Source organism: Sceloporus occidentalis, unplaced genomic scaffold (genome assembly GCF_023333645.1).
Source record: "Sceloporus occidentalis isolate IW3139 unplaced genomic scaffold, rSceOcc1.0.p SCAF_22, whole genome shotgun sequence".
Classification (NCBI taxonomy): Eukaryota; Metazoa; Chordata; class Lepidosauria; order Squamata; family Phrynosomatidae; genus Sceloporus; species Sceloporus occidentalis.
The window spans coordinates 618,654-690,742 of record NW_028317002.1 but is presented as its reverse complement, the minus strand read 5'-3'; the positions used below and the strand labels follow the sequence as shown (position 1 = coordinate 690,742).

Below are 72,089 nucleotides of genomic sequence, written 5' to 3'. Positions count from 1 at the left end.
TGTTTTAAGTGGAAGCTACAGTAATAACCTATAGATCTGAGTTTTGTAGCTGATACATTTTTAAACATTTGTGGATTCATACATACGTTAACTATGAAATATGTATGAGAAATAAAACAATTAGATTTGCATTTTTATTAAGTGCAAAACACTATCTTATAATAATTAGCAAGAACTAGAATTACATCTTTTACACAATAGCTATTAATCCAGCATGATTGAAAAGGGACTTCAATACAATGTTTACATTTTTTGAATGCACTCCTCTTTTTAAAAGGGACACATATTTTAATTATTCAAATGCATACATATTTGAGGGCACACTCACTTAAGGGTATGTTTTGTTGTATTAAAAACACTGTTTGAAAGAGTTTTCACTGCATGAAAATACCTAAAAATGTAATTACTTAATTTATAGCATTGTCACATATTCTTTAATGTACAGGAGCTCTAAGCAGGCAGGTGGGTTAAAAAATAAGCTTTCTGAAGATGGTTTATTAATCAGGGAAAATGGTAAAAAAGGACAAAGGCATTATCAGGGACATCCTATTAAACTGTTACAGATATGTGATTTGACCACTTTCCTGCTCACTGCTACAACCTGAGATTGTGACATGAACACTAAAAAAAGAATCAAAAGTATTTATATTTCTGACAGTGCTGATAACAGAAAATGAAGGTTAATATATATACAGTCCTAAAGGAAGCTTAATTTGAGTTTGATAATTAAGTAATTATCATTTGGCTACATTAGAACTATTTTAGTGTGTGCTCCTCAGTATGGAAATGGCAGAGACACATATTGACAATGGAATTAAGCCCACACTTCTTTAGAGAGTTATACATACAGTATAATTAACCATACAGCATTAAAGTGACCTATCATAAAGTAATATAACCCAGTTTCATTGGGGCTTGTCAGTAAATTTGTTTAAACTTTTTATTTTTATTTTCACTCAACATTTGAATTCAATATTTATTTACTGAGATGTATTTTTATAATAATTATATTCTATATCAAGAATTTGGGCTAACCAAAAGTTAGCAAGTTTGTTCTGTAATGTGACTTGCAAGTCAGAATTTAGTTTGTACAAGAAAATATCAAACCTTAAAATAAATTACTGAAAGTCAAAGAATTTGAATCTGATGCTGCCTAATGAAAAGATAGAGGGTCTACATAAATCTTTTTCATTTAGGTGGTGCCAGAAGGATCTTAAAAACCTAATGACCCATATAGCTGCTGATATTTTCAAGATTTTTTAACTGAATTATGTACCTGCTCTTTCAAGATTTAAGTGTGATCTCATGCTCTAGTCCCATATGGACTTTAAATGACAGTTAATGTACTAAAGATGAACCTTTTCCACCAAAATCCTGTATTTGCTTCACATGTTTACCTGTGCATACCCTGCATTAGTTTAATATCTCTCTATGGTCTATTTTACAAAATTTGTGTGGCAGAACAAAGTTCCATAATTAAGACTCAAGCAGTTTAGGAGGCATATGCATTTCAGTGGACTTGTCATGCATAGAAACTTACAACAGAATGACAGTTCCTTCTAGAGTTATTGGGTGGGCTATTTTCTCATGGATTCACAACGAATATTGACAAGATTCAAAATAGACATAGACATGATCAGTCTATAATTTTATTTCAACAGTGAGAGACTGAATAACAACAAAAGAACAAAGATAACAACAAAGAAAGAAGAGAGAAAAGATACACATATTGTATGTGCCTTGTTAGTGATACTCTTTTGACAATAGTCGTCATTTGTCGAAGATGTCATCACCTTCCTTTCCGCTGGAGCAGAAATGATACTGCCTATGGTTCTTTGTGATGTTTCTGTATTTGACTATCGTAACACCTTGATTATCCACAAATAAAATAATATGTTTGAAAACTGAGATTTATTATTTTGTGTATACAAACAACATTGAGACTCTTACAAAGACTTTTACGAAGTTCCGTTTCTAGAGAAACAACAAATCAGTGCCTGCTTTTGAATCACGTGACATTGTTCATGTCAGAAATTATGAATGAGACAAAATTTGCAATGTCTAAAGGTTTTGACACTTATGAAATAAGTTCATACTTGAATAAAAAGTGAGACAAATCATTTGATACTTACTGCTGTCTTTGCTTACTGAGCCATCTGTAAAAGAAAATAAACCTATTTATAGCAAAAAAAATTTGGAAAATAGATACCTCTTGATTTATTTATATTTAAATTGATGTTTCATTGGACATTTACTTCAGGATTTCAAAAAGTACAGCGTAAGGACAAAATCTGCTGTTTAGAAATTCAATTATAATCTATTTAAATCCCTGGGGATATTCATTCTTTTAACACTTTTATGCATAAAAATACATATTTAAGATTATAAATAGAAAACGGTTGATTATACCTAAATCATACTTAGCAATCTATAGAATATAACCTTTAGTGAATGTGATGAATTTTTGGGTAAAATATCTGTTCGAATAAGGTAACATGACATTTGATTACAGGTAAAAAGGCAATGTTTGTTGTAATTATGACTAGATATGATTCAGTGAGGGCATTGTTTCTTTTTTTTAACTACTCGTCCCATAATACCAATTTATATGAAAAATAAAAAGACAATGCTTTTGTCTTTTTTGGCAATGCTTCAATAAATGGTGCTCTTTGGTAGTCCACTCACATATGGATGAAGGTATACAGCCTCTTCAATATCAATAGTGGCCTTCTTGTCCCCCAAGCCTTGACAACATGAACACGAAAACCCAGAAGTACACTAATGGAAAGTGTTGGTATAAAAGAACTGTGTATAAAAGCTAAAAACACGAAAGGTAGAAGCGCCAGTAAAGCGAAACGCTCTGCGTCATACTTTTCAGCTGCGATACTTACAAGCATTTTGGGGTTTTTTAACTTGAAGTTGTACGTAATTACATTTTTTGTTATTTATTTTATATTGGATCTGTTTCTTCCTACCTGGATCATTGTCTGAAAACATTGGATGCTGCATAGTTGAAATTCAATCTACTACTGTTACTGAATAAATTCCATTTATTACATTTATACTGATTTATACCTCTACATTTTCTGGAGTATATGTATTCTGAAATGTGTGGGACAAAAGGCCATTGCTATTGATATTGAAGAGCCTATGTAACTTCATTCATGAAGCCCATCCATCATCTTGAAGCTTGACTACATTATTTACACTATTTAACGGTTATTATACCTAAATTTGGTAGACATTTGCATATTGGCCTCCTTTTACCACTTTAACTGACAGTAAAATATTAACATATTACAATGTTTATATAAGCATTAGAGTTTCTCTATTATTACATGCTTTCCATCATGCTATACATACCATCTTCCCTACTTGTTAAAATCCCAGTGGAAGTAATAGTTGCTGGATCAGAAATGGGTGAAGATGTTGAAGAGCTGGAGGCTGCTCGGATCTCTCTCCGCTTTCTTCCACAAACCTGTGAATATGTTTTGTAAATGAGAGTTCTTTTGTACTGACAAATATTTTTATTTTCATGCAGCCAAACTTACCGGTTTAAAATTACTGCAAGTTGTCGTCAGGCAAAGTCGAGTGATGCAATGCAAGTAAAATGTTGAGACAGGTTGACCATACTGTTCTAGAAATCGGAAGGCTGAAAATGAAAACCGAGCATATTGATTCTCTCCATTATCAAGCACGGTCGTAAACCGGTCCTTTGTACACCTGTGAGGAATAGGTATAATGTCACAGTCAACTAAATTGAATTAAAGCAAAATTATACATCACAAGAAAAATAATTTCTTTTTAATAGACAAATGAAGCAACTAGTGATTTACCAAACTCTTATGTTTTTATGGCTATTCTCTTAATCTAAGGTATTCAGTGAATTAACCTAATCATATTATATTACATTCATATACCGTATATTGAATATATCTTGTGTGCCAGTTATTGCCTGTTTGTACGCTGCATGTTGTTATTTTGACCACTAAGCAAGGGCACTGTATCCTGTGGTCAGGGGTGGCTGGCCCAGGGGGTAGGAGAGCAATTGCCCCCCCCCTCCCCGGCCAGGCCAAAATATTTCAAACATGGCTGGCCTGATTTTCGATCCATCCTTGTAGGTAGGAGTACAGTGGGGTGATGTTAAATGATCCTAAAGTAAAAGAAAATCTCCTCACAACAGTGGGCCCTTATCATTGCATGTCATGTACCGGAATTAGATTACTACCGTATTGGCTCGAATATAGGCTGCACACTGAAAAAGTGCAGCCTATATTCGAGCCAATACGGTAGTAATCTAATTCCGGTGCGGCCTATATTCGGGGCCTAGCGCCCGACAGGCAGGCAGTAGGGTTAGGATACAGATCCTCCGCAGCGGTGCAGGGGACCTGTATCCTACTCTCGGATGTGCTCAGACAGCCTCCCCTGCCAGCACTTCCCACTGGGGGAGTGCCGGCACGAGAGATTGTCCAAGCGCATCACGCAGACGTTCACTGGCAGCGGCGATGCGCGTAAACAGCCTCCTCTGCCGGCACGTCTGCACGATGTGCTTTAACAATCTCCCTTGCCGGGAATTCCCACGGGGGGAGTCCCGGCAAGGGAGATTTTTAAAGCACATCTTGCAGACGTGCCGGCAGCGGAGGTTGTTTCTGCTCGCATCGCCGCTGCCGGTGAACGTCTGCGTGAACAATCTTCCTTGCCGGTACTTCCCACGGCGGAAGTGCCGGCACCGGAAGTTGAATACGTGTTATGTGTAGATGTCCCCCGCCGGCCCCGCAAGACCCCGTGGAGTCTGCACCAGTAAGTCTGGTGGGGGGGGACATCTTGGGGACAGAGTGGCAGCATATCTCTGGGGGGGGAGTAGAGTGGCAGCATATCTCTGGGGGGGGTAGAGTGGCAGCATATCTCCGGGGGTTAGTGTGGCAGCATATCTCGGGGGGGTACATCTTCGGGACAGAGTGGCAGCATATCTCGGGGGGGGGCAGAAACTTTTTTCATTAAAAAAGCACCTAACTTTTAGGGTGCAGCCTATATGCGAGTGCGGCCTATATCCGAGCCAATACGGTATATGTTTTGTTTGGGGCCAATACACTGCTGCTTCATATAGTCCATAACTATTGGTGAAGAGCTATTTATGTATATTTTGTAACAAACAGAGAGACATACATATTTAATTGCTTTAATATTTAAGAGCTTAATGACAAAGCCCGTACATGTACGGGCTCAAAATGCATTGCTTTCAATGGGTTTAGGGACCGCCTATTGTCCTTAAGGGGTTGTAAATAGTTTTCATTCTGTATATCTGTCTTTTTGATGGCAGGATGCTGGAAATTATAATGTTTTGTTTATTGTTTAATTTCAGGTATTATAATATCTTAGAAAACCTACATGGTGCAATGATAAGTACAAATACTTTTGATACGTCTTACTCCTAACAAACAACTTTTGCATATTCTTCCTGAATCATGTTATGTTTTTATGCATCATACATATCACAAGCACTGTACATGATTTACCTCTATGGTTATCCATGTTTTTGATACTTACACGTTTCTTAAAGACTTGACTTACCCAACAAAAAGGTCGTATTTGGTAGAGTTGGATGGGAATGGAGAAGTGGAGGCATAGCAATGATCCAGCAACACATTGAACCTGTATATAAAGATATTGAAATCTGATTTATATATCATATTAAACTTATTTGATGACTCAAAAGTTTCAATGTTGTAAACCCATGAAATATGCTATTTGTTCATATAAACATATATTATTAACATGATAGAAGGAAAGGTGCATAATGCTTAGTCTTCAGAGAAGCCCTGAAGGCGTTAAAATGCCCCGGGGAAGGGCGACATGAGTGTGGGTGGATGGGACATAAGCCAGGTTAGACAAGGTGGGCTGGGCTCACTGGATGGCAGGAAGTGATGCTATTTATAGGGGAGCCCTGTAGGGAATTACCTGTCAGAAATGTATTACAAGGGAAAGTTGTCCTACCCTCCCTTCCCTCTTTATATGTTTTTGGTGGCGTTTCAGTTACAGATTTTTGCTCAGTATAGTGCAGTAGTAGGCCATTTTTAGTATGGGCCTGATTTGGTGCACAAGCCTTAGTGTGTGCCCCGGCGATGGCAGTTCGTAGGGACTGTGCTAGTGGAGGAAACCAGTGGCTTCAGCGGAAAGTGTGGCAGCAGTACACCTGTGCCTGGGTTGCTTGTTTTTATTATGTTTATGTTTATTTTGTGCTTTGAAAGAGCATTGTTATTTATGAGAAATGCATTATGGTATAATATTGTGTTAATATTTATTATGTATTCAATATTTGCGTTATTTATGAATTAAAAATAAATATGTTTAATAATACAATGTTGGTCTATGTGTCTTTAATTTATGGGGGGTCCCCTAGACAATCCAACAGTCGTGTGTCTCCACAACAATGCTATACTCTCTCTACCTCACTACCCTTTTGCCCATGTGTCAGCCTACCCATCTGTCAGGTTTCTTACTTTTCGGTAAGGTTCTTTGCTCTCACTTCCACATACACTTTTGTCTTCAATTTTATTCCAGTTGCAGGGATAATAAGGGGTCTTGAGAAATTGGAATCCTGGAATTAGGAACATCAATTTATGTACACACTGCTCAGTAAACAGCAGAATGTTAGTAGATAGATAGACAGACAGACACATAGTGTTATATAATTAATGCTCCTATCTGGGACCTGAAAATGGTAGAATTAACAACCATGCTGTAGCATTATAAATTATAGCAAATGAACACTAAAGCATCTACTGATGGTTACTGTGCAAGTTAATTGCAGTATAAAGCATTACATTATTGAAATACATAGTACTCCGAGATCAGCATTTTCTGCCTGTTCCAACAGTGGAAAAAAGGACACAATTTATCATCATTTCTTGTAAAAGATTAATAAAAATGGTACTGCAGACAAATAGAACAAGTTTCTCTTGTTAAGACATTGACTGTGCTTATTGCTTTTCTATTAAAAAAATTACAGGTATTGATTTCAAAAGTGCAGAAAGAGTTATAAAACTGACTTATATGTATGATAAACTCTCAATTTATTTCAGGAAACAAAAAAATTACTTAATAATTTACCACAAACAACTGGAGAGAGAGTGTGCTAATGAAACTGCCGTTGTTTGTGTTGATTGCTATAGTGTTTCCACTCCTGTAAATGAGAATGCATATAATCAATGATTGTCCTATAGCAGTGATGGTGGACTCTTTGGGCCTGAGTGCATAATGTTCTACATGAAACCAAGTTGCAGACCTCAAAGAGCCAACACTGCACATAACACACACAAGCATACAGTATATAATTCTGTTGGAGGATAAATGCATCAATTTGAAGAATAATCTGCACTATGTTTAACCTTTCTTTTCTCATATTTTAAGGAAGAAATGGGCAGTGGCGGAAGCACATGGGTTCCATCTGAGATGCCGTCAAACAGTGTTTAATCCTGTTTAATCTAAGTGCTTTTTAGATTTATTTAGATTTGTAAGCACCATTATATAGGTTTATTAAGCGTCTGGAACTTTAAAATGCAGAATTTGGGAAAGTGGCAGATTTGCTTTGACCCCCCCCACCACCACAGTGACTACAGAACACTATTCAACTATAGCGTACATAACAACATAGTTACACATGTCTTCATGCCATGATGGTCTTAATGCATTGTAATTATTCATTTAGATATGATGTTATGTAATTGATATATAATAGTTAATGTCGAATCGGATTTTGTGGATTCAATTTCATATGAACACAATATACTCATAGTTACTTACACATCCAGCCTTGTATTGTTCATAAGATATTCTAGAGGGTAAGCGCAGGAGTATAAATATTTTAGTTCTGGATTGTAAGTAACAACACCAGAACTCGGATCCTTTGATTTGATTATTCCACTGATGTTAACTGTTTCAATCTGTGAGAAATCTGAGAAGATACCCTCACCTTGACTTGAGGTTATCTGTTACAACAAATAAATAAGTAAATGAACAAACAAAAAAATACACAATGGAAGACTACATGTTGAAAGAAAAAGAAAATATAGGACATTAGTTTTAACTGCAATTCGTTTACTGTAGACAAATTGAACTTATTTGTTTCTGTTGTACGTCATATTAATAGGGCAACATTAGAACCTTGCCTTGGGAGTAATTGCCAAGCATTTTTGATAATAGAAAGTAAGGTTTAGCTCCTTTCCTGTTTACAGAGATTTATTCTTCACCTGGAGCTCTACATTTTGAGACTATTGAACATAGTGATATATGACCTTTACAGTTGGGCTCGTAAAACATAGGTATTCAAAGTAATTTACTTGACACTTTTCAGTATTTAAGTAAAACTGAAACCATTATGGCACTGTAATACCTGAAATTAAGTTTAACATGAAGTGACATAATAATGCAGAATTTATTAATACTACCTTATAAAACATGGTGAATTTTTAAAATGTCACTCTAGCTATCACTTGCACTTTTATGAATATGATAGCTTAGTGCCTCCTTCAGATTAAAATTTTGTTTCCCCTTTGCAAATGCATTAATGAATTCATTTGGATTCTCTCTCCTATATGTTTTGCCTCTTTGGGCCAAAAACATCTCCTGCTTGCCATTGTCCATGCACACTGCACTGACAAATAGCCAACTCCAGCACTGGATCACATGAGTGTCCCAGTGGGTCAAATGAGACCCCCTGCACACATGGGCAGAAAAAGCTCCTATTGATTTCTGAGGAAGCAATTTCTTGCCAGTGGTTAGCTGCTTTAAGTAGCCAAAACTGGTGCAAAAGAGCCATGCACTGCAGCACTGGTTCTGGTGCCATTCCTAAAAATAGGTGTGTTTACTTTTTCCTCAGCTAACAAATGCATATTAAAGTATCTATATATCATATTACTATCTCTCTTCCACAGAAGTGCAGACATCTTGGACACTAGGACATCATTGGGATGTCAGTGACAGGAACCTGAAACTCATATAAAATATTGGGACCTGAATCACTGAGCAGAACATGAGAGTATGTGCTCTCTAAAGTAAAAGTTCTAAATTAAGTTTTATATATATTTTTCTGTTTTGTGCTTTATATACATGGGAAATATTCTGTTACCTTTTATTTAGATTTATTGTAGGGAAAATTAATATTTGCTACATTGCTTATTTATGGTACCATTAACTATATTTCACTTTACTGTCATCTTTTTTCATCTTTAAATGATTTATTTCCTAAATTTTTACAGATTTAAATTCATTTCATAAGTTCTAGCTTTGTTTGTATCAGTACACTAGCATAAACTCATGTTTATATCACATTCTGGAAAACAGCATATTTAATGTGCAAAGTCTGGAAGAGTTTGGAATTAACTATTTTAAGTCTTACCTGAAATGAGCTTCCACATGTTGAACTGTCATTAATTGAAAAAATATACGTAACAAATGGTGTACCTCCTGTCATTTGAACAACTCCTTGACATTGAGGGTTATTGAATATATCATTCATGAAAAGCAGAGTTTCATTATAGCCGGCATTATACACTGGGCACAAGTAAATAGATAATTCAATGTTCTGAGGTCCACATGTCACCAGTATGTCTGAATATGCTAAAATCCAAAAGGAAAACATAAAAAGTAACCAACTTTGTTAGCAGGAGGGCCATTTTTTAATCTATCTGTCTATATATTACGCATTTGACTGTATTGATTTGTTTATCTATTGTGTTATCAATTTATGCAGGAATATATTGCTTGTATTATATATACCTGGTGGCCTCCAAGTGCCAGTGTCATTGCAGATGCTTATATCAAAGCAGTGATTTCTGTAAATGAAGGAGAAGATCAGAATATAAAAAAAGCCTTGCTTCACAGCACGTTTTGATGGGACCACCTTGAAAAAAGCAATGGAAAAAAATATTTATTTTTCTTGGTACAAAAATGCTATTCAAATTATTTTTTTTCTAAATAGACTTTTTATCAGTAGTAGCCAGATAAATAGTGTAACTAGAAATACAAATGTGTAAAAAAAATAAAAAATAAAAGAGAAAGGATACCCAAACCAAAATAAAGTCAATAAAATGGTTTTTAGAAAAAAATGCCATTATAAATATAATGCCAGATGATCTCCAAACATATATATATACACATCTGTAAATATGAAAATTTGAGTCATGACCAACTATCTATGACCAACAGTAGCCAGCATAATAGTTTAAAAATTAACTAAATATTCACCAGTTCACATGTGGATCAGAACCTATGTGTTTCAAATTGCCTTTAATTTACTACTAATACTTTTTAAATACCTTTGTTATTGTTAATTTATTATAACAAATTGAGAGCATCTGGTTTTAAATGAATAAAGGGCACAGCAAATTACAAAGAAGATATGTTGTTTAGTATTAAAATATCTATACATTCTTTGTCTGTTATGTTTTTGAGGTGCAAACATATATTGGTAGTAAGATACAAAAGAGTATTCTATTTTTAGTATATTAGATTAAACCAATTTAATCTTACCATGGTTGTCTAAAATGTGAGCTCTGCACTGCGTCTCCAGATCTGAATTGTGTTGTTGGTTTGTAGATGTACATATATATGTTTTTATCTGACATATATATATATCAGACATATGAATTGTATTACGTATTTGACAACCAATACCTATTGTATTTAGCATGACAATTCTGATAAACATCCTTTATCTAAGCAATAAAAAGTAAAGTGAGAAAATAACATCCATATAGTATAACAACTTAATAGACTTCACAAAGGAAATTGAGGATATGATTGTCTTCACATTTTGTGACATATGGGTTTCATGACAGTGTAACATGATAGAATATCTGGAAAATACATCTCTGCATCAAAAGAATATGTTTGATGTTTTTTTTTTTCTTTGAGCACATTGGGTGGGGGAATAGGGAAGTCATTCCATTAATATAACATACGTAAATCTTGAAACTGAATTCTTTAGTATTATGTTGAGAAAAAAACATAACACCAGGTTGTTGACACATTATCTGCTTTATGCTGCAATGCTCCTTGTGAAGGTGTGCAAAGAATTAAATGATACATTCAATTCCACTGTTACTAAACTTTAGCATTATATAAATAGTTCATAATACCTCCAGTCTTAACCCCTTAAGGACAATGGGCGGTCCCTAAACCCATTGAAAACAATGCATTTTGAGCCCGTACATGTACAGACTTTGTCATTAAGGGGTTAATTTCTATACATTGTGTTTTTGTAGCTTTTTTTTACTTTAATGAACAGTATGCAGAGATGTGAAAAAGAAAGTACACCCTCTTTGAATTTTATGGTTTTGCATATCAGGACATAATAACAATCATCTGTTCCTTAGCAGGTCTAAAAATAGGTAAATACAACCTCTGATGAACAACACAGGACAAATTACACTGTGTCAAGATTTAACAAAAATAAAACCAAAATGGAGAAGCCATGTGTGCAAAACTATGTACACCCTTACTACTTCCACAGCAATTAAGATGCTGAGCAGCAGACAGGTGCTGCTAATCAATATTAGTATATATATATATATATATATCGATGTTTTAGCATTTTGCTGGTCTGGAGCATTCAGGTGTGTGTTACCATGATGCCAAAGAAGAAAGATATCATCAATGATCTTAGAGAAGCAATTGTTGCTGCCCATCAATCAGGTAAGGGTTGTAAGAAAGATTATTCAAAAGTGGAAAACAATCAAGACAGTTGCCAATCTTCCCATGAGTAGACGTGTCATCTCAGACTCTACAAGCCTCAGTTAGCATGTTAAATGTTACAGTTCAACAGAAACTACAATTGAAAAAGATTGAACAAGTATGTTTGTTTTGGGTTGCCAGGAGAAAGCCTCTTTTCTCTAAAAAGAACATGGCAGCATGGCCTAGGTTTGCAAAGTTGTATCTGAACAAACAGAAAGACTACTGGAACAATGTCCTTTGGACAAATGAGACCAAAGTGGAGATGTTTGGTCATAATGCGCAGAGTCACATTTGTCGAAAACCAAACACAGCATATGTCAAGCTGGTAGGAGTGAGGTGAGGAACCCAGTACACAGACTGCCTTCCAGTAGATGAGGGAAGGTTTAGTGGACAAGGCAATATCAGAGTCGGTCCGAAGATCAGGGCGGGAGAGAGCAGTGAAGTCCGTAAGACAAGCCAAAATTCGGGATCGGAGAAATCAGGATAAGCGAAGAACAAAGCCAAGGGTCAAAACCAGAAATCACAAATATCGGGAGCGCAAACTAAATAGCTCTGTCTGGGAAAATAACTGAGCACTGAATGAAGCTCAGTGCCAGTTTTTAAATCCTCCACTAGATGTCGCCCCTCCTCCTTGCGTGGTGCCGTTGACGTGCATTCCCCAGGCTACGTCGTGCAGGAAACTAGAAGAGGCTATCGACGGGTACTCAGGTGAGTTACTGCGGCGAGGATTCTCTCGCCGCGGACCCTGACAGCATATCCGCACAAGCACCTCATACCAACTGTCATATACTGTGGTGGAGGGGTGATGATCTGGGGTGTTTTGCAACTTCAGGATTTGGGAAACTTGCAGTCATTTAGTAGACCGTGAACTCCTCTCTGTACCAAAGTATTCTAGTGTCAGATGTGAGACCATCTGTCGGACAAATAAAACTTGGCCAAAGTTTGAAAATTTAACAGGACAATAATCCCAAGCAAGCTGAAAAAGAAAGAATCAAGGTGTTGTAATGGGCCAGTCAAAGTCCAAACCTCAACCTGATTGAAATGGAGAGCTGTGTATAAACAAATGCCCACATACCTCTGAAGCAACATACTGAAGCAACATTGTAAAGAAGAGCTGACCATCATTACTCCACAGCTATGTGAGAGACTGATAAAATCACACAGAAAATTATTACTTTAAGTTATTGTTGTTAAAGGTGGTTCTACATGCTATAGAATCATAAGGTGCACTTAGTTTTTCACACATGGCTTCTCCATTTTGGCTTTATTTTTGTTGAATTACAAAGTGTAATATGTCATGTAATGATGTTCATTTGAGATTGTATTTGTATTTACCCAATTTGTAGACATGCTAAGGAACAGATGATTGTTATATGGATATGGATTAATGATGGCCTTTAAACTGTTCTGAAATAACCCTTCCCAGATTGAGGGGCAGCAACCATAGCTTCTCTAAGATAATGATGATGTCATTCCTCTTTGGCATTGTGTTTATACACTTGAATGCTCCAGACCAGCAAAAAGCTAAACACTTCGGCTTTTAAAGAGGTTGCCGAAGATCAATTAATCAAGGGCATTTGATTAGCAGCACCTATGCAACTAAGCATCTTAATTGCTATGGAAGCAGTAAGAGTGTACTTTTTTTTTTTGTTGTTGAATTAATCATGACACGGCTCGAGATAGTAGAAAGTAGACTGTTTGTGATGATGCCGGAAGGCTAGAAAAGGGGAATGACTAGGATGAGCACCAACGAAATACATGAAAATGAAGCAGAGAGCTCTGAATTTTCATTTATTTTTCACTTTTTCACTCTCACTCACTCTTACTCACTGTCTCTCAACCTTCTCTTCCAACTGTTTCCATGTCCTTGTCTCATTTTTCCACAGCTCTGCTTCTTCTCTTCTTGTTCTTTCTAGTTGTATCCCTTGACTTTGTTTATTTAATCAGGGAAGTAGAATTCTAACCTAGGGTAGTTTCACCACAGTTCCAAAGCTTGACTTGCCTCTGCAAGTTTTTGGGAATAGACAATTAACTTTGTTTCAAATACACAAAGGGACCAATTTAATTTAGTGCATGTACTGTACTTGAATGAATCATAAACTTTTTTTGTCTTTTCTAGAAAAAAAAAGAGCTTCAAGGAAAACATTTGTGCTAATAACTTAAAATGTCCAATCCTTCAAAAATTCACAAATGCATACCCTACACATTGTTGTGAATATGCTGTCAAATCCATTGATTGATCCTTTTTAAAAGATTCTTATACTGTGCTGTTCCATATAACTCAAGCAGTTTCAATTGCTAGAATAATCAATTCTAAACATAGTTTTTGATTTGTGAGGTCAAGACATGGTTTCCATGGAAACTGGGAAAGTTAGTGGAACTGGTCTAAACCTGAGCAGGAAAATAAACATGACAGTAAAAGTACAACTAACAAGTGCAAGATTAATAGTTGTCAAAAATATTTGTGATGTTTGGGCAGTTTTTTCTTTGTTGTGCATGTACTGATTTAGTACAGTATTTTTAGTTTTTAAGAGACTTAGTAGTTTCAGTGGAAAAAGTAATTGTTGAGAGCAGAAGGTAGTGGTTAATGATGTATTTTCCGAGGAAGGTCTTGTTACCAGTGGGGTACCGTGGATTTCAAAAGGCCTTAATGGCATGATATGTATTTTTGCAGATGACACAAAGGACTTAAAGGTAAGGCGGCAACGCAATAAAGCTCCACAACCAAGCCCACACAGATGTTATATCATGACTATATAACTCTGTCATCTCCTCTGACACTCTCACTCACGCTATCTCTGACTTACTGTCATGCTCTCTCACACTCTCATTCACACTCTCAGTGTCTTCCTACCTTCCTCTTCTGAATGCTACTGCTTCTTCTCTTTTTGCTTCTTGTTCTCCTTTCTTCTGTCTTCTTTCTTTGTACGCTTCTTTCTGTGTCTTCTTCGTGAACCTGGCCTTCCAGATCCTATATTTTGGCATCATCTTGCCCCCCCAGTAACCTAAATGCACACTGGCACACATTTTTAGACATTTACACAGACTTATACACTCATGCCAACTCACATGCCCATGCATAATAACTAGTAAGAACTAGTTTTTATATAGCGCCTTTTTTCCAGTGGGACTCAAAGCACTTTTAATGCAGCAGCAGCAGATGTTATTATTACCCTCCATGCTCAAACACAAACACTTATACATACACATCCATGTTCACACATACACACATATGCATAAATGCTCGCAAATACACTTCCAAGTTTGCACACAATTTACTCGTACATGCTCATACACACTCACCCATACACATTCATGCTGACACATTTACCCATACACATCCATGCTCATACACACTTATACATACACATCCATGCTCATGCACACATATTCATCCATGGGCCCTCACACACAGACACATCCATGCTCACACACACATACACATTCATGCTCACACACATGTATCCATGCTCACACAAACAGACATATGAATCCATCAAAGCTCACACACCAACATTTACACATCCATGCTCACACACTCACACATACACATCCATGCTGACACATTTGCCCACAAACATCCATGCTCATATACACATACACATCCATGCATGCATACTCTATCACGCACCCCCTTGCCTCAACCACTGCTTTCCCTCTAGTTCTGAGTAGCCTCGCGTTTAACCACGGGTTCACATGACCCCGCTCTGTTCCTGTCTCCCTATGCCACTAAGCAGTATGCCACTGCTTCCAATGCACCTCCACAAAAGGGTGGATCTTACAGGCTTGAGAGGCTGTTTCCATGGCTTTCCATCTTTTTGTGAAAGTGCATGAGAGGCCAGATAGATATTTCATGGAGTCATATAGGTGCTAAAATGCTTCTCTTTCCACACAGATCTATCCTTAAAATTATGGGGCCAAAAGTGCCATCTGGGTCCCGTGGACCCACCAGGACCTATGTAAGGGCCAGCTCTGGCTAGAGGCATTAGTACCAGGAAGAGGGAGGTGGTTTTGCCACTGACCAGATCTCCTGAGTATTGTGTATAGTTCTGGAGACCACGTCTCCAGAAGGATATTGACATTTTAGACAGTATTCTGAAAAAGGATATAGCTTGTAGGAAAGAGGCAGGGGAGATGTGACAGAAATATTTAAATGGCACAAAGCAAAGCAGAGACGATTGTTTCAAAGTTGGAGATATGTTAGAATAAGAGGTTATAATCTAAATCTAGTCAAACCGTCAAAAACGTACATATTACATAAGGAAGTTTTACTTTACTGAAAGGTTGGTAAATAAATAGAACATCTTCCCAACTTACAGTAACTGGTAGAGGCTAATACAGTGTGGGAATCAAGTATGCATGGAATAGGCATACAACTATCCTGAATATAACTAGACTAGATGGGCTTGAATGTTCCCATTTTATTTGTATTTATAATGTATGTATTTTTTTTTTACATGCATGATCTGGATGGATGATCCCTCACTCTCTCTATGACAGCTGTCAATGATAGGAGGGAAGATGTCATAATGACCAATAAGACCACTGTACAATTGGTTTCATTGGAGCAACTGTGCAGCTTTTTTCATGAAGAAAAAAACAGAAGATCTTCCTTCAATACAGGGCAGAGTTTGAAATGACTAAAAGCCATTGATGCGGCTGCGGGGACGTGAAAAGTGCCACTACATATGTCCTACATAGCTCACGGTGGAGGCTCACTCTGTCTGCTACATTGTATGTAGCTGAAGAAGAAATGAGGGGAGGTATCTAAATGTGACATCATATGAACTAAATAAAATATCATGAATATGGTACTATAATGAGTCCATAGCTTCCCAAGGACTTTAGCTTTCTGGACATTGTGTCAAGAGAAGAGGATGTGCTGCACATCTGGTGGTCTTGCCCCATATCAAATCACTTTGGGAGAAAGTCATTTAGTCCTTCATACATTTTCTATTGATTGCCTTTTCAGAAATAGCATTATTCTGATTCTTCCAGAAACTGATCTATGTATTATTTATTTATTTATGTTTAGCTACAAACTTGGCTATAGCGAGATGTTGAAAAACACCCTCCTCTCCACCTACAAAAGAAAAAAAAGTGTTCACAATACTAGAGCCTTAAAGGCAAATTTAGCAAATATCATACACTTATGAAGATGTGAGACATGTATAAGTTCACATAATGTGGTCTTGTTGTTTTGTAAATCTATAAAAATACTGTGTGCTAATGAAAAGGGAAAGAAAAAAAGAAAAGAAAAAATTATCATATTAATGTATGCTGTGCTTTATTGTTATTTTATTTTTTTAAATCAGAGCAGAGTTCCTCTTTTCCTGTCCTTTTTGTTCTTTTCCTATCTCTTTATTGAAAACTGAAAAGATAAATAGTCCTTAATGCCATCTTTATCTTGTTCTTGCATGCAATAAAAAGTTAAAAATAAACTAATGAGCATATTACTCATAGGATCCAACAAGGTGATAAATTATTAACTAAATTTTAATACCCAGGCTTTTACCTACCCAGGAATTATACATTGTGTTACCCTACAGTAAACATAAATTGATAGGAAAATCACTTTTGTGAAATTGTGAAATTAAGTACATGATATATGTACTTACTTTGAAAAAAAGTGTGGCTAACACACCAAAATTGGGGAAAAAAATAACAATATTATAACAGCAATCACACTCCTATCATGCCCAGGCAGCCAGTATATGTTGGAACCTGGGCATGATAGGAGTGTGATTACAGCCTCCCTATGCCATGCCCCCCCACACACACACTTACACATGCATGTTATCACACAGACACTCATTCAAAAACATTCATTCACAAACATTCATTCACTCATTCATATACTCATATTCATTCCCTTAATCATGCATACGTGCTCATATATCCTACCCTGCCCCCTTTCCTGAACTGCAGAGCTCTTACTCGCAGAGTCCCACAGGGTCCCTGCTACTAGACTTGTGCATTCGTCTTCGGGCGAACATGAAAACGAGCACGAAGAGGCCGTTTTTTTGTTCGTTCCGAAGGAACGTAGAACAGAATACAGTGCCGGCAAACCGTAGGCGAAGACGAAGACTCACAATCACGAAGAATCGAAGATTCTTCGTGATCGTCTTCGTTTTTGCCGCGCAACCGCCAAAATTTCAAACAGGAGTGAGCTGATCCTCGTCTGTCCAATCAGCTCACTCTTGTGACGTAACGCTAAGGGTCTCGTCCAATGCCTGTGCTGCTGTTTTTTGAATTCTGAAGGCGCCTTTATAAGACCAGAGCTTGCCTGAGAGATCCATTCATTTTTCGCTGTGACTGCTTTGGCAACACTGCTGTGCTGCATCCGAGCGTTACAGAGAGAGATTGTTCTGTTCTGTGTGAGACTGGTAAGCCTTAGCCTGCCATTTCTCACTGTGTACTTCATCCTCACTTCAGTGCTACTTAATTAATATATTTAATAATAATAATTTGATTAATTTAATTTTTTTAAAATTAATTTGTCATCAACTTTAGTGTAAGTGCTGTTGAGTTGACAGTGCACCCAGTGCCTCAGTGGCACTGGGGTGCCCTTGCCCTGGGCTGGCACTAGTGCCTATTGCCTGTCCTGCTTAAATAAATTAAATAGAATTTATAAATTACAATTTAATAGAATCTATAATTTAATAGTTCATTATAATATTATATATATATATATATTTGTCAGTCATATATATATATATATACTATAGTATACTAGTGTAGAGTGTACTGTAGACATTCATCTACTAGTGTCTAATTTAAAATCAGTAATATTAATTAATATAATTAATAATTGAATTCATTATAAAATTATATATATATTTGTCAGTTATAGTTAGTAATAGTATACTAGTGTAGAGTGTACTGTAGACATTCAGAACATCTACTAGTGTCTAATCTAAAATCAGTAATATCAATAATTCTCTAATTCTTTCTTATCTTAATAGTTAATTAAATTAGCTATAAATAAAAGTAATAATATTAATTAATTACTACTAGCGTATAGTTCAGCTAATCTTATTAGTACTGGTGCTGCAGCTCTATAGTTTGTGCTTTGTTTTAGCAACAGTAAGAGACCAAGTCAATTTTTCTTAATTAATCTTTCATTTTATTTCATTTGTTTTGCTCACCTCAGTCCATCAGTGAAGTGAACTTGTTGGGCTAGTGAGTGCAGCCGCATAAGTGCTGTGTTTTTTTTTGATCAGCAAGCAGTGACGTTAACTGTTTTGCAAAGATTTTCTCATTTATTTTACATTTTATTTCAATTTTATTAAAAGTACCCTTAGTGTTTTGCTCACCTCAGTCCATCAGTGAAGTGAACTTGTTGGGGTAGTGAGTGCAGCAAGCAGTGAAGATAACTGTTTTGCTGTGACATTTTATTTTATTTCTAATTCTTTTCAAGAAAAATTGACTGTGACGAGCTGTACTAAGCAAAGCTTCAAGCTACTAGCTGTAGTACTAAAATAATTCTAATCTTCTTTAATCTTAATCTATAATATATTATAAATAATAATATTCTAATTCATAATCTATAATATAAGTAATTCTAATTCTAAATTCTAATTCATAATCTATATTCTTCTATCTATAATACATAATATATAAGTAAATTAGTTCTAATCTATTAATATTATATAACTTAATATTAATTAATAAATCATATACTGAATCTGATTTAACCTCACTTTAGCTTAGTGGGTTTGAGAGCGTCTGCCTAGAGGTAGACTTATAGTAAGGAAATATAGCTTTAGGCTAGCATAGTGGTAGGCTAAGCTCTTAGGTCCGTGTAAATTCAAATTAAAAATAAAATACTGCTAGTTATTAAATAGTTAATCTTGAGTTAATAATTTCAATAACTTTAGGATTTTGGCAGATTGCACACAGCACAGTGCAGTAGTGCATAGTTTTACTTTTTAAGCAGTAGCACTGAAGAGAACTTCCTCTAATTTTTTTGTCTTTAATTCGTTTTTCCTTTTTTTTATTTTTATTTTTTTATTTTTTTTTTTATAGTTTTTTAAACACTACACTACACTACACTACACTACACTACACACACAACACAAAATTTGAAATGGATCCTCCTTTTGGGACTAAGGAGGGACAAGCTCCATCTACCACCACCACCACCACCACCAGCACCACCACCAGCACCACCACCAGCTCTAAGATGCAGCCTTTGCGTCAGTCTAGTCGGCCAAGTAGGCCAAGCTCTCGCTTATCATTTGGGGAAGCATTGCTTGAAGGATCATCAAGTAAAGGAAAGGCACCAAAAGCAGGCAGTAGTAGTGCGGCTAGGCCCACAAGCTCTATGGTTTTTTACGGAAAGCCTAAAGCACCAGAAGCACGTTCAAAGTTAAAGGGTAGCACAAGTAGTACCAGCCCAGTGACTAAAAAGAAGTGCCTTTTGCCCCAAGCAGCATCTTCCCCATCCACCAGCAGCATGCAAGGTACCAAGCAGAGCCAAATTAGCAGCAAGACTCAGAGGGGTCCCAAACCAAAGCGATCTCATTCCTTTGTAGGGAAAACCACCACCACCACCACCCCCGCCTCTACCACCACTAGTGCTGCGCCTACTGTTCCCACTGGTACCGCCACGCCATGTCCTCCTAGTACCTCTAGCAAGCCACCAAGTCCTTACAAAATTTTTGTAAAGACAGTTAGAGAGAGGGCTACACATAGTGGAACTCCACCTAGCGAGGTAGCAGAGGAGCCTGAGACTGAGAGGCCAAGTGCAGAGTCTATTCTTCCTGCTCGCACTACTACTAGTCACGAGTCTCACGACGATATCAGTCTTAGCTCCAGCCTAGCAGGAATTCCATTCGATCTGGCTAATGAAGAGCTAGACTATGAGCCAGAGGAAGTAGAGGAGATGAGTGGTCAGGAATCAGATTCCTCAGGGAGCAGTGTCCAAATGACTAGTGCACAATTTTCCCCTGAGCCTCCACCTTCTCCGCTACGATCATCACCATCACCACCACCAGCAGCAGCAGCAAAACCTAGCAAATCTAAAGCAATTAGCAGTCCCACTATGGCCAGTACTGTTACCACCAGTCCCACCACCACTAGTTCTGCCTCTGTTCATCCACCCCGAGCAGTAAGAGCAGCACCCAAGGCACACTCCAAGGCTATGCGCGCCCCAATTTGGGAGCACTTTGAAAATGTTGAAGAAGGGCGCTATGGAAAGTGCAAACATTGTGGGAAGCTAATAAGCAGAGGGAAAGTGTCTGGCCATTTTACCAGTGCTAGCATGAAGCATCACCTCAGCACTCAACACAACGCTGTGCTATTGGGGAAAGATGCAGAGGTAAAACTTAGTGCAGGCAGCATAGCTGGTGGCCGTGGAAAAACCCCAACAGCTTCTTCTTCTGAGCCAATAGCAGCAGCAGCAGCAGCAGCAGCAACTAGTGCTGGCAGCCAGAGACCAAGGCAGGTTGGAGCACTGCATGCCCAGCCCACCCTGGAAGAATTTGGGGCATTCCACTCCAAGAGAACGATGCCCAAACAGCAGGCCAATAAAGTAACGCGACTTATTGGTCAGTTCATTGCTGTTGGAGGGGCATCCTTCTCCATGATTGAAGGGGAGCCTTTCAAACAATTGATGGCGGCTGTGGCTCCACAATACACAGTTCCGTCACGTTCCACTTTCAGCAGGAACATTGTCCCCTCGCTGTATCGGTCCTGTGTTGCAGCAGTGAAAGAGGAGCTTTCCAAGGCTGCTGGTCAGTGTGTTCATTTCACTACAGATTTGTGGAGTGCACCTAGCGCCCAGCATGCCTTTCTTTCTTTGACAGCACACTGGTGGCAGCCCGGTGTGTCTAAGGAAGTTGCTGCAGCAGGCTACCGATCATTCCTTCTCCATGCAGAAGTGATGGATGAAAAGCACACTTCCCAAAATATTCTGCATGCGATTAGGAAAATGTTTAGCCTTTGGGTGGGAGCAGAGCACCAATGCGGGCACCAATGTTGAAGTTGGTTTTGTGGTAACTGACGGAGGTGCCAATATGGTGAAAGCGCTGCGAGATGGTCATATTGTTGGTGTGCGCTGTGCAGCCCACATCATCCATCTTGTAGTGAAGGCAGCAATGTCAGAAGGAACTAATGTGGCAGCAGTAGTTCTGTCCCGCTGCAGAAAGATCGCTGGGCACTTTCACCATAGTGTTAAGGCTAGCCAACTTTTGAGGGAAGAGCAGGCGAGGTCAGGTCTTCCCGTACACTGCCTACGTCAGGATGTCAGTACACGGTGGAACTCCACGTTAGACATGCTAGAGAGGATTTTGGAGCAGCAGAGGGCAATCCATAATCTTGCCTCAGAGCACAATATTGGGATTACCTCTCCATTGAATAGGGAGGATTGGACAGTGATCGCCCAGCTAGTGGCAGTCCTTAAACCATTCAGGGATGCCACAGAAAATTTAAGCTCAAACACTGCCAGTCTGGCCCAGGTAATCCCTGTGTTCTCCCATCTAGGCAGCAAGATGGATGTGTTCCTTGGAAACCGTGAGGCTGTTCAAGGTGGCACTCTACATCCTGACGTAGCAGCCATAGTCAGGAAGCTGAAGGATCTGCTAAAAGTACACCTTCGCAAGCGAATGGAAGAGAGTCCCGAAATGATGCTAGCGTGCCTTTGTGATCCAAGAATTAAGGGAAAGCTAGCTTTGAAATTCAATGTTCTCAGTAGCTACCGGGAGCAATTGGTCAACAAGGTGCGTGACTGGCAGCGTAAAATGGGAATGCTGTCCGAGGAGGGTGAGGTGCAGGAGGAGGAAGAGATGATGTGGTCTGCTACCCCTAGCAGCAGCATCAGCAGCAGTGCCACAAGCAGCACAACACAGCTGAGTGGAGCAGCTGCGTTTTGGGAAGAGGCACTTGGCAGTATAGTTGGACCATCTGACAGAGCTAGCAGCAGAAAGGAGAGTAGTGCTGCTGAAATGGTCAAACTTTACCTCTGTGAAGTTCCTTCTGCTCCTAATGTTGATCCTCTTAGCTACTGGGATGAAAAGAAGAGTGTGTGGCCTGCACTCTCATGGGTTGCGCAGCAGCTTCTATCATGTCCGCCAACCACTGTTCAAAGTGAGCGCGTGTTTTCTATGACTGGAAACATACTGAGTCCACAGCGCTCACGCATGGCACCTCATCTGATGGAGCAGATTGCCTTTCTTAAATTCAATCTGCCCAAATTGGGTTACCCAGCTCTTAGCTTGGAAAGTTAAATTTTTTCTCTCTAATGTTTAAGGTAGTTTCTCCCCCTGGTTGCACTTGCTGCGGTGTGGCAATGCCTGCTACCTCCGCTGGTGTAGCCAATTTACGCTAGGGCCTAGTGTCTGAGCTCTGTAAGTCCGCTCCCAAACGCCTAGGACTGACAGTCTTTGGATGCTTTGCCCTGGGGTGAAACAGGTGAGTGGGTCGTCAATTGCCCACTCATTCACCTTTTTCCGTTTCCAACGCTGCTGCTGGTGGTGGTGCCAGTATCTTTTGCCAGTTCGCTTCCTGGCTGAAATCATGCCTCAGATGTCCCTAATGGAAAGGGTAGTTTCTCCCCCCTGGTTGCACTTGCTGCGGTGTGGCAACGCCTGCTACCTCCGCCGGTGTAGCTAGCTTATGCTAGGGCCTTCTGTCTGAGTTCTGTAGGTCTGCTCCCAAACGCCAAGGACTGACAGTGCTTGGATGCTTTGCCCTGGGGTGAAACAGGTGAGCGGGTCGTCAATTGCCCACTCATTCGCCTTTCCCAATTCTGCTGCTGCTGGTGGTGGTGCCAGTGTCTCTCTTCAATGCCAGTTCGCTTCCTGGCTAGTGTCATGCCTCGAATGTCCCTGATGGTAAGGGTAGTTTCTCCCCCCTGGTTGCACTTGCTGCGGTGTGGCAACGCCTGCTACCTCCGCCGGTGTAGCCAGCTTACGCTAGGGCCTTGTGTCTGAGTTCTGTAGGTCTGCTCCCAAACGCCAAGGACTGACAGTGCTTGGATGCTTTGCCCTGGGGTGAAACAGGTGAGCGGGTCGTCAATTGCCCACTCATTCGCCTTTCCCAATTCTGCTGCTGCTGGTGGTGGTGCCAGTGTCTCTCTTCAATGCCAGTTCGCTTCCTGGCTAGTGTCATGCCTCGAATGTCCCTGATGGTAAGGGTAGTTTCTCCCCCCTGGTTGCACTTGTTGCGGTGTGGCAACGCCTGCTACCTCCGCCGGTGTAGCCAGCTTACGCTAGGGCCTTGTGTCTGAGTTCTGGAAGTCCGCTCCCAAACGCCAAGGACTGACAGTTTTTGGATGCTTTGCCCTGGGGTGAAACAGGTGAGCGGGTCGTCAATTGCCCACTCATTCGCCTTTTCCAATGCTGCTGCTGCTGCTGCTGGTGGTGGTGCCAGTGTCTCTTCTCTGCCAGTTCGCTTCCTGGCTAGTGTCATGCCTCAAATGTCCCTTATGGTAAGGGCAGTTTCTCCCCCCTGGTTGCACTTGCTGCGGTGTGGCAACGCCTGCTACCTCCGCCAATGTAGCCAGCTTACGCTAGGGCCTTGTGTCTGAGCTCTGGAAGTCCGCTCCCAAACGCCAAGGACTGACAGTGTTTGGATGCTTTGCTCTGGGGTGAAACAGGTGAGTGGGTCGCCAATTGCCCACTCATTCGCCTTTCCCAATTCTGCTGCTGCTGCTGGTGGTGGTGCCAGTGTCTCTTCGATGCCAGTTCGCTTCCTGGCTAGTGTCATGAATCAAATGTCCCTAATGGTAAGGGCAGTTTCTCCCCCCTGGCTGCCTCTGTCTGCGGTGTGGCAACGCCTGCTACCTCCGCCGGAGTGGCCAGCTTACGCTAGGGCCTTGTGTCTGAGCTCTGGAAGTCTGCTGCCAAACGTCTAAGACTGACAGTGTTTGGGTGCTTTGCCCTGGGGTGAAACAGGTGAGTGGGTCGCCAATTGCCCACTCATTCGCCTTTCCCATTTTTCAATGCTGCTGCTGGTGGTGGTGGTGGTGCCAGCATCTCTTCTCTGCCAGTTCGCTTCCTGGCTAGAGTCATGCCCAAAATGTCCCTAATTGTAAGGGCAGTTTCTCCCCCCTGGCTGCCTCTGTCTGCGGTGTGGCAACGCCTGCTACCTCCGCCGGAGTGGCCAGCTTACGCTAGGGCCTTGTGTCTGAGCTCTGGAAGTCTGCTGCCAAACGTCTAAGACTGACAGTGTTTGGGTGCTTTGCCCTGGGGTGAAACAGGTGAGTGGGTCGCCAATTGCCCACTCATTCGCCTTTTCAATGCTGCTGCTGGTGGTGGTGCCAGCATCTCTTCTCTGCCAGTTCGCTTCCTGGCTAGAGTCATGCCCAAAATGTCCCTAATGGTAAGGGCAGTTTCTCCCCCCTGGCTGCCTCTGTTTGCGGTGTGGCAACGCCTGCTACCTCCGCCGGAGTGGCCAGCTTACGCTAGGGCCTTGTGTCTGAGCTCTGGAAGTCTGCTGCCAAACGTCTAAGACTGACAGTGTTTGGGTGCTTTGCCCTGGGGTGAAACAGGTGAGTGGGTCGCCAATTGCCCACTCATTCGCCTTTTCAATGCTGCTGCTGGTGGTGGTGCCAGCATCTCTTCTCTGCCAGTTCGCTTCCTGGCTAGTGTCATGCCTCAAATGTCCCTAATTGTAAGGGCAGTTTCTCCCCCCTGGCTGCCTCTGTCTGCGGTGTGGCAACGCCTGCTACCTCCGCCGGAGTGGCCAGCTTACGCTAGGGCCTTGTGTCTGAGCTCTGGAAGTCTGCTGCCAAACGTCTAAGACTGACAGTGTTTGGGTGCTTTGCCCTGGGGTGAAACAGGTGAGCGGGTCGCCAATTGCCCTCTCATTCGCCTTTCCAATTTTTCAATGCTGCTGGTGGTGGTGGTGGTGGTGGTGGTGCCAGCATCGCTTCTCTGCCAGTTCGCTTCCTGGCTAGAGTCATGCCCAAAATGTCCCTAATTGTAAGGGCAGTTTCTCCCCCCTGGCTGCCTCTGTCTGCGGTGTGGCAACGCCTGCTACCTCCGCCGGAGTGGCCAGCTTACGCTAGGGCCTTGTGTCTGAGCTCTGGAAGTCTGCTGCCAAACGTCTAAGACTGACAGTGTTTGGGTGCTTTGCCCTGGGGTGAAACAGGTGAGTGGGTCGCCAATTGCCCACTCATTCGCCTTTTCAATGCTGCTGCTGGTGGTGGTGCCAGCATCTCTTCTCTGCCAGTTCGCTTCCTGGCTAGTGTCATGCCTCAAATGTCCCTAATTGTAAGGGCAGTTTCTCCCCCCTGGCTGCCTCTGTCTGCGGTGTGGCAACGCCTGCTACCTCCGCCGGAGTGGCCAGCTTACGCTAGGGCCTTGTGTCTGAGCTCTGGAAGTCTGCTGCCAAACGTCTAAGACTGACAGTGTTTGGGTGCTTTGCCCTGGGGTGAAACAGGTGAGTGGGTCGCCAATTGCCCACTCATTCGCCTTTTCAATGCTGCTGCTGGTGGTGGTGCCAGCATCTCTTCTCTGCCAGTTCGCTTCCTGGCTAGTGTCATGCCTCAAATGTCCCTAATTGTAAGGGCAGTTTCTCCCCCCTGGCTGCCTCTGTCTGCGGTGTGGCAACGCCTGCTACCTCCGCCGGAGTGGCCAGCTTACGCTAGGGCCTTGTGTCTGAGCTCTGGAAGTCTGCTGCCAAACGTCTAAGACTGACAGTGTTTGGGTGCTTTGCCCTGGGGTGAAACAGGTGAGTGGGTCGCCAATTGCCCACTCATTCGCCTTTTCAATGCTGCTGCTGGTGGTGGTGCCAGCATCTCTTCTCTGCCAGTTCGCTTCCTGGCTAGAGTCATGCCCAAAATGTCCCTAATGGTAAGGGCAGTTTCTCCCCCCTGGCTGCCTCTGTTTGCGGTGTGGCAACGCCTGCTACCTCCGCCGGAGTGGCCAGCTTACGCTAGGGCCTTGTGTCTGAGCTCTGGAAGTCTGCTGCCAAACGTCTAAGACTGACAGTGTTTGGGTGCTTTGCCCTGGGGTGAAACAGGTGAGCGGGTCGCCAATTGCCCACTCATTTGCCTTTCCCATTTCCTTTTCCATTTCATTATTTTCCTTCTGATACACAACCAACCAAACATAACACACACAATAACACATATAACACATATAACACACAGTGACATCACACATAACACACATACACACACACTTACAATGCACAAAACACAAGGACCTTTTCCTTGTTATTTGCCCTGGCCTTCACTCACTAATAGCATTACATTAACACTATAACTCACACTTCACCCTATAACATTTTTCCATCCACATACCTGCCAACAGACCCAACTTTTTCAGGGACAGTCCTGCTTTTTTCCAGTCCTGTCCCATCTAATTTAGCTAAACTAGGTATGCAAAATGCAAATACACATAGGTAGTTATAGCTCGGTAGGTAACGCTACTATAAACATTTAATAAATATAATCAAGTACTAAATAATAAATCTAACTTTAAAATACATTTAAATAAACCCCTATTTTTTTTTAAAAAAAAACATTAAAATTAAATTATTATTATTTAGACATAATCCATCTTTAACCAAACCAGTGCACTGCTACTAATCTTAAACATAACCGTACATTAACCCTAAGCTATTTTTTAGTTCTTGTCCAACATTTTTCCATCAGCATACCTGCCAACACACCCAAGATTTTGGTGGACAGTCCTGCTATTTTCCAGTCCTGTCCAATAAGTAAGTTGGGTTGTTGCAAAGTATGCCATTGTAAATAGGTAGCAAATGTTAGGCATGTAAAGTGGTCCAAAATCAATTTAAAAATGTAAAATATTCCCTATTCTTTTATTAAACATCTATGGACAGTACACCTCGGTATGTGTGTGCAACTCTATTGGTCGTTTCGGCAGGGGGCTCGCCTGCCATCAACGAATGAAGTGCATTCTGCAGTTCTGCAATTCACTCGTTGATGCCAGACCAGCCCCCTGCCGAAACGACCAATAGAGCTGCACACACGTACCTTCACGGCAGCTGCTGCTGCTGTGATGTGTTATTAACCCCGTATTAACCCCTGCTAGGCAACCAGGAGGAAAACGAAGATTAAACGAGCACGAAGAATGTCCGCGAATATTCGCCCGAAGAGAAGACAGGAACGGGCGAATATTCGCGGAATACGAAGATTTTTTTTTCCCCGAAGACGAGCACGAAGACGAACACGAAGAGCCCCCTGGTGCCCAAGTCTACCTGCTACTTCACTCTCTATTGCTCAAACAGACAACTTCTCTTGTCCTGCATAGGGGAAGAAGGGACAGAGCAGGGTCATGTGACATGCATTCACATGACTCTACTGGGTTCCTGCTTCTCCTGGCTGGTACAAGAGACGCTGCTTGCACACTGTGCGACCAACACACAGGTAAGCAGGGCCCCTGCGGACGATTATTTCTTTTATTTCGGCATTTTGCCGTTAATTAACTTTTAGGCCAATATATTTTGGCCACTGATATATCGGTCTCTTTGTCCCCTCATTCACTAAACCACACCTGTCTTTTATTTACTCCCTGTAGTTCAGGTATAGATCAAATAAACAACATATATAAACTCCATGTGCATGTATAGACCAGCTGGATAAGACATAAAAACCCTCTATTTGCAGGTATACATAAATAATGTATGGAAACATAGCATAGTAGATGTAGATCAACAGAATAACACCCAGCTTTGCAGGTATAGATCAATTGGAATTCACATAAAAACTCAGCATTAAAGGTATAGAAAAAAAAAACCTGAATTACAGGCATAGATCACAGGTTGCACATCCCAAAGGCCAGCCCTGGCATCCACACTGCCCATATAGAACCTGACCAGCACCCAGATCCTTTGTCGCCAAATAGCCCAGCATGTGTCAACTTTGTACCCAAACAGCCCAGCATAAAACATCTTTGTCCCAAAAGCCCAACCTGTGCCACCATTTGTCCCATAAATACGCTACCTGTGCCACCATTTGTCCCATAAACACCCTGCCTGTGCTACATTGGTCCCTTGGTCAATCACTAATTCACACTTTCATTCACACAATCATTTATTCTCTCACACTTTCACACAAATTATTCACACATATTCATTAATGCATTCTCCCAAATTAATTATCTCACTAATTTACACAATTCATCCACACATTAATTCATTTATCCTCTCACTCATTCCCACAATGCATCCCCCCTTTTCTCACTATCTACCCACTCTCACCCCTTCTTTCTATATACCCCCTCTCTCTATCTACTCTCTCCCGCCTTTGAAGTTCACTTACCTTGCAGAAGTCCTGCGGTGTCTTGCGGCTGTGTCGCGGCGCGTGCTGCTTCACTGCTGAAGCATGAAATGCCGGCACCGCGACCAAGACAGAGGCCTCGTGGAGGAGAGTGAGGAGTTGCCGAGTGGTTGCTGAAAACGTATTCCTGAGCGACGGCTCGGTGCTCCTCTCTCTCCTCCGTGTTAATCAGTGCTGAAAAAAAAAAAGGTGTTTCAATTGGGGGGCACACGGTGGGGCACTCTTATTCTTAGAGTAATGTATGCACTCAACACGATAAATCAGTGTTGTAATATAGTAACCGTAATATAACAATTATGGTCACACCAAATAATTGCCGGCTATATAAGTAGGTGTTTACCTACATCTAAAAGAACAATGTAAATAAGTACCACTTTCAAGCTAAAAGAAACATAACTCTAAGTTTTTCAGAACTTTCTCCACAATTTATCAAACTTTATTTGGATACGTTGGTTTGTAATACAAAGGTCACACGAGGGAATACTCTTAAATAATCATAAATGCAGCATATTTTAGTGAGTAATGTAGTTTGTTTTATTCTTTGTTGTTACCATAAGTCTACTTTATTTTTTGGCATGCTAGTCACCATTGTAGGTTATTGTATATTGTATGGCAATGATGCCTTTTTGTAGACACTGGCAGATGATTTAATGGCTAAATGTGATGTCCAAAAACACTCATTAGTCAAATTAATAATTCTGGACAAATAAGTCTCATAATTTTATATTACCGTACTATACATATCATTGATAGCTACAGTTATCTGTCAGAGATCTGAGATTTCTGTATTACCATGTATTTTAAGAATGTGTTGTGTTTGCAGACTCCATAAACTAAAGATGCATAATGCTAACCACATTACAGAACAAAGTAAGATAATCAGCCTTAATTTATAATTATAATTAATATTTTATAATAAATATAAAGCCAATAACACATGATGATGATAAATGCCCTATAATTAAATGTAGCCCCTTCAATTAATGAATTAATTTACACTGTGTGGACCATGTGTCAGTACCATAAGTAACTGGGACATAAATTGTCTAGTACCGGTATTTAATCAGCTGGACAATAGACACATATTAATTAATACCAGCTCAGATTATTCAAAGTAAATCGGAAGCATACAACAAACAATATAGAGAATAATAGTTTATTACTTGTTTCAGTTCAGCTGCTACAATCATTCTAAGTTTAAGATGATACATTTATTTCTTAGTTTTAAAGAACAAATAATACTTAATAATGAAATAAGAACATAGTAACATTATTTGTTACATTATCTATTCTATACAATGCACATGCTACAATATGGTAAATAAAAGTACATCAGGTGACATGTCAACATGTTGTGGAGCTGTCCACATAAAGTACATTTACAAGCCATGATATAGTTAAAAAAATAAAACATCACAGAAAAGTGCAAATAGCGTCTGTTAATTGAAAGTTGGGTTCTGTACACCACATAAAACCAAACTGTTTTGTTTTTTTCTGCTTAGCAACGTGACAGAAAATATGAAGAAACATATGCTAGTGACTCCAAGGATCACCACTCCTGAGATGAGAGCACTGGTGACAGAATTGATCTGAAAGTTGGGACTACTTGCTTGGGCTGCAAAAAAACAACAAAAAATATATAGGGTAAATGCGCATACAACAATTATTGTATAACCTCCTTTGAGTTTCATCAAGTGATGGGTGTCCACATCATAGTTTCATATTTTGTAAAGGTTCTTTTCTCCAGACTTTCATTTGCTCTTCCTATCAAGAAAAGGGACTTAAAAATACATGGCCGGCATATCCAGCCAGCAGCCATATGTTGCGTAACATCCATTGGTCTTAAACTGCAAGGGCCTCTTTTCATCACCAGTATAGCCCTGGCAGTGAGCACCGTAATAATTTACACTATTAAAAGTTTTATGTTGTTATAGAAAATGTGTATTAAGCAGAAGACATGTTAGGTTTGTTTGTCTGCAGGGCTGGGAGCTGTCTCTCACATCTGGGCAAACCTTAGCCTGAGACATTAATGGATCAGCAGTCACTAATATTTCCTTTCTTTTTGTTCCTGGAAATACTTTCATCAAATATCTTTGAAAACACAAGCTGTAATATACTGAGGTTAATTTTACACACCTTAAAGGCTGGCAAAAATATGGGTTATAAATAAAAAGTGATTCTGGTGCATAATTTTAAATGGTCTTATTACCATAGAGGGCAATGGAAGGTTTTGCATCACAGTCATTTTTATATTAAAACTGCTATTACCTGCACCTGTCCCAATAACAACCAATATTTTAAGATACTAAAGGCTTGATTCAATGACCCATCTAAAATGAATATTGCATGCTACAATCATACTAAGAACTCAGTAATTTGACTTTGTTTGACACAAACAGATAATATTATAGCTAACTGCTCAAATGCACTTACGCATTTAACATATCTTCACAGCACAACATGCATCATTTCCACAATCTAACCATTGAAAGTCTAATACCACCAAAGAAAAATGTCTAAATGCACATCATTACCACATCAGAAGCGCATTACAGAATATGGTACAGCCAGTACCGACTGATGTTTGTTTTGATATCTGTTTAGACCTTTGGTCAATGAATATATGTGTTTGCTTTTGTAGCTAGTAATATATTTCACAAAATATAATTAAACTGCAAATGTAATAATGACATGAATGTATCAAATATGGAGGTGAAAATAAAAGGATGCATTACAAAGGTGCATTTTTAAAAAAATGTAACAAAGTGTAACACTTTTTTTGAATAATTAAACACAAAAATGCAGTGCCGCTATATTTTCTTACACTCATAAATCTGAAATAATTTATCATTTATATCATATATAATTTACCATCTCCTACTAAAACAAAGGCAACCGTCAAAACATGTTTTTTGTTCAATTAAGTGTTTACAATATGTGAGTATGTCGCTCTATATCAAAGTGAACCTGACCATTTGGTGTCTGAAACGTAGGAATATATTAGATGCTAAACAATCATATTCATATGTTAAAATTTCTAAATTTATTTTTTAAGTGAGTGTCACTGTGTGCTTAACAGCAAAAAGAAAATAAAAGTGATTAAACTTAACAGAAACACAGCAAGGCTGGTTAGACTGCCTATATTACATTGCTCATGATAAAAATCTTTTCAGTGTGCTGCATTTTGGGTACATGCCAAGTTCAGTCCTAAAATAAGCATTTTTAGTAACAATACAACATTATCCTAATATCCTAAACTGAAAGTATAAATTACATTGTATGTGTTAGTTAAAATGGGGATTTTTCTATCTACACATTAGTGGACAACTGATCGACTTTAAAATATCTTCCTCAGAAACATGAAAGCAAAAGGTCTATACAATCATTAACCATCAATGTTTAAGAACTAAGTAAAACAAAATAGATTGATAGGGGTAAATTGTACATCCTACTCTATACTAGTGAACAGAATGAATGAAATACACTCAATAAGTTATGGGATAATGTCGTAACATGGGTTTATATAAATGTATGTCTTTAACATGATATTGTCTTTTTCATACCACAGAGAATATTTACGTTTACTCTTACTCCATCAATATAAAACACAAAATACACTTACAAGAAAATATTAACACAGAAATAAACTTACCAAGCTGCGAGTTGTTTGTTGGGGACTCGTCTGCAATATTGAAAAGTAGTTTACAAGCAGTTTCAAGACCAGAGCAGATAATAACAACACGAACAAACCATACATAGTATTATTCGGTAATTATTCTTTGTTGTCACAATAATTATTTATATCATATTCACAAGAAATATTAATATAAACATGGTTTCAAATTGGTCAATGTTCCCATTCATTAACTAGGGACATGGAAGTAAGACTAACTATTAACATTTAACACTGCTACTTTACATTATTAGTTACATCCTAAGCATATAATTTTCAACTAAAGTAAATCTTTCTATTATAATGGGCACTTTTATTTTATTTACTGAAAATAGTTTGTAGAAGCATAGTTAATTTATCATACAGTTTGTACATAACTTAATCTTACAATTGTTGAACTATATTCAGTCTGGTTTTCCTATTAAATTGTGTAACTGAACATTTCTTAAAAGGTCAGTGCTTTGTGGCTTTAGGGATCTCTGCACCATTCTTCTGCCCTTTTCAATAGAACATTATCCTAGTGATTAATTTGAATACGTTTTCCAAGTAACTTCAGCAAAGCCCAGGAAAGCAGAATATTATAGAAGAAATACATATTTGAGAATAAAAAATGAAATTTTATACTTAACTTTTTTAACTTAATGCAGCATTAAAAACAGCTTGCCTATTGCTTCTGAATGCCGAGATTCTTCATAGAAATTACAATCTCACTGTATAAAATCTGGCCTAATTTATTGTTTTTGTTAGGTACATGTGTTATGTGACACAAAAACAAGTTGTCACAGAAACAGCTTCATAAACATTATTGTGTTATTTTCCTGTGATTACAACTACAGAAGAAATGTCAAATAGGCAAAATTTATTTGTTTAGCATGAGAGTGCAATTAAGGTTTTGTGTAAGTGAGAAAGCACATTTAGATGTTTTGTTCACAATGATGGGGATGTTGTAAAGTTAAATTTGGAATGGGACATCGCCCAAGCACAGGCACATTCAGTCTCCGCACCCCCATAGGTATTTTCTCTTGACAAAACACCCCCTATACATACACACTTCAGGCAAACTCTCTCCTCGCACATCCCTTCCTTGTTTCCTTTATCCTGCCCGGTACAGTCCATGGATCCCTCCAGATCTCTACATACTGTAATTATACCTACTCTTCTATCAATTATTATCAATTATTGTCCCAAAATATTCTTAGAAATGTAAGAGTTGCACGTTTATTCTTATTTGGGGCTGCAACAACTAATCGATAAAATTGATAATAATCAATAATGAAAATCGTTGCCAAGAGCAAATGCACTTAAAAATACCCCTCGTTTTATAATCCGTTTCATTCAGAGTGACTTACAACAGCAGTTACTACTTACAGTCCCTCCCTGCAATCACTCTGATGATTGGCCCGCCCCTTTCCTTCTCCTAGTCCCTCCCTGCAGCCACGCTAATGATTGGCCCCACCCAGTTCCTGATAGTGTCCACACTGCTCAGACACTCATCTAACTGTGAGTATAAAATTAATATTTGGGCTGATGAAAGTTAGGGGAGTTGGGGGTTAATTTAGGGGCAGTTATGGTTAATGGGGTATTTAGGGTTAATTTAGGGGCAGTTATGGTTGATGGGGTCCTTAGGGTTAATTTAGGGGCAGTTACGGTAAATGGGTCTTTAGGGTAAATTTAATGCTGAGGACTGAGGGTTAATTTAATTAATTTAACTTAAGGTGCAGTTAGAGGGAACAGGGTGCAAACTAAGGGGAATCTAAATCCTGGAGGCAGTGAAGAGTAACCCTTTATTTATTTATAAAAGTATTGTGTCAGTGTGCTGTCAACAAGTCTGTGAATCTATGAGTGCACTATGGGATATCTGGGGGGTGTAAGGCATATTTGAAGAGGACAGAGTGGCATATCTGGGGGTATAAGGCGTACTGGGGTATAAGGCATATCAGGGGGCACAGTCGCGTATCAGGGGATATAAGGCATATAGGGTATATAAGGTATATGTGGGAGGCAGGTTGGCAAAAAGAAACAAGAAATGCATTTTTTTTTTCTGTTTATTTTTAACATCCTGTTTGTGTATTAAATTATTTTAAATAAATTAAAAATGTACATTTTTTTAATGAAAATAATCGTTAGTTGCAGCCCTATTCTTATTTACCAAGTTGTATAACATTTCATTGATGCATGTTGGACCTGTCATTTTCTACCCATTTTCTTTTTAAACCTAATATATATTCTCATATATTGCCGTATCTTCATGTAAAAGTAGACAATAGTTACTCATAAGAGCATGTACTGAAACAATATTATCAGGGAAGATGAAAAAACCAGCTATAGCAAAATGTAAACATAAAAAATAGAGATTACTTCCTTTACATTTAAGAGAAATAAAAATGTTTATTATATCCAAAGCTAAACTACAGTATTGTCCAAACAAGTTATTCAGTGATGTTTTAGGACAACGAAATGTGACTTGGGTTTGTTTTGTTTCCTGCAGCTGTTAACTAAACACAGTAACAGTACAATCCCTCTCTTTGAGCTAGGCAAAAAGCCAGCAATCAGTAGCAAAATTCTGTTTGGTTAAAATGATTCTTTCCTTATGCTACTAGCTATGTAACCTACAAATGATTTTGAATGTTGTCCACCACAGATATGTACTGTTTGGAAGAATGTACATTGCCCAAATACAAATTGTTCTAATTAGCATACAGAGAATATGATGGCATGACTAAACCCAAGGAAAACTGTTGATTAGAATTTCGCACTTTACTAGTTGAGATTTTGTTTCTTTTTTTCGCAATGTTTTGATTAAAGTGCAACCATTGTTTTTTTTCTATCTTACCTATACATATGTACAATTTAATATTCATATTAATTAAGCAATTGGCTGCAAAGTAAAAGCATTAACAGTGATCCTATTTCCGCTGCACAAATGGGTCTGTGATATTTGTAGAACAATTTAGCCTTGGAGATGCAGCATAAATTGTATAGAGCTGTGCATTTGTCTGCCAGGTTTGCCTGCATAGAAATTGCTGGCAACCCTTAACCGCATTTCTACATCAAGTTTAAATGTCTGGGCAAGCAGCAGGCACACATATTATCAGCAAGTGTAGACTTTAATTAAAAAGCCTAAAGTGCTGCCATTGTAGGTTTGATTCAACCTCTATTCCACTTCAGAATGAGTATATGTCAAGAATTTATGTTCTGGTGAGATGATAAGAAGACTTCATTCAAAATTAACTTGTATTTTGTGTTGTTGATTAGTGCATTATAGTAGTATTGATTAGAAAATACAGATGGAACCAAGGGCTGCTATCCAAAGCAAGGTTGCCAAAGCGAAGAAGGGTAGTTTTTAGTTTATCAAACAAGTGGTGATAGCAAACTATTATTTCCTTGATAGGCCTTTCCCATAAAAACTTTTTAATTAGGTTGAAGACAACTTTTTAGTACTAATGTGTACCACATCAAAGTCCAGTTAACATGACAAAATCATTTTTTGTGTAAAAAAAATAAGAGAAACCTATTCATTTAGCAATTGTAAAAATCTCCCCTGCCCTTTTTACAGAGTTTCACAGACAGCCAAGTTTCACAGAAAATTGAATGAAGAAAAAAGACACTGGGAGATGCAGATGAAGACAGAAAAAAGATTCAAGAGAAATAGCGGAGCTGCGGGAAAGGAAACACGGACACGGTCTGTAGAGAAGGTTGAAAGATATTGAGAGAGACCATGATTGAAAGTGTGAGAGAAATTTTGAGAGAGTGAGTGAGGGTGGTAACAAATTTATTTCCAGATGGAAAAATCCCTCCATATTTCATCTGAACTGAAAGGACAAGAAACAAATTCTGAAAATGAATGAACAAAAAAAGGAAACAAAAATGTGTCTGAATTAACTTCAGTCTATTTGCACCAGTCTAATGATTATAAAAAAACGCCTAAAAACTATTGAACCACTGGTTAAGAAGATTATTAAAGCATAAATGAGACGTGTGAAAACTGAATTATCTCTGGTTACATCAAAGAGAACAAAATGTAAAAATAAAGTCTTACCACTTCTTGTAATAATAGGTCCTGCAGATATAACAGCATTTCCTGATGTACTCTGGGGGGTAAATGTTGTTCTCACAACTGCACCTCTTCTCTCTCTGTTGTGACACGTCTGCAATTGTATTAGATAACAAATAACCAAGAGAAAACACTTAATTTATTTATTTTAAATAATTTATATATGCTTCTATTCCTACAATACAGTCTAATAGTTATGTGTCAGTTTTTAATATCGAAAATGTTAACGATTTTTCATCATTCAAATATATATATATATATATATATATATATATATATATATATATACCTTTTTCCTGAAGGTATGGGTTTATCCAGTCGGTCTTCAAATAAATATTGGATATTTGTGAAAGCACTTTGAATGTCACATGATCAAATAAACAAAATGATATTCAGCTACAGTAATGTATTCCAATGTCATTATGAGACAACTATGTGCTTGACACAACTTACAGGTGTCAAGTAAGGACAGTCTTCTGTTCTACAAAGCTTTGTTACACAGTGCAAGAATACTGTGGACATTTTCTGGTTTTTGTGTTTGACAAATCTGAATACTTCAAAAGAAAATCTCCCCATTTGACTCTTGCCGTTCTCAAAGATTGTTGTCTGTGGGTCTTTGTCACAGCTTTGAAGGAATAAGAAAGAGCACATCATAAAATACACTGATAGCTATAAGTATTCTATAATTATCAAAATGATACATTATAAAAGAAAAATGCTTTCTAAAGGAATATCTTTTCAACTGTCTCCAACAATTTATTAAGAATAATAGAACCATTTGTCTGATCCTTGTGAAATTGTAGGATAATATTACAAATAAATTACACAGATGAAATTATAAAAGAGATTAAGTCTTGATGTTAACGTAGCACCTAGAACACTTTATGAATTACTAAACTTCCAATAATGGGGCAAGCGGGCACACAAAAGTGTTTCTGGATCCAACTTTAGAAGCTGATAATTTAATTTGCGGTTCAACGGCCGGCAACGGGGATAAATAGGTATAGGTATCAAGTGATAAGTCCTGAGTAAATTCTGATTTACTCCTTTATTCAAAGCAAGAACAATAGCACCACACCACAGGTGATAAATAAAACTAGTAGATGAAATTGATACTCTCCTTATCTAGTATATGCAACACTCCTCCAGCACAAAACAAACCTTTAGAAGTTAAGGTGCAAAAATGTGTGGGAAAAATCAAACAAATAACAATAGTGCATTACTGAAATGCCAAAAAGATGTATAGGTGGGAGTGATATTTATCCACTGACAAAATTCCCAGGGTTTTGCTGTTTCAGTATTGCACTATTGTTATTTGTTTGTGTTTCCCCCACGTATTTGTGCCCGAACATCTGAAGATTTGTTTTACTCCTGTATTCATCTAATTTTAGTGTCTGTGTGTGTCTGGGTATTTTGGTGTGGGTGTCTGGATATATTTCTGTGTATGTTAGTGTTTTAGTGTGTGTGTTATTGGGTATGTGTGTGTTAATGTGTCTGCATTGGTTTTTATAAGCATTAGTGTCTGTGTGTCTGAGTATGTTGGTGTGAGTCTGATTATGTTTTTGGGTATGTGTGCATGTTAGCGTGAATGTCTGGCTGTGTCTGGCAGTGTTGAGTCCCTGGTTGCGGTAGTGTATCTGGGTGGGTGTGTAAGTATAAGTCTCTGGTAGAGTGTGTTTGTATGGATTTCTGTGTGCGTGTGTGTTAGTGTCTTGTGTATGTGTGCTACTGTGAGTCTCCAGGTATGTATTAGTGTGAATGTGGGTATGTTAGCATGGATATATTAGTGTGTGGGTATGTTAGTGTTTGTTCCAGATTGCATGTGTTTTAGTGTTGAGCATCTGGTTCTGTTTGTGTAAGTGTGCATGTGATTTGATGTGTCTGGTTGTGTTAGTGTCAGTGTCTGAGTGTGTTAGTGTCTGGTTGTGTTAGTGTGTGCCCCTCCCAAGATCAGTAATAAAGTTACATTTCTACATATGTATTATATTTAGAATATGCCCACATCAAAGCACTTACAAAAACACACTGCAATCATGTTGCAATGCTGCAAAACATTATGGGTGTGACCAGTTCACATTTTCTGAAAAGTCTGTTGCAGTATTTTCTTGTTATCTAACTTGCTCCTTGGGGGGCAAAATCCTGCCAGAGTTTTAGGATTATTCCTCATCAAGTTATTTAACGTTAGCATTAGTTATGTCATTATCTTGGAAAACCATGGGGTTGGTAACCCTTTGAGGATTACATTTTTAGCATATGCTTTATCATGTATTGTGCATCATAGAAAAGAGGCTTATAAGAGTAAACAGAAACCCTGATGTGTCAACACATTAATGTTGTCAGCATCCTAGGTCCACTTTGCCAACCACTTATCACCCTGTGAGGTCAATGTCTTTGAAATTCATCTTTCCTGGCCTGGTTAGAAAGTGATACATAGATCTTTGCTGCCCTATATAATTCAAATGTCATAATAAAGACTGGAGTGGTATCATGTACCAAATAGTACATGGTAACAGTAGGGTCTTCTTCCAGATTTGTAAAAAAGTTTACATTCTTGGACCATCCACAGTTAACTTACTGGAATCAAAATTATTTATGTAACTATGCAGCAACACACACATACATTTCAATACAAAAAGTAACTTATAACAAAGTAAGTTGAGACAGCATCTCATACCTGAGGAAGAGGTCATATCTGATTTCATCATTTGGGTTACCAGAAGGAGTGGTGTAACAGTAGTCCATCAAAACATTCCACCTATATTATTACATTGTATTGTAAGAAGGAAATACTTTTAAGGTGCAAGTACGTGAGCAATATTTTCAATAAACTGGGTAATAATGTAACATGAATTATCCGACAAAAATACAACAAGCAGTTTGTATCTATATATTTAGAAAGTAGTATAATTAATTGCGAATCCATTCAAAGTTGTCGATATATAATAATAATATTATCCTTTATTACCAAAACTAATATAAAAAGAGACTGATGCACATTTAGTAATTAAACCAAATAATAAAGCAACCAATGGATAGGACAATAATCTTATCATGGAAATGCTACAATGAGAAAGGAGTAAGGTCTTAATATGTTTCAATATAATTTAATACTGATGTAAAATTAAGTTAATGCTACTGCCCCTTTAATTAATATATGAAAGAATATATTTATACATTTATTGCAGCAAGAAGGTCTGAGTTGATGCTACATAATACATGGTTAATGTGGAATATCTCCCTGCACTAATTTAACTATGTATTATGAAGGGACTACTTCATGAAAAACTCATCTAGGCTTGCTTTTAGTAAAGTATATCAGGTGTCATGTCAGCCTTTATTACAAATTTCTCGCCATTATTCACCTAGTGAGGGGTTGAGCCCCAAGAAAAGTGGACAAGGACTTGGATGATCCCAACAGAGTGGAGGCTCCAGTATAAATTGGTATATAATAGCCACAGGTAGTGAAGCTCTGTAGAATTGCGGGACACCTGTATAGGTAAACTGTGAGTAGAATTCCTAGGCAGGGAACACAGGCTCTACGGGGGTTATCTGTGGATGGTATCACTGTACTAAAAAGATATCGCTGAACACATATTGGGGTATTGTTTGGCTGTTGCATATACTAGGAGCTTTACATTCATACCTGAAGTACAACATGTACAACACACAAAAAATGACCACCGCAAACAAAGGAGGGTGGTACAATTAGTGCATTGAAAAAGTTGGAATACTACCATTTGAAATACACTGAGATGAAATATGATTTGATCAGGGTAAACTGAATTGGCCGGGCACAAAAAATGTCCCAAATAGGACATGGAGGCTAGATGACCAGATGTCAAAGTTCAAAGTCCCCAAATGTGGAGCTTTACCTCCCAAAACAATCAGACAAACCCATGCATGGGTGACATGACTATACTCGGGAGATGTTGCTGAACACATACTGCGTTGTTTGGCAGTGGCACATACCAGGAGCTATAAATTCATACCTAAAGTATTTTTTGTGAAAAAAAAACACCAACAATTACTACCACAAACTTCAGCAAAGGCTGTTTGTAGGATAAGTGCATGGAAAATGTTAAAATACCAATATTTGAAATACCCTGGGGTGTTTAGTTTTCAAAAAGATATGGTTTGATGGGGTAAAAATTAATTGGCCAGCTTCAAAGATGTCTCAAATACCACATGAGGCAGAAGGACCAAAATTCCAAGTTGAAAAAATTAATTGTGCATGCCCTGAATATGGCCTTTTAGCCCTAAAATAACCTGACAAAAACATGCATGGATAGTATCACTGTACTCTGGAGATGTTGCTGAACATATATTGGGGGATTGTTTGAAAGTGACATATATCAGGAGATGTATATTTATTCTGAAGTACAGTTTATGTAAAACACCCCCACAAAAATAAATGACTACCACAAAGTTTAACAAAGGCTGTTAGTAAAATTAATGCATTGGGGTGTCTAGTTTTCAAAAATATAAGGTTATAATATAAGATGTTCCAAATAGGACATGGGGACATGTTTTATTTTATTATTTTTTATAAGAAATTAGAAAATATGATCAAAAAATTGCATCTAAAGAAAGTCCTTCTGGATCTGAAAAAAACAATTAATAACTTGCGTGGATCCACTAAACGAGAGAGAAGAATATTTTAGCCAGCAACATGAGCAAAGCAATTGTTAAAACAAAAAAAAACAGCCTGGTCCTTAAGGGGTTAAAGTACAAGTCAGCTAACACTATATGCTAGCACTTGCACATGCATGCTAACACCATACACGAACACATCTTTACCAAATTCTGATAGCATATACTCTCACACACGCTAACAACACACAGTAACACACACATGCTAACACAGTGGTGTGAAAAAAGTATTTTCCCCTTTCTGATTTCTTATTTTTTTTTATAGTTGTCACACTTCACCAAACTAATTTTAGTATTAGACAAGGATTACACAAAATGCATTTTTTCAATGACGGTTTTATGTAAAGAAGGAAAAAAGCTATCCAACCCTACCGGGCCCTTTGTAAAAAAGTAATTGCCCCCTTTAATTACTAAATCAGCTAATGAACCAAATGTAATTGATAACTGGGTTCAATAGACCCAGGCATGATTACTGCAAGCCTTGTTGAATCTAAACATCAATTCAATAGAACCTGTGTTTAAAAGTGAAGTAGGCTAAAAGGTCTCAAAAACAGTACATGAAGAAACAATCTAAGAAAATTCAAGAACAGATGAGAAATAAAGTAATTGACATCTATCAGTCTGTAAAGAGGTACAAAGCCATTTCTTTGGCTTTGGGACTCCAGCAAAACATGATGAGAGATATAATCTACAAATGGAGAAAACTTGGAAATCCTTCCCAGGAGTGGCTGGCCTACAAAAAATGTTCCAAGAGAAAATTAATGACTCATCCAGGAGGTCACAAGAACCCAGACTAGCATGTAAAGAACTGAGGGCCTCACTTGCCTCAGCCAGGTTCTATGTCTACAATTACACAATAACAAAGAGTGCAAAAATGGTATCTATGGGAGAGATACAAGGTGAAACCACTCCTGACCAAAAAGAAAACAAAGGCTTTTCTCAAATTTGCCAGAAAACCATCTTAATGACCACTAAGACTTTGGGGATAATATTGGCAGGGCCATCTGGGGGCCCATAGCAGCTGCCTCTTGAGTCCATAGCAACCTTGATCCTTATTGCGTTACATTCAACCTCTCTTGTACCGCCCAGGAGACACAGAGATGATTCTGCTGCGTTCCTGCTTCCCCTGAACGGTACAAGAGAAGTTGCTTGCACCCTGTGTGCGAGCAACACAGCGGTTAGCTGTGATCCCGTGCAGAAGTGTGATAGCACCACAGGCAAATCTGCAGTTAAGGTGGTGGGGTAGGGTGTATAAATAAGTATGTGTGAATAAGTGTCTGAATGAGTATTTGTGGATGAGTATGTGTAACTGAGTGAATAAGTATTTGTGAATGAGTATCTGTGAATAGGTGAAAGATGGCACAGGCAGGCTGATTGGGGCAAAGATGGCACAGGGAGGCTGATTAGCGCAAAGATGGCACAGGGAGCCTGATTTGGGGAAAAGATGGTAGAAGCATGCCCGTTTGGGGGAAAATATGGCATAGACAGGCTGTTTGCAGGCAAAGTTGGCGTAGACATACTGTTTGAGGGCAAAGATGGCACAGAATTGATGTTTGAGGGAAAGTCCTATGCGGTGTCCAATATGGGTATTGGGCAGGTTCTGTGGATGCAATGCGGTGCTGGGGTAAGTCCTATGTGTGCAATCTGGGTGGCAGGGATGGCCTTTGGAGTGTGTCATTTGTGATCTATATCTACAATTTACTTTACCTTCAATGCCGAGTTTGCTTGTTCATTTTTAGCTGATCTATACCTGCAAGGCTATGTTTCATGTGTTAATTATTAATACCTGGAAGCAGAGGGTTTGTATGTCTTATTCAGGTGACCTATTCCTGGAAAGCTGTGTTTTCACATGTTGTTTATTTGATCTATACCTAAACTACATAAGGGGAGAAAAGAGGTGTGGCACTGTGAAGGAGGCGAGAAAGCACCTCCGGGGGTGATGACGGGTAGGGGCACCATAGGGGTATGTAGTTGGTCCCCCTTTTGCAGCTATAACAGCTTCAATTCTTCTGGGAAGGCTTTTCCCAAGATTTTGGTGTGGTTCTGTGGGAATTTTCGCCCATTCATCCAGTAGAGCATTTGTGAGGTCAGGTGTTGATGCCATAAGGCCTGGCTCACAATCTCTGTTCCAGTTGCGGTAGAGGTAGAGAGACATTCTGAGAGACCATGAGAGACAGCTTCCATGTCCCTGTCTCCATACCCCACAGCTCCACTTCTGGTCTTGCATCTTATTCTTCTTCCTTTGTCTTTTCTCTTTTGCTACTCCAAAAAGTATTTGTTCTTCCTCACCTTCTCCATGGACAACGGGACAGGGATATAACCTTCCCGTGTAAAATTACAGAGATTATAGACACACTATCTGCCCCAATTAGATGATTTAGGTAAAGAATCTGCCTGGAAGCTCTTCCATTTTGCTGAAGTTCACTAGGAGGCAAAAGGGTGGAGCTTGCATGCACACCCTCTCTCCTGATCATTCAATCGTGGGAGGTGATGCGCTTGGAATCGCTACCATTTTGCAAAAGTCCGAGGTAGGTCATTCTCCTGTCCCATTGTCCACAGCAAAATGAACAAAGACTCTTTTTGAGCAGCGGACAAAGACAGAAGAACAAGAAGATGTAAGATAAGAAGCAGAGCTGCACGGCAAGGTGACGGGGATACAGAAGAGGAGACGGTAGGGAGACATTCCAAGAGAGCATGAGATAGTATTAATAAGAGTGTGAGACAGCGTGAAACAGTATGAATGATGGTGAATAACAATGAATTTAATTTCTGAATGTAACAAGCCCCACGATTTTTGCCTGAAACAAATGGGCAAAATTGGTTTTGGTCCATTTGCACAAATCTGCTATTTATCTGGCAAACAAATACGAAACTTTAGAACCAAAAATTAAATGTGGTTGGGCAATTAATAGCAAAATTTAGCACCAACAAATTTAAATGAGGATTGAAATTATCTAACAAAAACTTTTAACATATCAGAGTTTTATGACATTATTTATAAGTAGGGGCGTAAGATAAAAATAGGAAAAAAAAAATTCTTAATACCGTCCATCAAGGTTAGTCGCTCTCACTGCTGCATATATTTTGGTTTTCAGTGGCAATCCTGTGCTCGGTACTAGCAATTGTTCTCTGTAGGTTGAATCCTGTAATAATATAGAGTATGTACATAAACATATATAGTTACATTGTAATTTAGGTTGAAAAAACAATATCAACCTTCAAATTTGCTGCTGATCCCAGAAAAGGCAAAAACCCCAAATTAAAGCAATTCTCAAAAGCAGAAAAAATCCGTCCTTAGTTTTACTTTTGCACAGTACTGTACTGTATATAAATGTGATATATTGTATATTTAAATATTTTTATAGGAATTACATGGAAAAAACAGGAAAAAAAACTGACATGATGGTTCATATTAAGATATACTTTCCTAACTTTTTTGCCATAGCAAAACAAGAAATACACAGGAACTTGAATATTAAATGTAAGTAATACAAAAGTGCCAACTTAAATACTTAAGTAACTGATCAAGTCACTAAGTAACTTAAGTAATACATAAGGTCCCACTCTTACCATCCTATGCTCATTCTGTGATTGTATATATATATATATATATATATATATATATATGTGTGTGTTCAGTATTAGTGAGACTTAATTTATGTTATTATCATTTGCATTTATGTTACCTTAATACTAATTTTGTTTTGTTTTCCCACAATTTAATCTATATTTTCAAATATGCAAATATACTCCCAGCCGCCTTCTTTATTCCTCGAATGACTTGTGTTTTACTTTTACCATTATCACCTCTTCCCACTTCCATATTCAGGATTTTGCATGTGGTGTACAAATTCTGGAATTCCCTACCCCATTTTGTCAGACTTTCTACTTCTTACTCTAATTATAAAAGCTCTCTAAAAACCCACTGATTCTGCGAAGCATACAACCTCCCCTCCTAATACCCCCAACCAGCATGCCAAAAAACATCCGCTATCTCCATTCGCAAGATCAATACAGTTCTCCAAATTGCTCTTCAACAAATGTATTCCCACCCAGTCTTCTCCTACTTTCTTCCTTCCTTCTCAACCACCAAAAACATTGTATGCTTCTTCTTCTTTTGTACCAGTATGTTTAACTTCTGTTATTAATATTTAAATTGTCACTATTGTGAAAGAAAACTATTGTTTACACTACTGCAACAGCGCTACGGAATCTCCTAGCACTATCTATCTGTATATGTGTGTGTGTAAAGTAGTAAGAAAGTATAGCATAGCACTTACCTTCTGCTATTATTAAAATCTAGTCTTTCTGCCACTACACTTGTACTAGCATATAATAGACTGTCATATTCTATTAATTTATCAAATACCAACAAACTTTCCTTGTTTGTTATACTCAATATAGGTTGTTTGTTAAGCAAACAGCTCACATAAAAGCTGTTCATTTGAAAACAATTTTTAGAAGCCATTTCTAAGTAAATTACCAAAAATATATCTAAACAAAAACGTGTTGTCATAACAATATTTGTAAATTGTTTGACATATACATACATAGCGTTCGGTGCCTCCAATTTTTACGCATCCATTATGGTTAAGTCTACATGTAATTCAGTTAACAATGCACATAAAACTTTTTAAATTTCCAAAACATTTTCTATTGAGTAGTGTGTGAGAGAGCGTTACAAAAATACTGATATTTCTAAAGTATATTTTTTTGCAATGTTCTCTAGAGTGGACTTGGACCCAGCTTTCTGGGGATTCTTGCTACATGTGTTTTTTCTGTTTTGTTTTTTCTTTGTTTTGTTTTGTGTTTTTTATCTTCCAGGCTGAAGAGAACTCAGGAGTACTGAAGGAATCTAGGGCCTCCTGAGAAAGTAATGATTTTGAATGTTGTAATAGGAAAGAGTCATACTGATCCAAGTTCTGCCACAGCTAGTCCTAGATAAATTAGTCCTACAGGGAATAGACTGCACACTATGAGATTCTTGGTAGACAGTTAAACAGATATGGGAAGATTTTGATATAAGGGTCAATAGAAAATTGAACATTTTAGAAACTCCCATTCATGTTCATAAATTAATCAATGATCAATTCTAAAACCTTTTTTTCTCTAAAAATCCCTTTTGAGTAATAAAATTCTGAGAAATTCATGATATTTTATTCTCTTACTACTCACATGTAAATGGTGCTTGCCAAATATAAGAGATAATCAAAGCAAACATACTATGTTATACTTACATTATAGAGGAGTAAATTCAGAGTGCTGATAAACGTACCATTGCCATCTCGAACAGAAATAGCAGCTGAAGATCTGATAAATTAGAAATAATGTTGTTTTACAAGATTCTATTCAATTCTATATACTTGACATTTGTCTGTTTATAGTGGTCTGATCTAGACTTCATTCAAATTCGTACACATTTTATTTTTAATGAAATTTGGCAATTTGTATGTATGCCTGAAAAGGAAGAGGGACCCCAACAAAACAAATGAAAATTAAGCTCATTCTCACTCAAATCTCACTCCCTCTCTTTCAAACTCTCTCCTTCTCTTACACTCTCTCACAGAGAGACGCTCTGAACCGGTCTGTGGAGAAAGTAGGGAGATATTGAGAGATAGCATGAGAGAGTAAATGAGAGTGTAAGAGAGTGAATTAGAGCGTGAGAGAGCATAAGAGACAGAGCGACTCTCACAGAGAGTGTGAGAGAGTGTAAGTGAAGTTGAGTAAGGAATTTTGTTTCTCAATGGAAAAAGTGCTTCGAATTTCAGCGGCACAAAAAGGGCAAAATTAATTTTTAGTCTATTCTGAAAAACTAATAAACCAAAAACAAAATGAAAAATGTCTCAGAATAATTTTTCGTCCATGTGCACAAGTCTAGTCTGATCTATTTAAAGATTACATACAGATTCAGATTTTCCAGTTGCCAACTTTCCAAGTGGCCAAAGACAATTATTATTTCATAATTTTTTCTGGAGAATAGTCATTGAAACGGGATACCTAATATGAAGTCTTATACATTGTAATTGTTGGTTAGGGCCAATAATATTGATGCGTAAGTTATCAGTGGCGTCGGCAGGGGGGGCCCAGAGGGGGCCATGCCCCCCCCTACATTATGCTGTGCCCCCCAGTGTGCCCCCCCAATTGAAACGCTATACCACCATGAGTCCATGACCCGGCCCACCGCCGGGAAACCGGGACATTTCCCGGTGTGCTGGCACATTGAGCTGAAATTGCAGCCGATGCGGCTGACAATTTCAAAGCGGCTGTAAAACCAAAGCGGTTTTACAGCCACTTTGAAACTGTCAGCCGCCGGCCGCTTAATGGCTTGCCGGCATGCCGATCATTGAGGCTCTTCGTCCCGCCCCTTTGAAGATGCACCGTGATGCTCAAGGGGGCGGGCACTTACGGAACAGATGCTCTGTGACAGGGAGCACGCGGTAGAAGAGCAAGAGCAGCGGTGTTAAGGCGGAAAAACGAAGACCTTCAAAAAAGTAATTATTTCATTTAAAGAAATAGTTGAGTTGATAATCAGAAGGGACTTCAAATGTCATTTCAATTTAGAAGGAGAACCCCCATTAAATACGTTTGGGTATTTTATTAAAAATGCCGTTATTTAAGATTTGTGTTATTTGCTCTAAGAGTACTAACTTATACCTACAGTTCTCCAGATCTCACTGGAGGAGGCACATTAACAAAAGCTTCACTGAAGGAGGGACATTAACAAGGGGGGGGGCTGCCTTGGGAAAATTAAATACAAAAAGATGGTGGCTGGCAGGCTGGGGACATAATTACACATCGGGGGGGTTAATACACATTTGTATGGGGGCCATTATAATAACCATTACAAGGGGTTGGTGCATCAATACACAAGGGAGGGGGGCAGGCTGGCGGCATCAAATAAATCAATACACAAGGGAGGGGGGCTGGCTGGGGGCATCAAATAAATCAATACACAAGGGAGCGGGGCTGGCTGGTGGCATCAAATAAATCAATACACAAGGGAGGGGGGCTGACTGGGGGCATCAAATAAATCAATACACAAGGGAGGAGGGCTGACTGGGGGCATCACATAAATCAATACACAAGGGTGTATAGCAAAAATGCACAAAGGAGGGTGGCTGGGGGGGCACAAATACACAAGGGGCAATACACACAAACAACAAAGCAATGTGGAAAGCATTTTTATACTAGTAGTAGTATATAATTAATAATTTTAGTAGGTTATCCCATCCTGATGTGGGGGTCCATGTGGCAGCAGAGCCTGCCCTGGGGTATGTATTTGGGTGTCAGTGTGGCAGACCCTGTCCTGATATGTGTTTGGTCATCTGTTTCCTGGCACTTTACTTGCTGTAGAGGGTTAAATAGAACTTTGTAATTTTTATTTATCCGGATTTTGTGGTCACTTCAGAGGACAAAACTTTCTAGGCCTAGAAATCAGTGAGAGGAAAAGTAAAGGTATTGTGTTATTTACTCTTATTTCAATCTGGATATATTATTAAAAAGGAAACGTAGATGTTGGTTCAGAGTTTGTGAAACTCAATTCTTGATTTCATTATACAGGATGACCAAGTGGTATTTAGCTTAGTTATATGCAGCTATACGCATTTTGTTATCTGTGATGAGGTGTTCATTTGGTGACGCAGTGCTAAGATGGTTGTGTTGCATTAATGGCTAAAAGTTTTGTTGAAGTTTCATATTTCGTTTTCAAGAATATTGTTAAGAATAAGGCTATCACTGTTTTGTTGCACTGAATAAAACTGGACTTTTTCATCTAAAAATGTTTGCAGTAGCAAATGTTTGATTCCATTATGTCTAATCTTAATTTATTTGGGCCTTTTAACTTTTTTTGATTTCTGGGATTTTAATAATGTGATAAAAAAGAATGATTTATAGTTGTTTGGATGTCAAATAGTGTGTAAACTTCTGTTGATCTGTATCGGCTAAGTTTCCATACATTATTTATGTATACATGCAAATACAGGGTTTTTTTTGTCTAATTCAGTTGCATGTGCTGTTTCCATGTGTTGTTTTTTTGATCTATACCTGAACTACAGGGTGTAAGTAAAAGAGCGGTATGTTTTAGTGAATGAGGGGACAAAGGGACTCTGGGGATGATTACAGGGGTCTAATATTAATATATATTGGCTGCAGGGGCTAATATTAATATATATCGGAAGCCGGGACTAATAATATATACCGGCAGCAGGGTCTAATATTAATATATATCAGCAGCAAGAGCTAATATTAATATATATCGAAAGCAGGGGCTAATATTTATATATATATATATATATATATAACATCCAAAAATAGTTACCGGCACTCCAGGGACTTCTTTAAATAATCACTCCAGAAACTGCAGTTTCCTAATCAACGTTTCAGTCTGTTTATTAGACTTTCATCAGGACCAATTAATTTTGGACTTTGTATGTATATATATATATATATATATATATATATATATATATTGGCAGCAGGAGCTAATATTAACATATATTGGCAGCAGGAGTTAATATTAATATTTATTGGCAGCAGGGTCTAATATTTATATTCATATTGGCAGCAGGGTCTAATAATATATATCGGCAGTAGGGGCTAATATTAATATATGTTGGCAGCAGGGTATAATTTTTATGTATATCGGCAGCAGGGTATAATATAAGTATGTATCCACAGCAGGGGCTAATATTAATATATATCCACAGCAGGGGTTAATATTAATATATATCGGAAGCAGGGTGTAATATTTATATATATATTGTCAGCAGGGGCTAATATTAAAGAATGAAAAATAACTGTCACTTAGCTGTTATTATGAAATCATATTTCAATCACGGTTTTTACTTCAAAGAGATAAGTGCATATTATGTAGTTAAAAATGGACGTCTAACGTGTGTGTATATATATATATATATATATATATATATAGTGTATATGTACCGTTTTATAATTGGCCCCCCTACTTTGGTCCCTGGCCCCCATGTGCCCCCCCAGAGCCGGCCTTAGGCGTTGTGGCGCCCTGTGCGGACTACTCCTCTGGCGCCCCCCTCACTGCCCCTTCAAACTACCCCCCCATGCCCCTCAAACTACCCCTCCCCTCTGCCCCTTCAAACTACCCCCCCTGTCCATTCAAACTACACCCCCCCTGTCCCTTCAAACTACACCCCCCCTGCCCCTTCAAACTACACCCCCCCCTCTGCCCCTTCAAACTACACCCTTCAAACTACACACCCCCCCCCACTTACCTTGTTGCCGGAGTCCTGCGGTGAGAGCGGGAGGCATCCGTCTTCTCTCTCTGCCGCGGTGCCGGCATTTCATGTTGAGAGCCGGAATAGTCCGGCGCTCAACATGAGATGCCGGCACAGCGACGGAGTCACGGAGAGTAAGGGGCGCCGAGCGGTTGCCGAGAACTTCACGAGCAACCGCTCGGCGCCCCTGACCGGGACTTAGATTTAAGCATCATTTTTTTTTTAAACTTTATTTAACATGAATGATGTTAAATAAAGTTTTAAAAAAAACACAAAAAAAAACAAAACGATGCTTTAATCTAAGTCCCAGTCAGGCGCCCCTGCAACCATGGCGCCCTGTGCGGTCGCACAGGTCGCACACCCCTAAGGCCGGCCCTGTGCCCCCCCCTAAATATGAAAGCTGGAGACGCCACTGTAAGTTATGTCTTTAGGTTTTAGGAAATATATAGGGAACACATAAGAGATAATCAGTCAGTGTATGTAAAATTTTTCTATAATGGCACATAAAATGTAAATGTCCCTGATTGGGTAGCTCCTGTTCCAGTTGCTATTACATTAACCCCTTAATGACAATTGCCGGTCCTGGCACGACACGGAAAAGCATATGCTTTACGACAATTGACGTGCCAGGACCGGCACGTCTTTAAACGGGTGCAGAAAGCGATCTGTTTTCGCTTTCTGCACCCAAAAAACGTTGCTGAATGCCTCGACCTCGAGGCATTCAGCAACGCCGCGATCGGAACGAAGGGGCCATCTCTGGCCCCTCCACGGGGCGTCAACATCCGCCATACTTTGTATGGCGGCGGACGCCCGTTTTAAAAGCGTGTCGATCAGGAGGCATCCAGCGACACCAAACACTTACCTCTGGATGGGCTGTGACCGCTCCAGAGAGCGGTCACAGCCGCAGCTGCCGATGATCTTCGCCATCAAGCAAGATGGCCGCTGCCCTGTAACAGGAACCAACAAATTTTAAAAGTTCGCTAGATTGTCCAGACCATCTAGAGAACTTTGGCTCCACTTGCAGGTTGAATACAGGTACTGCATTCACCATGCAAGTCAATGGAACCCAGCTTTCTAATCACAGTGTGATTAGTAAAAATAAATTAAAAAATAAAATAAAATTAATAATAATTAGAAAAAAAAATAGTAAAAAACTAGTAAAATGTAAAAATCATTTCCCACTGATGTCACTATCAGGGGAACCTCCAAGTTGAAAAAAAATGTTAAAATTTTTTTTTTTAAAAAGACAAAAAAAATATATATATATATAAAAAATATATTTTTGTGAGCAAGTCCTAAAATTAGCATATTAGCTTAAAACAATTCTCGCATGGAAAGAGTTAAAATACTGGCATATTAAATGCCCGTGGGGTGTCTACTTTTAAAAAAGGTATGATTTGATGGGGTAAATTGAATTGGCCAGGTTCAACAACGTCCCAATTAACACCGGGGGAAGGATGGCCACACACCTAATTTCCAATTAGAAAAATGCACACGTACCAAATGTGGCCTTTTAGTTCCCACAAAAATGACACACCCATGCTTGTGGGATATCACTGTACTCAGGAGATGTTGCTGAACACATTATGGGGTGTCGTGTGACAGCGGCATATACCAGGAGCTGTAAATTCATACATAAAGTAGGTGTGTGTGGGAAAAATACACACACAAAAATACTACTGCAAACTTTGAAAACATGCTGGTGGTAAAATGTGTGCATGCAAAGAGTTAAAATACCAGCATTTAAAATACCCTGTGGTGTCTAGTTTTGAAAAATATATGGTTTTGTTGGGCACACTGAAATGGCCCGGCTCAAAGATGTACCAAATAGGGCATGGGCAGTGGATCCCCAAATGCCAAAGTTCAACATTGAAAAATGCGCATGCCCCAAATGTGGCCCTTTTGCCCCCAAACGGCCAGGCAAAATCATTCATGTGAGGTATCGCTGTACTCAGGAGATGTTGCTGAACACATATTGGGGTGTTTTGTGATAGTGACATATACGAGAACTTTTTAATTCATACCTGAAGTAAAATGTGTGTGGAAAACCAAATGCAAAAAAATGACTACCACAAAGTTTGACAAAGACTGGTGGTAGATATGGTGCATGGAAAGAGTTAAAATACTAGCATTTGAAATACCCTGGGGTGTCTAGTTTTCAAAAATATATGGGTTTATTGGGCACACTGAAATGGCCCGACTCAAAGATGTACCAAATAGGGCATAGGCAGTGGATCCCCAAATGCCAAAGTTCAACATTGAAAAATGCGCATGCCCCAAATGTGGCCCTTTTGCCCCCAAACAGCCAGGCAAAATCATTCATGTGAGGTATCGCTGTACTCAGGAGATGTTGCTGAACACATATTGGGGTGTTTTGTGATAGTGACATAAACGAGAACCTTTTAATTCATACCTGAAGTAAAATGTGTGTGAAAAAACAAATGCAAAAAAATGACTACCACAAAGTTTGACAAAAACTGGTGGTAGATATGGTGCATGGAAATAGTTAAAATACTAGCATTTGGAATACCCTGGGCTGTCTAGTTTTCAAAAATATATGATTTTATGGGGTAAATTGCATTGGCCGGGTTCAAAGATACCCGAAATGGCACATGGGGGGAAGAATTACCAGATTTGGAAAAAATGGCTTTGAAATAGCAAAACGCTACTTGTACTTATTGCCCCATAATGGGTAGAAAAAAGCAAAAAAACATAAAAACATTGGGTATTTCTAAACTCAGGACAAATAGTAGAATCCATATAGCAGGTTTTTTCATTACCTTTTATAGATGAGTAAAAGATTTTTCAACTAAAAGTTAGAAACAGTCATTTTTTTCTAAATTTTTCACCATATTTTATACTTTTTTTAGTAGTAAATAATAAGATACAATCAAAACAATGTCATCTAAAGAAAGCCCTTCTTGTCCTGAAAAAAACAATATCTAATGTGTGTGGGTTCAGTAAACGGGAAAGAAGAAAATTACAGCTAAACACAAGCAGCGCAGAAATGTTAAAAAGGCCATTGTCACGAAGGGTACAAAAAGTAAAATCAGCCTTTGTCACGAAAGGGGTTAAAAAAAGTTATGTTTATGTTTGTAAACACACGTGCAGCATTTTTAAACATATTCTCCATATTTTCTGCTACGAAGATGCTGTTTCCAAGGTTTGCAACTCATTCCTCCTAAATGGTTACGTGGCTGCTTATTTTGCATTTTGAATGTTTGTAGCAAAGTTAATGGTTCATTGTACCCAAAAGTCATGCAGGTTAAATGCTTGTGTTTCATATATTGCAAACAGATTGCACAGCATTTTAGATCTTGAGAATCATTGTGGGACCAGTCTGATAAGGTGATGGATATATCTAGGAACTTTCTAGATAACCCTGACAAATTTACATATTAAGGTCAGAAGGGGGAATCTCTAATAATGGAACTCAAAAAGACCATGAACTATCAAGAAGTAAAATATCTAATTATGGTCCCACTAAAAATCCTGGCATGTTATAAACTAAAAGTATTCTGAATTAAATCAGAAGCTATAAGTATGACTTAATAGGAGGTAATGTTCAGGTCGGAGAGGTAATGAATGGTTTCAACAATCAATATTTAGCCAGCTTCAGACATTAAAGCATTGATTGCTTTTCCCTCACATGGAATTAACATACATATGCTACTGATCTTTATATTTATTTGTTAAATATATGATCTATGTGTTTCTATGATGGCATGTGACACATAACATGACTCATATGATTAGATTACTTTTGGCAATCTAAATACATCTACACAGCCAGGTGCATGCACAATTCACCAAATGTTTTCCATACTATATTTTCTTAGTTTTAAAACACATAAATAGCTATTTGTATAGGAATGGCAACAATCTTCCTATATTGTAGTACAATTTTTTAAATTTTTATTTTTTGGTTACATTCTTTGCTTCTTACCTTTCTGATATGCACATTAACAGTTGTAAGCAATTCATACTTACGATGCTAGCTGGGTGTTGTTTACCAAGTACTCCAGTGGATAGCTGCAACTAAACTTATATAGCAGTCCAGGCAGGTAACTAATAATTGTTGGAGGATCCGGTGTATCTATGTATCCAGATATGTTGCCTATTTGTACCATTGAAGCATCCCCATATACATTAACTCCTGGTACTGTGGATACCTATCAGTTTCCACAAAAAAACATATAATTATATTAACATTATATTAACACAATACATACATAAAAGTAGACCAATATATAGTTTCCCTATCACATGGAGCCAATTATAGAAATATGGACCTGGAATTGGATGGCAGATAAAAACCATTTGGACCATATTGTCTACTGTTACCTCCTATAAAGGCCCAAACACCACTCAGTCCTTCGTCTTAGATTCTGTTGAATGTTTTTGTTGAGGTACTAAAATTAAGGTGCTATTGTTGTCCGAATTACATGTAAGGAAAAACTGTGCAGCTCCATAGTTTTGAGTGCTGTAGAACCAGGGTAGACATAAAACCTGAAGTGTGTTTGAATAACTCCTGTTTGAAAGGTTTGTTGAATGTATGTAGATAATTGATCATTATATTTTGTATCACTTAATTATTGTGCTTGAGTCAAAGAACATGGATTTTATTATACTTTACTTTATTTTACTTATTTTTACTTATTGCAATTGGTTTCTGCTTACCACTAAACTATTTCCACATGATTCCAAGGTGCTCAGGTTGATGGTGAAAATAACCACAGCAGGAAAGGTGTTATTGTTAATAAAGCCCCTGCAATGGGCATCTCCATGTTTTCCATTAAGTGATAGATCTGTTTCTGAATAACCAGAAAAAAGAACTGTGCAAAAGTTTATCTTCATGGTGATTGTCTGTACTCCACAGTAGACGCTGATGTCTCTTTCTGCTGAAAGTTATACATAAAATGAAGAGCTGTAACATTCTGAAAATTGTATTCACTTAATGGAATATTTTATGCAAAGCACTATGCACACATATTATATGGAGAATCTCAAATTGGTCATGAGCTCTTGAACATTTGATCATTAAAAATAATCATGTGTTGATATAAGTCACAAGCATACTTCATAAAGAATGTGATTGTTACTATGATTTATTTCTACTCTTGATCTCAGCAGAAAATGGATATAAACATGCTTGGTAAACTCCAGGATCCATGAAATAAATAGAAAAGAATATGTAACTCAGGTTTTTAAATATATATCAAAGTACCGATGTTATTTTCTATAACCTATTATTTACCTTGTGTCTTTCGTTCTAACAAGCCAAGTCTGTTCTTCCTGCAGAACTTTGTATATGGCTTGCACTCATTTTCTTTGCATTGATTTATAAACCATAAAAGACCATCACAAAATACAAACCATTTTACATATTATAATACTGTGTACACACACATGCAGTATCTCAGAAAAGTGAGTACACCCAGAGGCGTATCTAGGGTATGGCACCTATGGCTCCTGCCATAGGTGCCATTTGAAAGGGGCGCCAGTGAGCGGCTTTCAAACGCTGTCTTTTTTTTTTTTTTTTTGATGCGGAGGAGAGAGAGGGGCGCCTAGCAACCGCTCGGCGTCCCTCATTCTCCCCCACGAGGCCTCTCCCTCCATCCCGGTGTCGGCACCAGCGAGCGGCTTTTAAACGCCGTCTTTTTTTTTGTTGTTGTTGATGCGGAGGAGAGAGAGGGGCGCCTAGCAACCGCTCGGCGCCCCTCATTCTCCTCCACGAGGCCTCTGCCTCCGTCCCGGTGCCGGCACCAGCGAGCGGCTTTTAAACACTGTCTTTTTTTTTGGATGCGGAGGAGAGAGAGGGGCGCCGAGCAACCCTCGCATCCCAAAAAAAAAAAAAGACAGCGTTTAAAAGCCGCTCGCTGGTGCCCGCTGCTTCAGTGCTGAGCACCGAAATATGACGTCATATTAAGGCGCTCAGCAGTGAAGCAGCGGGCACCGCGGCAGTGCAAGAAGGCAGAAGCCTCGTGCTCCCGTCGCTGGACCTCAAGGTGAGAACTACAAAGGGGGAGAGGGGTTAGAGAGTGATAAGGGAGGGAGAGGGATTAGGGAGTGATAAGAGAGGGAGAGGGGTTAGGGGCGCAATTTCAGTGCTTGCCATAGGCGCTATTTTCGGTAGATACGCCTCTGAGTACACCCCTCACATTTTTGTAAATATTTTATTATATTTTTTCATGTGACAACACTGAAGAAATGAGGCTCTACTACAATGTAAAGTAGTTAGTGTACACCGGAGGTGCCGGCAGCTGCTGTTGAACGTCTGTGCGATACGCGTAGACAACCTCCGCTGCCGACAATTCCGCCGGGGCTTCTATGGTTATATCACGCCGGTGCTCCACCATAGAAGCCCTGGCAGAAGTGTTGGCAGCGGAGGTTGTCTAAGCGCATTGCGCAGACGTCCACAGCTGCCGGAGAAGAGGATCCAGGTCCACTGCAGTGCTGCAGGGGATCTGGCTCCTAACCCTGGTGCTTACCCGCAGCAGGGATAAATGAAAACGAAAAAAAACACCTGCCTGGCCGCACCCCCACTTTAAAGACCTCAAGTGGGGGGGGGGGGAGTGCAGCCTATATTCGGGCCAATACAGTATATATATATATATATATATATATATTTATATATATATATTTAATGCTTTCACAGACAAGCTATTTCCTATGTTCTGCCAGTTTCTCAACTTAATTGCTATATTTTGTTAGTCCAAGCTGAATCTACACTTTCATATCAGACTTCATTGATGAAAAGCCCAGAGCAATTTGAAATGTAGAGTTCAAACACTTGCATATATTAAATACATATATAAGCAAATTTCACTCAGGGCTTAATTAAACTTGTTTAACAACTTAAAAAATAGCAGAACGAAATATTGATGAAAAAAGAGAAAGTGCCATGGATGAAAATGTAACTTTCTTTTTATTGGCTCTGCAAGTTACACTGGCGTATTTTGCAATTTGCGGTTTAGTTTAAATATTAACCAGATTAACACAGAGGAAGTTAGTACCCTTAGTTAGGAAGAATACATAATATATATAAATTATATAGATGTTCAGTGCCAGATGTAATTGGTTTATCCACAAGCATCAACATGTTTGAATATTCAATGCAGTGCTGGATTATGACAGAGAATTGCTATTTTAAATGATAAGATTAAATTGCACTCTAATATATTTAAATAGTAATCAATTAATAAGCTAGTGTGCTCTGACGCCCACATATATAGTACATTTACCAATCTGCTATATTTATTAGTATTGTAGGGGTTAGCTATCAAATGAATTACCATTATTGTATTGTCTATTTCAGGGTCTGGAAACTGTGCCATTGGTATTGCTTACATAAACTGCTGTCCCACTATTCTTCTGATTTATTTACTAAACATTGAGATATAGTGAGATGAAAAATTTCCCAAACCATACCAACTATTCATTATTGCAGAATAAACTCATTGGTATGAATGCACAGAGATTAGTTAGTTAGAGAACTAAAAAATATGTATTCTGGTACATGTTGTCAACAGATTTGCCAAAACAAGTACCTCTTAAATACCAAATAAGAGAGTTAAATAAGTTAATACTATTAGCAAAACAATAAACTCCACACAGCCATCATTACTAGAGCATACTATTTCAATTAAGAACAACTTTGTATGCTGATTAATCTATACAGTTTAACATGTTTCACATCAATTAATATTGCTTTGGGTAACAATAATTAACAATGAATCTATAATGACACAGTACGATTATTTAAAACATAATTAATTATAAATTACATATATCCCCCTAAGGATTACTGTACATAAAGATGCAAAATCAGCTGGTGTTAGTTTCTCTTTGTTACATTTTCTTTTCTGACAGATCTTACACTCATTTAGCACTTGGTATCTGCATATGCAGATTTAAGAGGTATATATGTACTGTATTTGCTCAAATATAAGACAAAGTTTTTTCAGACTAAGATCCAGATCCCCCGGAGTGCTTCAGGGAAACTGGGTCCTCCTCTCTGGCAGCCAGTGAATGTCTGCACAATGCGTTGCTGCCCGGCACTTCTGCCGGGGCTTCTATGACGGAGCATAACATGACTTTCCGGTGCTCCAACATAGAAGCCCCGGCAGAAGTTCTGGGCAGCAAGGAGGATGTCTGCGCACATCACACAGATGTTCACTGGCTGCCAGAGAGGAGGATCCCCTGTAGCACAGGGATATGAAGTGCATGTTTAATTGCTGCCAGAATGGCCGATAAAACCGCAATGGAAGGCCATCTGGGCCCGGGGCCTTCCCTGCCTTCATAGATTTTATCGCAGCCAACACCTGTGATTGGCCTCTCCAAATCCTCAGACTGATCAGTGGAGAGTGAGGCTTGGAGATGTGTCCTCAGGTAGTCTCGAATCAAGTTACTGTAACACTATTAAAAAAACCAAGATTAACATGTAGTTCTTACCTGGGAATCTGCTGTGTTGATTGGCATCACAATTGTATCCATTAAACTGCGTGCCCACTTTTAACACATAAACTGCCAACAGCAATAAAAACCATACTGATTCCATGGCCAAGCCTGCAAATTAAAAAATAAGGGGAAGAAATTATAAAGTTTTTCAGTAATTCTCAACATGGCTATTTTAACCCTTTATTGCTAAATATTGCTAACATATTGACTCAGTGTAACATATTTTCTTTAGATGTAAAATGTTCAAATGAGTATGAAGCAGTTTTCATGTTCAATTGTTTAAATACTGAATTATGTGGTAGATAAACTTTTGTCCTCAAATTTAGGTTGAAATGGCCCAGCAAAATAGTAAAATGAAAACGACAATGCTTGGCCTGGACTACTTGTTCTCTTCTACAAATATTGTCTAGAGATATGTAAAACCTCTAAAAACTTTTGAGCCAAGCATATAAAACTTCATATTTGTGTGGGGTCAAGAGAAGATGTGAGGATGCTTCAAATATTTAAGATTAAATATCACTGTACGTGTTTTAGCAAGAGAGGTCCATACATCCTTCAGCACATTCCTTTCTTCTGTTTTTTAATGCCAGTTTGTCCGCACTGACATTGCTAGAAAAAATGTTCAGCGACAGAGTTCCTATAAACTCTAGACTCTGTTGTCATCAAAGTGGCTGAGATCTTGAAAAAAAAAAAAAATTCCATAAAAATAATCAAACTAAATAAAAATAAAATGTGAATAAAAATGAAAAAAAAACAGTGACATCACAAGGGGAACCATTTGGTTACAAGACAGATCTCTGAAGTCTATAAAGACCCCAAAGATATACTACATAAAAAAGTGTAAAACCAAAATAATAATAATAATAATGTGAAAAAATTTTAAAATTGGTCCCCAAATACCTTTTACATCTTCAACTAAAAATATAAATTAAAAAACCCACTCTTGTCCCCTGACAGTTTAACAATAACGAAAAATTGTGTTGTATGTAAAGGGATTGTGTTGGATCTATAGTATTTCATTTAACATAAATAATGATATTTAATAATAAATAATAATAATAAGAAAATATAAATGGTATGGGTACATGGATGCATATAACATAATAAAAGAGAAATTGTGATTGAACAGGAACAAGAATACAAGTATTTGTAATAGCTATATCCAAGAAATATCAGCACGATTTTGGCTGCTTTCTTGCTGTTTTGATGTCATCTGCATGGGACCCTAACACAATTAATAATATGCAGAACTCAATAATAATCTTCAGTAATCAGGGATTTGTCATACATTTTGATTTGGTAGAATGTGTGACTCTTGTCAGATCTTAACCAGAGATAGTCTATTAACATGGAGTTGTCAAACTTAACTCAAAAGTGCATAGAGAATTTAGGTTACCTAGAGAATCCATTCTTTCACAGTTTGGATCAATTTGCTAAAAAAAAGAAAACCAGGGTCTTGACTTCTAAGTGTTCTAAGTTTTGGGGTGCCTCTGGTGCAAGGTATATTTTATAGAACACATTTGCTTGAGCTGAAATGTCAACAAAGCAAACTTGTTGAGGAAAATGTCAAGACGTTATTTTTGAGTGAATGACATTTTACTGTTCTAGAATTCCTTTGGTATATATTGGCTGTACAATATTTCAGAAAGTGTGATTGCTTTTAGTTTAACTGTTTATGCTAACTTAATAAACAATAGCATACTAAGCTCCAGGATTTTGAAAAACACTCCAGTGGGAATTACTGCAGAACCTTTATGACCCAAATGTCTGCAGGAGCTTGTGGGGTTTGTTTTAGTAGGAATTTCCACAGGTGCTACTTTCTGCCATTTTCAGATAGGGTCTTTAAGTAAGACCACCAAAAAAATGGACAAGAAATATGAGGAATTAAGGTGACAGTATCTACAGTATGTTATACAAGTTTTTAAATAGCAGTTGGAGACCAGCACTAAGATAATTATGCCTAGCCATGATAAGAAATTGACTTCTAAAACAGCTTCTAAAATAGACTTCAGCAACTTTACTGACCTCCCCCGGGTTAGCCCCCCCATATTAAGAATTTTTACAAAAGATCATTGCATTTGTTAGATCTTTGTTAGATCAGGTTTGATCAACTGTTTTTTTTGTTAGATCTACTCTAAAATAGGCAATATTAACAATCTTTTTCAGGGGGGGCTAACCCGTAGCCAGCCCCCCCTCAACAAAAATTTCAACAAAATGTTACTGATTATGATAGCTCTGCGTTAGATCAGGTTTGATCAGACAACATTTTTGTTACATCTAGTCTAATTACTGAGATATTACATATTTAATGAGGGGGGCTGGCCCCCCCTCAACTGAAATTTGGAAAAAAAAATATGGATTTTGGTAGATATTCGTTAGATCTGGTTAGATCAACAGTTTTTTTCGTTAGATCTATCATGCAGGAGGCGGTATTCACAATCCTATTTTGTGTGCGGGGGGATGGGTATGCATACGAGTTGGCCCCCCTCAACTGAAATTTGGATATTTTTTTAATGGATTTTGGTAGATATCCGTTAGATCCGGTTAGATCAACTGTTTTATTCGTTAGATCTATCATGCAGAAGGCGGTATTCACAATCCTATTTTGTGTGCCGTGGGTGGGTATACATATGGGCTGGCCCCCCCAACTGAAATTTGGATTTTTTTTATGGATTTTGGTAGATATTCGTTAGATCCGGTTAGGTCAACTGTTTTTTTCGTTAGATCTATCACGCAGGAGGCGGTATTCACAATCCTATTTTGTGTGCTGTGGGTGGGTATACATATGGGCTGGCCCCCCCTCAACTGAAATTTGGGAAAAATGTTATGGATTTTGGTAGATATTCGTTAGATCTGGTTAGATCAACAGTTTTTTTCGTTAGATCTATCATGCAGGAGGCGGTATTCACAATCCTATTTTGTGTGCGGGGGATGGGTATGCATACGAGTTGGCCTCCCCTCAACTGAAATTTTGATTTTTTTAAATGGATTTTGGTAGATATCCATTAGATCCGGTTAGATCAACTGTTTTTTTCGTTAGTTCTATCATGCAGGAGGCGGTATTCACAATCCTATTTTGTGTGCTTTGGGTGGGTATACATATGGGCTGGCCCCCCCTCAACTGAAATGTGGATTTTTTTTTATGGATTTTGGTAGATATTCGTTAGATCAGTTAGATCAACTGTTTTTTTCGTTAGATATATCACACAGGAGGCGGTATTCGCAATCCTATTTTGTGTGCTGTGGGTGGGTATACATATGGGCTGGCCCCCCTCAACTGAAATTTGGAAAAAAAAAATTGGATTTTGGTAGATATTCGTTAGATCCGGTTAGATCAACAGTTTTTTTTGTTAGATCTATCACGCAGAAGGCGGTATTCACAATCCTATTTTGTGTGCTGTGGGTGGGTATACATATGGGCTGGCCCCCCCTCAACTGAAATTTGGAAAAAAAATTTATGGATTTTGGTAGATATTCGTTAGATCCGGTTAGATCAACTGTTTTTTTCGCTAGATCTATCAGGCAGGAGCCGGTATTCACAATCCTATTTTGTGTGCGGGGGATGGGTATGCATACGAGTTGGCCCCCCCTCAACTGAAATTTTGATTTTTTTAAATGGATTTTGGTAGATATCCGTTACATCCGGTTAGATCAACTGTTTTTTTCGTTAGATCTATCATGCAGGAGGCGGTATTCACAATCCTATTTTGTGTGCTGTGGGTGTGTATACATATGGGCTGGCCCCCCCTCAACTGAAATGTGGATTTTTTTTAATGGATTTTGGTAGATATTGGTTAGATCCGGTTAGATCAACTGTTTTTTTCGTTAGATCTATCACGCAGGAGGCGGTATTCACAATCCTATTTTGTGTGCAGGGTATGGGTATACATATGGGCTGGCCCCCCCTCAACTGAAATTTGTATTTTTTTTATGGATTTTGGTAGATATTCGTTAGATCCGTTAGATCAACTGTTTTTTTCGTTAGATCTATCACGCAGGAGGCGGTTTTCACAATCCTATTTTGTGTGCCGTGGGTGGGTATACATATGGGCTGGCCCCCCCTCAACTGAAATTTGGAAAAATGTTTATGGATTTTGGTAGATTTCGTTAGATCTATCACGCAGGAGGCGGTATTCACAATCCTATTTTGTGTGCGGGGGATGGGTATGCATACGAGTTGGCCCCCCCTCAACTGAAATTTTGATTTTTTTAAATGGATTTTGGTAGATATCCGTTACATCCGGTTAGATCAACAGTTTTTTTGTTAGATCTATCATGCAGGAGGCGGTATTCACAATCCTATTTTGTGTGCTGTGGGTGGGTATACATATGGGCTGGCCCCCCCTCAACTGAAATTTGGAATTTTTTTTATGGATTTTGGTAGATATTGGTTAGATCCGGTTAGATCAACTGTTTTTTTCGTTAGATCTATCACGCAGGAGGCGGTATTCACAATCCTATTTTGTGTGCAGGGTATGGGTATACATATGGGCTGGCCCCCCCTCAACTGAAATTTGTATTTTTTTTATGGATTTTGGTAGATATTCGTTAGATCCATTAGATCAACTGTTTTTTTTGTTAGATCTATCACGCAGGAGGCGGTATTCACAATCCTATTTTGTGTGCGGGGGATGGGTATACATACGAGTTGGCCCCCCCTCAACTGAAATTTGGAAATTTTTTTATGGATTTTGGTAGATATTCGTTAGATCCGGTTAGATCAACTGTTTTTTTCGTTAGATCTATCACGCAGGAGGCGGTTTTCACAATCCTATTTTGTGTGCCGTGGGTGGGTATACATATGGGCTGGCCCCCCCTCAACTGAAATTTGGAAAAATGTTTATGGATTTTGGTAGATATTCGTTAGATCCGTTAGATCAACTGTTTTTTTCGTTAGATCTATCACGCAGGAGGCGGTTTTCACAATCCTATTTTGTGTGCGGGGGATGGGTATACATACGAGTTGGCCCCCCCTCAACTGAAATTTGGAAAAAATTTTATGGATTTTGGTAGATATTCGTTAGATCCGGTTAGATCAACTGTTTTTTTCGTTAGATCTATCACGCAGGAGGCGGTATTCACAATCCTATTTTGTGTGCGGGGTATGGGTATACATACGAGTTGGCCCCCCCTCAAATGAAACTTGTATTTTTTTATGGATTTTGGTAGATATTCATTAGATCCGGTTAGAGCAACTGTTTTTTTCGTTAAATCTATCACGCAGGAGGCGGTTTTCACAATCCTATTTTGTGTGCCGTGGGTGGGTATACATATGGGCTGGCCCCCCCCAACTGAAATTTGGAAAAATTTTTATGGATTTTGGTAGATATTGGTTAGATCCGGTTAGATCAACTGTTTTTTTCGTTAGATCTATCACACAGGAGGCGGTATTCACAATCCTATTTTGTGTGCTGGGCAAAGCAGTACATATGGGTTGCCCCTCCAACTGAAATTTGGAATTTATGTCCCGCTGAGCTCTACCTCTGTTCCGTGGAATTCGGGGGTGGTCTGCACAGGGCACCTGAACACCTAAGGCCGGCCCTGGAAACGCTATACAAAGCTAAAAGATAGGAAATAAAGTATTTAGGAAATAAAACCTATCCTCCCCGCACACAAAATAGGATTGTGAATACCGCCTCCTGCGAGATAGATCTAACGAAAAAAACAGTTGATCTAACCGGATCTAACCAATATCTACCAAAATCCATAAAAAAAATTCCAAATTTCAGTTGAGGGGGGGCCAGCCCATATGTATACCCACCCACAGCACACAAAATAGGATTGTGAATACCGCTTCCTGCGTGATAGATCTAACGAAAAAAACAGTTGATCTAACCGGATCTAACAAATATCTACCAAAATCCATAAAAAAAAATTCAAAATTTCAGTTGAGGGGGGCCAACTCGTATGTATACCCATCCCCCACACACAAAATAGGATTGTGAATACCGCCTCCTGCGTGATAGATCTAACGAAAAAAACAGTTGATCTAACCGGATCTAACGAATATCTACCAAAATCCATTAAAAAAAATCCAAATTTCAGTTGAGGGGGGGCCAGCCCATATGTATACCCACCCACGGCACACAAAATAGGATTGTGAATACCGCCTTCTGCATGATAGATCTAACGAAAAAAACAGTTGATCTAACCGGATCGGATATCTACCAAAATCCATTAAAAAAAAATCCAAATTTCAGTTGAGGGGGGGCCAACTCGTATGCATACCCATCTCCCGCACACAAAATAGGATTGTGAATACCGCCTTCTGCGTGATAGATCTAACAAAAAAAACTGTTGATCTAACCCAGGGGTGGGCAATTAATTTTCCCATGGGGCCACATGAGAAATTGGAATGGTTTTAGAGGGCCAGACCTCTACAAACTACAAACTCCGAAGCCTTGTCCATTTTGTTAACTTATGTGCTGTTTAATAAAGTTATTCAAGCCTACGTCATTGGTAGAGGTGCTTGAATAAGTAAGGCCTGAATAACTATTAGCACAGCACAGAAGTGAACAAAATGAACAAGGCTTCGGAGTGCATACCGTATTTTTCGCTCTATAAGACGCACCTGCTGATAAGACGCACCTAGATTTTAGAGGAGAAAAAAAATTTTGAGCTAAAAAATGGGCTAAAATATTTATTACAATAACTGAATAAGCTATGAACACAGTAAGACACACGCAGACACAGTAAGACACACACAGACACAGTGAGACACACACAGACACAGTAAGATACACACAGACACAGTGAGACACACACAGACACAGTAAGACACACACAGACACAGTAAGACACACACAGACACAGTGAGACACACACAGACACAGTAAGACACACACAGACACAGTAAGACACACACAGACACAGTGAGACACACACAGACACAGTAAGACACACACAGACACAGTGAGACACACACAGACACAGTAAGATACACACAGACACAGTGAGACACACACAGACACAGTAAGACACACACAGACACAGTAAGACACACACAGACACAGTGAGACACACACAGACACAGTAAGACACACACAGACACAGTGAGACACACACAGACACAGTAAGACACACACAGACACAGTAAGACACACACAGACACAGTGAGACACACACAGACACAGTAAGACACACACAGACACAGTAAGACACACACAGACACAGTGAGACACACACAGACACAGTAAGACACACACAGACACAGTAAGACACACACAGACACAGTGAGACACACACAGACACAGTAAGATACACACACACACAGTAAGACACACACACACAAACACAGTAAGACACACACACACAGTAAGACCTCCCTCCCTAACCCCCCTTCTCAGTATCTCCCCTCTAACTCCCTAACCCCCCCTTCTCCCTAACCCCCCCTTCTCAGGATCTCCCCCCCCCGCCCCGGTCACTTACCTTAAACTCCTGTGTTGGAAGCGTGAGGCGTTTGTCTCGGGTGCCGGCGCTTCACTGCTGATCGCCGGCGTCTGACGTCATATGCCGGCGCCCAGCGTAAAGCGCCGGCACCCGAGACAAACGCTTCCAACACAGGAGTTTAAGGTAAGTGACCGGGGCGGGGGGGGACACCGGACTCCGGACTCATTGGTGAGTCACCAGGACACTCTTTGCGGGCCGGTCCGAGCTATTCAGCGGGCCAGATGTGGCCCGCGGGCCGTGCTTTGCCCAGGTCTGATCTAACCGGATCTAACGAATATCTACCAAAATCCGTAAAAAAAATTCAAAATTTCAGTTGAGGGGGGGCCAGCCCCCCTCATTAAATATGCAATATCTCAGTAATTAGACTAGATCTAACAAAAATTTTGTCTGATCAAACCTGATCTAACGCAGAGCTATCATAATCAGTAACTTTTTGTTGAAATTTTTGTTGAGGGGGGGCTGGCTACGGGTTAGCCCCCCTGAAAAAGATTGTTAATATTGCCTATTTTAGAGTAGATCTAACGAAAAAAACAGTTGATCAAACCTGATCTAACAAAGATCTAACAAATGCAATGATCTTTTGTAAAAATTCTTATAATGGGTGGGCTAACCCGGGGGAGGTACTTTACTGCCTATATGAAGCAGGCACTGAGCCAAGGTGTTGCTGTGTTACATGCAGACTTTGCTAATGTGGAGCATTGCTTGAACGTAGTTGAGGCTGCTGCTACATATACAGAGCAAAGGTTTACAGACCTTGGGTTTAATATTGCTCATCTTTGGAATAACTGCTTAGGAGGACAAGAACAACATAGGCTGATGCCATAACATGAAGGTCTGGGGGCCCAGATGATCTTCTCTTCAAATTACAGAGGTTTTATAACTTAATGTAGGGACACCTTGCTGAGATCCTTGTACAGGGGTATAGCATGTACAATGCTGTCTGTCCAAGGGGCCCTCCAAATAGTCCACCTAGAGATTTAATCTGCTGTTCAAACAGATGTACACATCCCTCATAGCACTGGTTCATATCAATAGAACATTGTCACAACAGTTTGCAAGTTTGAATGGAACACTACAAGGGTGCCATCTGAGATATTTGGGTGTTTAGCTAACAAAGTTCCCCACTATATTGTACCAGGAAAATAATCTTCTGATACTGGTTATGTTGTAGCGAGATTTCCTGACATGCAGGTGAAGTTAAGAGGAATTGCTCCCTAAACTCATGTACTTTTTTTATACAATTCCTATACATATATCCCACAAAAATAAGGGATAAAAGTCCCTTAGATCAATAATCACTCAACTTGTGTGGAATGGTTATAACTCTAGCCTGAAATTTATAGTGATGGCCCTGCCACTGTTTGAAAACGTTCTCTATGTTCGTGTAATGGGCTTGTTTCTGTAGGAATAGTCAGTCAAATTGGATGAGACTTAAAGCATATGCCCCACCCAGTGTCTCTGAGAGTCTGCACTAACAACGTTCTAAGAGACATGGGTCTGCTGAATAGCGTTGTGTTTAGAATTGTGAGGGGCAGTCAATAGAGTTGTGTGCAAGAGAAGAGATGTTGCATTGTATTACGTGTGGGGCCTGAGGGGCTACCAGGCAATGTTGTCTATGTAAAGGTAAAGTTGATGCTGGATACAGTTGTAGGGGTGAGGGGCTGCTAGGATAAACAAACAGAGAGAGTGAGAGAAGGAGAGAGGCAGAAGACACAGGGGTATAGAGAGTAGAAGAAGAAGAATAAAGAAGCAAGGAAAAGAAGAGAGAAAAAAGGGGAGAATAGTGAGAAAGCAATGCAAGAGAAAATAAGAATTAGAGACAGAGAAGAGGGAGAATAAAGTGCATATGAGATAAATAGACAAGTCAAAATTGTTCCCCAGGTTAGTTTTTAAAAATACTTTTAAGCCTAAAGGCAAAATCAAAGAGGGGACACATAGTTAAGCATTTTGCCTGAAGAAGAGACCCTCCCAAAAAAACGTATGCCACAGTTTTTCGAAGGATTACTACATCAGTCTTTAAAGGGAATACTTGTGACGGACGTAAGATATATTTCAAAAGTAACCTACTCATATTTTGTTAAGCAATGTAAAGGTCCTTGCCATATATCCGTGAAATTTCAGAACTTTATTTAAGCATAGTGTCTCATTTTGTTAATGTAACATGGGTAAATAATGATGTGACATTATGTTGTGGCCCGCATGGGACCATCACCATAATTTTTATTGATGAACTTTTAATGATTATGTGAAGGTATGTTTAAATTATATGTATGTATTAAAAATGTCCCTAGAAAAGAGATGTCCCTATATTTCGTTTTAAAGAAATCACCTTATTGTGAAAATGTTATTTTCATTTAATTGCGCCAAGGTACCGATGTTTTTCATTGACTACTAAAGCCAGATAGCTTATAGGTGCAATCATCCCTTCGATCAATGGTCCCATCCTGAGTTCTGCTAATGCCACAATTTTACCTACCTCTAAGACTTTATTAGACCTGTAGTCAGACTGCTAGTTTATAAGCATATAGCATATCACTCAATACCTGCAAAGCAAATCATGTGAAGAAGACCATAAAACATCCCTCCATTAATCTCTTAGTGATCCAGACTTTAAATATTATTTGATAAGCTTTTTTGCAGATTTCATTTTCTCTGCAAAAATCTATATTGATTACTATTTATTTTGTCATCACTGTGTGAGATAATGTTTTATCTTACTCCTGTTTTTGACATTCTGAATTTCCATTTCTAAAATCCATTTCAAAGAATTGGGGAATTATGTTAGAACAATATCAATGACACAGTGATAAAAATGTATTATGCAGGGCCGAAAAATAATTGAATAGAGATTACCTTTCAAGAGACCTGCAAAAATTATTCAGCATTCACTGCTAAAACATTTTCAAATGAAATATGCTATTGAGCTAATGAAAAATTATAGTGTGAATGAAATTAGAAAGAACAGAAAACATTAAAAAGGATATCTATTTTATCTTAATTTACTTCTGGAAAATGCAGGGTTAATTGAAAATAAGGATCCTTTTGTGTATTGAACATATGATTTCATGCAAGTGATATAGTATATGACACAAGGCTATGTTGGAATAAATGAAGCTTTCGGTTAGGCTTTCATCACAAAAATGACTGATATTGCTTTATTCTATTGAACTTTGCTGCATGTGTGATTTCAGATCAATATCATCCTATTAGAATGTTGTTCCAGGGCACGGATTCATTAGTTGAAATGTCTCTTTGGGACATGCAACAGAAGATACAGAGACACCCCAGAGAGAATCGTACAAGTACAGTAGTGATGTATTGATCTAAATAGTCTTGATGATCAACAAACCACTAGTGTTTTTCAGTGACTAACCAAGCATTTTTTTATTTATGTTTTATAAGAATAATAAATAGTATGGCGTGCAAATGCATATTTCATTTAATACTTAAGATATAAGTGTTGAGCTATTTGTTCCTACTTTTCTGTTTCTTCTTGTCAAACCTGCCTCACCTTGTACAGTCTGGATTAAACGTATTAAGCCTGACATTTTAGTTCATGATACAGGCAAATGTCTCTCATCAGAAGCAGAACAGGGAGAAATGGTTAATTCTGCTTAAACACAATGGAAACACTAAGAGTTTTCAAGCATATCTTATAATAAAGAGCCATGGAGCATGTTTCATTGGATATTTATTTAAATAGTACTTGCTAGGTTATACGTTGTGCGCTGATCTTTTGCTTGTCGTGTGCGCATGTTGGTGAGTTTGGCAACACCCGGAATCTGAATAGGTATGCTTTTTATGAGGTGCTTCCCTTTCTGCATTTTTGTGCATATTTGCAGGTTCTGATCAAACCTTAGGGTAAACACCCACCCTACCACACAGGTACCTCGTTCATGAGTCTTAGTGGGTTAAAAGGCAGTGCAGTCCCAACAATATAGCCATGTAAAATTAGATACGCCTTGCCAAAATTGGGGCACAATATGTTATCCTATAGCGTGATGGAAGCCCCAATATTTATGCCTATTTCTTTGAAATGGTACTTTCTGAGTGTGTGCAGACCTTTTGCTTTGTTGTGAATACTTTGCTAATGATAGTACTGGGCTGTACATTGATTTAAAGAATCCCTTTACGATGCATATACACACTAACTTTTGACATATATGAAACAAGGTGAATTGCCATTTGCAAAGGCAACGGAACTAGATGCTGGAAAATGCATCCAAATGGAAAATTACATATACCAACATAGCACTGGGGTTCTGGGGAAATGCAAATATAGTTTTGTATAATTTAAGATTTGGCATTCACTTGAGCTTTACTGATCTGAGATAATGTATAAATGTACCTAAGCAGAATTGAACATATGTAAAGAAGAAAAAAACCTAGAATGACACCATCTAAACATTATATGAAATTAGACAGGGGATTCATTCTTACTGTAGATCTCTTAGAAATAGTTTTTAATTATTTATTAGAGATCTGGATACGTGATCATTAATTGTGCTAATTTGGCCTTGTCCTCTTCCATTCTAACTAAAGGGCTGCTTTTATAAATAATTTGGGTTCATATAATGTCTATAAATGTGTAATGCATACTTAAAATAAAAGTAATTAAAATACAAGAGGCATAATGAGCTAATTTGTGTGATGCCCACTAAATATAGGCTCTGAGGGCTTGTGAATTTATGATATCTGGACAATTAAGTTTTATTAATTAACCAGAAAGCATTTGTTCAAATGCAGCATTTTCTGAATGTAGTAGGAAATATTCTGGAGCTAATCTGGAGCTAACCTGGTGGTGACTAAGACTACACAAACTAATAATACATTAGTGAAATTTTTAAATTTATGAAAAAACAAGCTTTTTTCAACTGGGAAATTAATATAATAAACCAGGTGCGCAAATGAGATTAATAAAGACCTTTCAAGTGCTGAGAAGATATATACTTTTACGTGTACATAAACAAGGTTTGTTTATGATAAACAGGGTACATGAATGACTAATGGAATGCAATGCTATTCATTTGTACAGGATTTAAACACAATGTCTATCTGCGACAGAGGATGAAGTACGTCTGAGGAAAACATTAAGATGCTCTTTCAGAAAGTCTAGTGTTTCCACTGCTGTCATGTCAAATTATAAATTGTTACAAACTGCACAGATAGATCTTCTGCATGCCTTTTGTTTAAAATCATCATCTTTTTTTTTTTAAACTCTGATGGATGTAAACACTAATTAACATAAAATTTAAATGGAAAAGACACAGATAAATACAAATTAAAGTTTAGAATTAACATTGCACGTGGCTTTACTTCCCCCATCAGATCCCCACTTTCTCCCCATCTCTCACACTATCTACCCCCTCTCCCCTTCTCACACTATCTACCCCCTCTCCCCCTTCTCACACTATCTACCCCCTTTCTCCCTTCTCACACTTTCTCACACTATCTACCCCCTTCTCACACTTTCTCACACTATGTACCCCCTCCCTACCCTCCCTTCTCACACTATCTACCCCTCCCTATCCCCCCTTCTCACACTATCTACCCCACCCTATCCCCCCT

At 38.7% G+C, this 72,089-nt stretch overlaps 1 protein-coding gene across 2 annotated transcripts; it reads right to left on the bottom strand.

Annotated features, from left to right (window-relative positions):
- Positions 1-30,426: 30,426 nt before the first annotated feature.
- Positions 30,427-59,172, bottom strand: LOC149300875 (zona pellucida-like domain-containing protein 1). Of its 2 annotated transcripts, none has more exons than XM_089484677.1 (10): positions 59,067-59,172; positions 55,293-55,513; positions 54,603-54,784; positions 46,602-46,674; positions 44,410-44,507; positions 39,389-39,469; positions 37,168-37,339; positions 36,700-36,808; positions 32,636-32,669; positions 30,427-30,589 (listed from the first exon to the last, which is right to left on the bottom strand). In XM_089484677.1, the coding sequence occupies exons 1-10, from the start codon at positions 59,170-59,172 to the stop codon at positions 30,427-30,429; spliced, it is 1,239 nt and encodes a 412-aa protein (XP_089340803.1). The 2 variants fall into 2 exon arrangements, with proteins under 2 accessions (XP_089340803.1, XP_089340802.1); XM_089484676.1 differs by having other exon boundaries at positions 30,427-30,602; positions 32,640-32,669.
- Positions 59,173-72,089: the final 12,917 nt, after the last annotated feature.

Excerpts from the sequence above, each read along its gene's own strand:
- LOC149300875 (XM_089484676.1), bottom strand. The coding sequence starts at position 59,172 with ATGGAATCAGTATGGTTTTTATTGCTGTTGGCAGTTTATGTGTTAAAA. Across the intron at positions 46,675-54,602 it reads AACAACACCCAGCTAGCATC|ATCTTCAGCTGCTATTTCTG; the intron begins GTAAGTATGAAT and ends CTAATTTATCAG. Across the intron at positions 37,340-39,388 it reads AGATATGACCTCTTCCTCAG|CTGTGACAAAGACCCACAGA; the intron begins GTATGAGATGCT and ends ATTCCTTCAAAG.